We start from the raw sequence: 68,044 nt of genomic DNA on the forward strand, positions 1-68,044 counted from the left end.
TCCTACTTTAAACCCTACAATAATTCTGATGTGACTATAACTAGGTTGGGTCTCCAGGGCAAAGTTCTAAGTGGGTGTAATCCTATCTTGGAAAGATTAAAAGATACCACAGAGTGGGACCGAGGGGGCAGGACCTGAAGTAGGCAGATAAGAAAATGATGGAGGAAGGGTCAGAAGCTAAAGGAACTTGGCAAAGCTAAAGTAGTGGAAATAATACTGGACCAGAACTCAGAAGACTTCGGATGGAGACCCAGTTCTGCCACCTACTAGCTCTGTTATTGCAGGTAAGTCAGCAGTCCTCCCTGAGCCAATTTCCTCATCTGTAAAATGGGACTGATGAAAGAATATAACGGTCTACGGCTTAATGGGGATTCCTATGATTCTGTCTCTCCATGGATGGGGGACGCTTTCTTGCCCCATCCCTGGGTCTCTAGCTGCATCAGGCCTGCCTGGGCCTGACCAGTCACGGGGCTGCCTAGCCCTCCCCCCACCATTCCTCCAGATTCGTCAGCCCGCCCCGATCCCTCCCAACTCAGGAGGGGAGGAGAGGGGCGGGTGGATGGGGGTTGGGGGACGGATTGCGGCTAGCGCTCTATAAAGGCAGCAGTACCCGAAGTAGCCTGTACAGACCCTGGCCCCGCTTCTCTCCCCAGATCAAGCCATTGCAGGCGGGACGTGACTGCAGCTGACCCCAGCCCCCTCGGCCCCGCCGCGTGAGTCTCAACGCGAATCCCCCCTCTTCTGCGCTCCCCGCCCCCAGCATCGAAACCCCGAACCAGTAGCCTAGACCTCACAAGGAGCGGAGCGGGGCTGGGGGAGGAATGGAGGAGACTCCGAGGATGCGCCGCTGCGGGGAGGGCGACGGGCAGAGGATCGGATGGTCTGCACTGGGGCTAGGACAGGGGCTGAGGGAGCTCAGATAAGATCTCCAGCTCTCCTTCTTGTAGCCCCTCGAGCCACCCCCCGGCCCTTTCCCACCCACAGCTTGGGGCAGAGGGCTAAGGCTTTATAGGTCGATCGGAGAAGGGGTCGGAGCCCTTTAACTCTTACTGGAATGGGGCAACGGGAGAACTTGAGGAAAAGAGCCCCGGACTTCAGGAGCTGGAAAACCTGGGTTCTGGCACGGGTTCTGTCAAGAATTCGCACTTAGACAGACCTTGGACAAGTCCCTTTCCTGCTCAGAGAAAATAAAGGGGACTGGACTAGATGGACTCAAAGGATTCTTTCATTTCGGCCATTCTATATTCCCAAGTTCCCACCAGCCCTGGCATTCTATTTTCGGAATTCTAAGGGTCCCTGCCAGTTAAAACCTGAAATACTCTACGGTCTCTTCCAGCTCTGACATATTGTATTCTAAAGTTCTTTTCAATTCTGACATTGGAGGATCTATCTTACAAGTTCCTTCCAGCTCTAACATTCTATTATTTTTTTTTTGTATCTTAAGATTCTTTCCATTTCTAACTTTCTATTTTTTGTGTACTAAGGTTCTATTCATCTATAATGTTCTCTCTTCTAAAGGTCCCTACCTGTTCTAAGTTCCTTTCCACAGCAGTCATTCTAAGATCCTGTAGACTTAGGGGATGGGAGAAGGCACAGGGGGGATTCCATTTGGCCAAGGAGCTGAGCTCTTTAAATCTCACTCTGTACTGGGCTGCCCCTTCCCTAAGTGGGGCCCTGGATACCACAAACTGTCCCCAGGAATGTGTTTGCTCCTGTTACCATGGAGTAGGGCTGAGTTGCAGGCCCTCAGTTGCTAGGCAGAAGGGAGGGATGGGGGGGGTCAGTCACCCCACTAGTCTTAGCCTGTCATGTGGCTGCTGCACAAGAAGCTTTGACCCCCATTCTTCTCCTTCTCCTCCCCCAAATTGTATGGGTAGTGGAATGTGGAACTGGAAGATGAGGTCCCAGGACAGGCCTCTGTACTATAAAACAGACTGACATCCCCAGGAAAGGCAGGCCATCAAGGGTGGGGAGGAAGTTGGAGGCCCCCCCCTTCCCCTCACTCCTCTGTCCAGCAGTACTCCCAGGGATCCGGTTACCCTCAGAGCTGCACCTGAGTCCCAGGCCTGAGTTGCCTTCTCTGCCAGAGGCAGATTCTGTCCCCCCACTTCAGACAGGTAAAGGGATCTCCCCTAAGGGAGAATGACTTTTGCACCCCTCTTTCCCTCCCTCAGGTAAGTCCAGCCATGACTCCTCTCTGGGTCCTTTTCCTAGCACTTATTGCAGCTACTCATGGTGAGACGCCAGGGTGCAAGATCCGGGTCACATCCAAAGCCCTGGAGCTGGGTAAGGTTAAGAGTCCGGGAGCTTGGCGGAGTTGGGAAATGAGAGGTCCCCTATTCAGGAGGGAGCTCTGGGGCCAACGAAAAAGCCTGGGCTTCCTGATGGTGGGAGGACAAACCTGGGGCTGAAGGGAGGAGAGGAGGGAGAATACTGGTGGGAACAGTTCCCAGTTCTAAGGGTCTCACTGTCTCAGTAAAGCAAGAAGGCCTGAAGTTCTTGGAGCACGAGCTAGAAACCATTACCATCCCCGACCTGAGGGGCAGCGAGGGCCCATTCTCTTACAACATCACTGAGTGAGTGCACTGTGGGACCTGGGGAACAGGGCTAATAAGCTGGGATGGGGGCGGGGGCCAGGAGGACAGCGGGACTGAGGAATGGAGCTCAAAGCTATGCCAGAAGTCATTCCAGTTCGAACTTCTTTACTTGGACACAGCACATCACCACCCAGGTAGGCAGAGAGCTGGAACGGACCCCCAGAAGCCCTTTAGTCCAACTGCCTCATTTTATAGATGAGGAACTGGAGGCTCAGGGAGGTTACTGGATCCCAACATTTCTCAGCTTTGGCAGCCCATCTGTGCCAGAGACCTAGTGAGCCAGTTTGTGGATTGATAACCTTTCCAGATTTAGAGAGCTAGAAGGGACTTTGGAGATCATCCACTTACCAGTCCCCAAGCATTTCTACACCTACTTACGATGTGTCAGGCCGTGTGCTAGCCACTAGGAAGACCTCACACTCTACTGGAAGGGCACAACCTGGACCCATGAAAAAAGATATATGTGCAAAGTAAATACAAGGTAATTTGGTTGGGAGGTATTAGCAACTGGGGGGTGAGAGATCAGGAAAAAGGCCTTATGTCAGCAATGGCACAGAGCTGTCTTTTTTTTTTTTTTTTTAACCTTTCTGCCTTAGAATCAATTCTAAGACAGAGGAGTGCCAAGGGCTAGGCAATCAGGGTAAAAGTGACTTGCTCAGGAAGTGTTTGATGCCAGATTTGAACACTGGTCCTCCAGACTGTAGGCCTGGTACTCTATCCACTGTACTACCTACCTGCCCCTAAGCTGAATATTGAAGGATATTAGTGGCACAGTGGCTGGAGCACTGGGCTTGGAATCAGAAAGACTTCATCCAGTCTCTGATATTTACCAGCTATGTGACCCTGGGCAAGTCACTTAACCCTCATTGCCTAGCCCTTACCACTCTTCTACCTTGGAACCAATAAACAGTATTGATTCTAAGACGGAAGGTAAGGGTTTAAAAAAATAAAAAGACTCCATTCAAGTGCTAACCAAATCCAGGAAATGTTTTCCAGTCCCTCTAGTTGCTAATGCCATCCCCTCTCAGGCTACCTTTCCTCTTCTCTTGGATGTATCTTGTGTGTGCCAAACATTATTTTGAGAAAGGATCTATAGGCTTCACAAGACTGCCAAAGAAGTCCATGGCCTAAAAAAAGGTTAAGAACCTCTGATCAAGTTCAGTCATTCAATAAACATTTATTTAGCACCTCCCTTGTGCCAGGCACTGTGCTGAGTGCTTGGGACACAAAAAAAAGACAAAAGATAGTCCAGGCCTTCAAGGAACTTATGACCTAATGGAGGAGACAACACACAAACAAATTTATTCAAAGACAAGCTATCTACAAGATAAGTAGGAAATAATTAACAGAGGAAAGGTGCTAGGATGAAGAAGGGTTGGGGAGAGGCTTCCCGGAAAAAGAAAGGATTTTAGGTGGGACTTAGAGGAAGCCAGGGAAGGCAGTAAGGCAGAGTTGAGATCATTCCAGGCATGGAAAACAGAAAGAAAAAATGCCCAGAGCAGAGAGATGGAGTCCAACCTTGGAGAGGGGATGTGACTTGCCCAAGGCCACATAGCTAAATTAGTGGCAGAGCTGAGACCCTAATCTAAGCCCCTTGACTCCTAGTCCAGTATCAGAGACTTACAGCGACACCTATAACAGAATCCCACCTCCAAGGGATCCTGGGCATACTTCCTCATCTCAGATGCTGCTTTCATATGAGGAAGGAACCATCTTGGAGCCCACTTCCTACTTCCTCCAGGGGCTAGGTCAGGAAGACATTCGGAGGTCAAGTCATGGAGGGGATGGAAAAGGGTTTGGGCTTAAAAATTTGATTCTTATTTCTGTCACTAACTCTGTGAACAAGTCAGCATGCAAGAAGACAGGTTGAAGGAGCCAGAGATGCTTTTCTTGGGGAGGAAAAGACTTAGGAAGGCAGTGATGGCTGTCTTCAGATCTTTGAAGTCTGGCCTCATGGGAAAGAATGCTTATAGTTTCTCTGCTTCACACCAGAAAGCAGAACTAGAAATAAATAGTGGGAAGATGCACAGAGACTAGTTTCTGCTGGATAAAAAAAAAAACTTTTCATTTATCCGAAAGAGGAATGGAAGATAGCTTTAAAAGACAGTGGTTCCTCCTTATAGATTCTAAGGCAGAAGAGCAGTAAGGACTAGGCAATGGGGGTTAAATGACTTGCCCAGGCTCACACAGCTAGAAAGTGACTGAGGCCACATTTGAACCCAGGACCTCCCATCTCTAGGTCTGTCTCAATGAGTCAACAAAACATAGTAGAATGAAGTTAGGTTCAAATCCCAGCTCTGTTCCTTCTGAGCCATCCAGCTGACCCTGTACTTTGCATAATTTAAAGCACTATATAAAGTTAGCTATTATTTTTTAATCTTAAGTTTATTTAATTAATTAATTTAGAATATTTTTCCATGGTTACATGACTCATGTTCTTTCCTTCCCTTCCTCCCACCCCACTCCCATAGCCAATGAGCAATTCCACTGGGTTTTGCATGTGTCATTGATCAAGACCTATTTCCATATTATTAATATTTGCACTAAGATGATCATTTAGAGTCTACATCCCTAAACATATCCCCATCGACCCATGTGATCAAGCAGTTATTTTTCTTCTGTATTTATGTTCCCACAGTTCTTTCTCTGGATGTGGATAACGTTCTTTCTCATAAGTCCCCCAGGATTGTCCTGGGTCATTGCATTGCTGCTAGTAGAGAAATCCATTACATTTGATTGTGCCACAGTGTATCCGTTTCTGTGTATAATGTTCTCCTGGTTCTGCTCCTTTCATGCTGCATCAATTCCTGGAGGTCGTTCCAGTTCACATGGAATTCCTCCAGTTCATTATTCCTTTGAGCACAATAGTATTCCATCCAACAGATACCACAATTTGTTCAGCCATTCCCCAATCGAAGGACATCCCCTCATTTTTCAATTTTTTGCCACCACAAAGAATGTGGCTATAAATATTTTTGTACAAGTCTTTTTCCTTATTATCTCTTTGTGGTACAAACCAAGCAGTGGTATGACTGGATCAAAGGGCAGACAGTCTGGTTGAATCAATTCGCAACTCCACCAGCTGTGCACATGAATATCCCAATTTTGCCTCATCCCCTTCAACATTTATTACTTTCCTTTGCTGTCATATTAGCCAATCTGCTAAGAGTGAGGTGGTATCTCAGAGTTGTTTTGATTTGCATTTCTCTGATTATAAGAGATTTAAAACACTTTTCATGTGCTTATTGTTAGTTTTTATTTCTTTATCTGAAAATTTCCTGTTCATGTCCCTTGCCCATCTATCAGTTGGGGAATGGCTTGATTTTTTGTACAATTGATTTAGCTCCTTATAAATGTGAGTAATTAGACCTTTGTCAGAGGTTTTTGCTATAAAGATTTTTTTCCCCAATTTGTTGCCTTCCTTCTAATATTGGTTACATTGGTTTTGTTTGTACAAAACCTTTTTAATTTAATGTAATAAAAATTGCATTTTGTAATATTCTCTATCTCTTGCTTAGTCTTAAAATCTTTCCTTTCCCATAGATCTGACAGGTAAACTATTCTATGTTCACCTAATTCAGTTATAGTTTCCTTCTTTATATTTAAGTCATTCACCCATTCTGAAATTTATCTTGGTGTAGGGTGTGAGATGATCTAAACCTAATCTCTTCCATACTGTTTTCCAATTTTCCCAGCAGTTTTTGTCAAATAGTGGGTTTTTGTCTCAAAAGCTGGGATCTTTGGGTTTATTATACACTGTCTTGCTGATGTCACTTACCCCAAGTCTATTCCACTGATCCTTTTATCTCTTAGCCAGTATCATATTTTTTTATTTTATTTTTTTAAATTTTCCATGGTTACATGATTCATATTTTTACTTTCCCCTTCACACCCCATACCCAATGCACATTTCCACTGGTTCAGTACCATATTGGTTTGATGATCACTGCTTTATAGTACAATTTAATATCTGGTACTGCTAGGCCACCTTCCTTCACATTTTTTTCATTATTTCCCTTAATATTCTTGATCTTTTGTTCTTCCAAATGAAGTTTTTCTAATTCAGTAAAAAAAGTTTCTTGGTAGTTTGATAGGTATGGCACTGAATAAGTAGAGTAATTTGGGTAGAATGGTCATTTTTATTATGTTAGCTTATCCTACCCATAAGCAATTAATGTTTTTTCAATTGTTTAGATCTAGTTTTAGTTATGTGTAAAGTGTTTTGTATTTGTGTTCATATAATTCCTGTGTTTGTCTTGGCAAATAGATTCCTAAATATTTTATATTGTCTAGGGTGATTTTAAATGGAATTTCTCTTTCTAATAAAGTTAGCTATTATTATTTGTTCCAGTAGAGGCTGGATAATCTCTTCTCAGGGATGTTGTAGATGGGATTCCTTTTCAGAGTGGGTTAGACTAGAGGATTTCTGAGATCCTTTCCAGTTCTGAGATTCTATGCCTCAGTTTCTTCTCCTGTAAAATAAGGTAGCTAAGGTCCCCTACAATTCTGGCATCTTATGTATGGTGTAGGAGACCTTCCCTGGGAAAGCTAGATCTTCGAAGCCTGGGCTGAATGAGTGGTGAGGGGACCCTGCTCTCATCATGCTCACAGGGACAGAGAAAAGAGCAATCCGAAGTTGTTTTTATTAATCAATCATATCTGACTTTTTAAGACCCCCCATTCGGAGTCTTTTTGGCTGAGATACTGGAGGAGTTGGTCATTTTCTTTTCCAGCTCATTTGACAGATGAGGAAACTGAGACAAACAGGGTTACTTGCCCAGGGCCACATAGCTAGGAAGTGTCTGAGGTTGGATTTGAACTGAGGGCCTCCTGACTCCAGGTTCTAAGCTCTATCTACTGGGCCACCTAGCTGCCCCACTTCACAGTTACTGGGGATTAGTTCAGCTTTTCTGCTAAGAAAACTTAGCTCTGAATGGGGTTTCAGGCTGGGGTTGCCTAGGTCTGAGCCTCCCATGTTTTTTGTCCCTCTAGGGTGAAGGTGACCGAACTGCAGCTAGTCCAGTCAGAACTGTACTTCCAGCCTGCCCATGATTTGATCTTGAACATCAGCAATGCCTCCATCAGCCTTCGCTTCCGGAGACAGCTGCTCTACTGGTTCCTGTAAGGGCAGGGGTGAGGGCTGGGATGAGGATGGGCACAGGGCTGAGGGGGGAAGGGATGCCCAGCAGGGAGGATAGGCAGAGTAGAGCCCCTCCTTTGCACCCCATCTCTTAAAGGCAGCCAGAGTGGTTAGAGCTCTGTGCCTGGAGTCAGGAAGAGCTGTGTGACCCTGGACAAGTCACTTAACCTCTGTTTGCCTTAGTTTCTTCAAATAAAATGAGAATAATACTAACACTATGTCCCAGGGTGGTGGTAAGGATCACATGAGATGATATTTGTTAAGTGCCTGGCACAAGTAGGCTCTAGGAATATTTATTTCCTTCTTGACTTTCACCTGTTGGCAGGTACGATGGGGGCTTTGTGGATGCTTCGGCAGAAGGGGTGTCCATCCATACCGCCCTGCAGCTGGCCAGAGACCCTGGCGGGCGAATTAAGGTTTCCAATGTCTCGTGCGGGGCTTCTGTCTCCAAGATGCAAGCTGCCTTTGGAGGGACCTTCAAGTGAGGCCTTCTCCTGGGCCCCAGAATCCCATTCCTCTGATGGCTGTCCCCCATCCTGGAGTGCCCTTCTCCCAATCAGGATGGGGGAAGAGCCTTCCCCAGCCTGCAGGATAGTTCGCTGTCCCAGGTGCTGGGCGTAAAGGGGCTGCCTTTAGCTTACGCCCAAGAGTGAGTGGGGAAGAGGGTGGTTGGTGCTAGACTATGTTCCTGGCCCCTGAGATAGAACGAATGAGACACGTTCTCTGTCCCATACAATTTGCTTTCTGCTGATGAACACAGTTATTCAGCAAGGTAGCATGCAATAAAGATGTGAAGTTTCCCAGGAGTACAGAAAAGGGAGATATCCCTTCTAGCTGGTGGGTGGGGATCAGGGAAGGCTTCATGGATGAGCTGATACTGGGACCAGGCCTTGAAGGTAGGACTGACAGGTGGAGATGGGAGAGGGCATTTGTAGACAGTGAACTTTGTGGCAAAGGGGTTGGGGTTGGGTTTGTTTGGGGTTTGGGGAAGGATCTGGTTGGAAAGGGGAAGAGTGGGAGACAAGAATGGGGAAGTAGAAGTTTGGGCCAGGTTGTGGAGGCCCTTGAATGCCAGGCTGCCCAGGTCTCATTTCCATCCCCTCAGGACTACTCCTTTCCCCTCTTCACACCTATTCTTCACTGTTCCCAGATTCCACTGGGATACAGATGTTGAGGGTGAGAAGGAAATGTGTCTGGAACCTTGCCTCCCCCACCTCCTCTCGGGTTTGGCCCTGCCTGGGTATCTGGTTTAGCATCAAACTTATCCCTTCCTATACTCTAGATTCCTCTAATCGATCCCCTCCGTGCCTGAAAGGGGGGATACCAGGCTGGGCTGGGGCTGACAGGGCTGGTCCCCATTCCTTCCCCTCTCCCTGCAGGAAGGTCTACGATTTCCTCTCTTCTTTCATCATCTCAGGCATGCGTTTCCTTCTCAACCAACAGGTGATGCTGGGCTCAGGGGCAGGTCTGGGAAGGACCAGATGGCGGGGCATAACAGGGATGGGAGCCTGAGGGATGGCTGAAGTAGGTAGGAATATGGGAAAGGGGATCATGTGCTGATGCTCATCTATTTTGATCCTCAGATCTGTCCCGTACTGCACCATGCAGGGCTGGTCCTGCTCAATTCCCTTCTGGACACGGTCCCTGGTGAGTCTTGAAAGCAGGAGGTTGGGATGTATCTGCTTTCTCCTCCTCCTGTCCTCTGTTCCACCCACCCCACATAGCCCTGTTGGGGATGAGAAGCCATCAGGAGGCTTCGGAGTCTGTTCAGAAGTTTAGCAAACACTTCATTATCTCCAACACTCCCCAAGATGAGGAAACATGGTGAAGTGGGAAGAGCATTTGAGGGAGATGGGGGAGAAAGCTCCATTACAGGAGTGCTGTATCTTTGCTTAAGCATTTTTCTGTTAATGAGGTTTTTATTGTGTCGTTTCAGTCAAGTCTAATGCTTTGTGATCCCACGTATGTTTTTTTTTTAAACCCTTAACTTCTGCGTATTGGCTTATAGGTGAAAGAGTGGTAAGGGTGGGCAATGGGGGGTCAAGTGACTTGCCCAGGGTCACACAGCTGGGAAGTGTCTGAGGTCAGATTTGAACCCAGGACCTCCTGTCTCTAGGCCTGACTCTCAATCCACTGAGCTACCCAGCTGCCCCCAAGTATGGTTTTCTTAGCAAATAGACTAGAGCAGGTTACCGTTTCCTTTTCCAGCTCATTTTAAAAAGGAGGGATCTGAAGCAAACATGGTAAAGTGACTTGCTCAGGGTCATGCAGCTAGTGTCTGAGGCCAGTTTTGAATTCAGGAAGAAGATGAGTTTTCCTGATGCCAGGCATGGCACTCCATCCATAGCACCATATAGCTGCCATGTTACAGTTATCATTAGTGTTGCATCTCAATTAGCCAGTGAGCAGCAACTGCCTTGTTTATTGTCTGATTTACAGGCTCTGAGCAGTTCTTGGCCCTCTACAAATACTCGGCCACTTATTGGCATTGCTAGGAGAGAGGGCACAAAATCTCAAGGCTCTGGGAATCAATTTAGTTTGTCTTTTCCTTGAGCATCTCTGTGCCACCTGCTGAGCAGAAATGAGATCTCAGCTTCCACGGTGGCCCTTCCCTGTGGCCTGTCACAGTCTCCCTCCAGCAGGTATCCAGAGCACCTGTTTGTTTGTCTCTCTATAACCTGTGACTTGCAGGCACACTTTAGAGACTACAAAGCACTGTACACGGATGTTATCATCTGAGCCACACAACAGCCTTATGGCTAGGCATTACTGGTCCTAGCTGACATGGTACTTCAGAGTTCTCAAAATGCTTGACTTTTCCCCCCTCGATTTTGAGCTGGAAGAAACCATTAAGGTCATTTATTCTAATTTCCTCATTTGACAGAGGGAGGAACAGAGACCCGGGGAGGTTAAGTTGCCTGTTCTAAGTTCACAGGAGATGGTAAACGATTGAGTCAGAACTTGAATCTGTGGTCCTTGGATTCCAGACCCAATTCTCTACACGTTATATCACGCTGCCTCTTTACATTATCTCACTTGACTCTCACCCTGGGAGGTAGGTGCTATTATTAGAGTTCCCAATTTATAGATGGGCAGCTAGGTGGCACGATGAAAAGAGAGCAAGGCCTGGAGTCGGGAAGACTCATCTTGCTGAGTTCACATCTGGCCTGAGTCATTTACCAGCTGTGTGGCTCTGGGTAAGTTACTTAACTCTGCCTCCGTTTCATCATTTGTCAAATGAATTGGAGAAGGAACTTGAGTCAGTGTGGTAAAGAGAAAAAGAAGTTCCAGGGGCAGCTAGATGGCTCAGTGGATTGAGAATCAGACTGAATGATGGGAGGTCCTGGGTTCAAATGTGACCTCAGACACTTTCTAGCTGTCTGACCCTGGACAAGTCACTTAGCCCCCATTGCCTACTCTTACTGCACTTCTGCCTTAGAACCAATACACAGTATTGATTCTAAAAGAGAAAGGAAGGATTTTTTTTTTTAAAAAGGGCCAGGTCAGAGCCCCGGTTCTTCAATTCCCTAATCTGTGGGATATTGAGTGGGTCATTCAAGGACTCTCTTGCTCAATTTCCTTTCTCTAAAATGAGAAATTTTATAAATTTTTTTAAATAAATGTTTTAGCATATTTATGCTTATTTTATAAATTGTTATTATATAAAATTATAAATTTTATAAAATTACACTTCCTCTACTTGTCATGGAATGTGGTCATAAGGAAAGTATTTTGTAAACTGAATTGACTTGTTGAATAAGGTCAATGATAGGCCTTCTTTATGGAATAGCAGCTCTCCCTGACTAGAATGATCCCAGAACACATTGAACATAGCATCTAGAGCAGGCAGGGACTCCCACCTTTCCGTCCCAGTTCCCTTATTTTATAGATTAGGAAACCGAGGCCCAAAGGGGTGTCACATGCCCAGGATCCTACACAGGCTGGAAGGAAGGAGTGGAGGTGGACAGCAGATTTAGACCCAGGGCTACTGAGTGACTGCAAACCCCTGCTGTAGCCAAAGATAAGTTCAAGTGTTATCCTCAGTTTTATAGTTAAGGAAACTGAGGTAAGTCCAGACTGGAGATATGACTACCCAAGACCACATTAAATGACAGAGAGAAAATTGGAACTCGGGTCTTAAGTAGATAATTCATTTCTCTTCAGACTTCACATCCCAGTTCTGGCCCCTACATGGCTGGAAGGGCCTCCCAGTAAGCATGATTCTATACAGCCTGCCTCATTACAAGTCAGTGAGTTGGGGGACAGCCAGATGGTTGAATGGGTAGAGCCAGACCTGGAGTTCAAATCGGGCTTCCCACACTTCCTAGCTGTGGGACCCTGGGCAAGTCATTTAACCCTGATTGTCTAGCCCTTACTGCTCTTCTGCCTTGGAACCCTTATACAGTATTGATTCTAACAGGGGTCGATTTAGTTGTTGAACTAAGTGATATAAACCTAACTTCCTCTATAGTGCGAAGTGCCGTGGACAAGCATGTTGGCATTGACTATTCCCTCCTGAGTGATCCAGTGACCTCAATGGGCAATCTGGATATGGACTTCCGGGTGAGTGCCTGGCTTGGGCCCGGGGGTGAGGGCTGACTCTTGACCCCACCCAGGTATTCCCTCACTAAAATATTCCTCTGAGAGGTTCAGGCTGGAGATGCCTTGATCCCTGACCTTCCTGCTCCTATCTCTCAGGGAGCCTTCTTCCCTCTGGCAGAGACCAACACCAGCTTCCCCAACCGGGCAGTGGAGCCTCAGTTGCAAGAAGAGGATAGAATGGTCTATGTGGCCTTCTCAGAGTACTTCTTTGACTCTGCCATGGAGAGTTACTTTCAGGCGGGTGTGCTTCGGTTGGAGCTCGTTGGGGACAAGGTGAGATAATGTGGGGGTGGGAGGATGGTTTGGAGGTGTCCCCAACCAGTGGTACCGACTCAAGGATAGGCTGGGGACAGCCTGGGGGGGAAGGGGGTAGGACACAGTGTGATGGAGGAAATGCAGGTGGAAGAATCTTTCTGCTTTGTAAAGTGGTGAACTCCCTGTCACTGAAAGTATTTAAAAGAAAAAATTTCAGGGGCAGAAGACTGGCCTAGTTGACTCCTCAAATCTTATCTGCAGCTTCTTCTTCCACCCTATATATCCCTCTTTTTTTCTTTCTTGGCTCAGGTGCCAAAAGACCTGGACATGGTACTGAGAGCCACTTTCTTCGGGAGCATCGTCTTGTTGGTGAGAGGGATGGGAGGAAGGACTTGGATGTGTGATGGAGCCTGGTTGTATTGAAGGGGGGAGAATTCACTCTGAAAAGGGAGGGGAACATAACAATGTTTCCCTATATGTTTTAAGTATACACTCCAAACTTATGGAGTGTGTGTGCCCCAGTTGAAGAGGCTCCAGAGGATTCTGAGCTTCATCTCTAGATGGATAAAGTAAGAGCCCAGGATTTGGAGTTGGAAGACCCAGAGTTTGAATTCTGGTTCTATTGCTTACTGTGTGACTTTGGACAAGTCTCTGGCCCCAGCTTCTTTAACTATATAAAATAACAGAGGCCCCTTTTAACTGTACAGCATAAGTATGCTTGATTTTAGCACACAGAAGAGATATTTCAAAGATTTGTTATTTAATGTGGGTACTCCCTCCACCAATGCAAAATGTAACCCTCTTATCACAAAATAAATTCTCTTCAAGAATTTCTGGGGCCAAAAAATACTGGCATCAGGGCGATAAACCTCCCCGGTTAGCCAGTTTGGTCTTTGGAAAACACACAATCTATCACTGGGCCACACAAGAAGCCTTTTCCCCTGAAGAAGCCAGCACTTTGCTGACCTAGCCCTTGAGAACCAAGAGGCACTTCCATAATGCCATATATACATCTGGCTTCTGGCCTTAGCATTCACGAGAAACTGCTTGCTCCAGTTACCAATGTTCTCTTCATCACCAGATCTCTTTTTGTCTTTTCTTTTTTAAACCTCTACCTTCTGCGGGAGGCCTTTCTCTCACCCACACCCTGATCCTTTCTCTTTAGTGCCTTCTCTTTAAATTACTTTTCATTTATATTTATCATGTATGTCTATACTTACTTGCATCATCTCCTCCATTAGAATGTGAGTTCCAGGAGGGCAAGGACCATGTTTCTTTGTATCCTAAGTGCCTGGCCCATAGTACTTAATGCTTGTTGACTGACAGGCCTTGACAATGATAAAGGATAGCAAACAGCAGACAGGGAATTAGGCCTCACTGATTGAACCTCCTCCTGTTGTTGCCCCAGCCTCTTAAATGGCCTTGCCCAGGGGCTGCCAGCCAAACAATTCATTTTCATAATTTCTGAAACTATAATACATCCATAGACCCTAAAGCTGTAAGGGACCTTAGTAATCATCTAGTTCGCTCCCCTCGTCTTACCGAGGGGGAAACAGATGGGGAATTCAGTGTCTTGTCTGAAGTCCCAAAGGTAATGATAACAGCCAGAATTTGAACCCAGGGTGTCTAGTTCCAGATTGCTCCACTTCTTTCCATTACACTGTTCTGTCCTTCCTACTGAGGCCAGCCTCAGCATGTCTCCCCTTCTTTCTTTGAAGAGTCCTGCAGTGATAGATGCACCCCTAAAGCTGGAGCTACAGGTCCTTGCACCACCTCGATGTACCATCAAACCTTCAGGCACCACCATCTCCGTCACCGCTAGCCTTGTCATTGCCCTGGCACCACCTGACCAGCCAGAAGTGCAGCTCTCCAGCATGACCATGGTTCGATGACAAGAGAGGGTTGGGGAAGTCCTGCCAAGGGGTGGGAGGTAGCCGATCTCAAACATCACTGCCCCTTCCTTTCCTTCAGGATGCCCGTCTCAGTGCAAAAATGTCTCTTCGAGGGAAGGCACTTCAGGCTCAGATGGACTTACGCAGGTACCAGGGTTGAGGGACTGGGTGCTGAGAGGAAGCACCAGCCCCACAGTGCAAGACCTAGGGTTTTCTTCCCTGGTTTTCCATAGGTTTCGCATCTATTCAAACCAGTCTGCTTTGGAGTCCCTGGCAGTGAGTAGTGGGAAACTGGACAGAGAAAGCAGCTGGGGAGAGGGAAGCCACTGTGGGGTGGGCATGGGGGCAGCGCGCCTACCAGAAACTTGTCCCTCACTTCTTCTCGTCCTCATCCCAGCTGATTCCACTGCAAGCACCCCTGAAGACACTGCTACAGATTGCAGTGATGCCCCTGCTCAATGGTAAGCCATCCCTCTCAGGGAGGAGGATGGGATGAGGGAGTTGCTCAGTTGGGGAAAAGGAGTCCCAGACTGAGCAAATCACAGAATTAGAACATGAAGAGTTGGAAGGGAACTCGGAAGTCATCCGGAGCAACCCATACCTGATAGGAATGGCCTTTACAACATTGAGCGATCATCTAAACCTCAACCGAAGGCTAGTAAGAGAAGAACTCACTAAGTGATTGAGGAACTTCCTCATTTTCCAGAAGGGCCAGAGAATGTAAGTGCCTTGAAGGCACAGAGCCAGTAAATGGCTTACTCACTTTCCCAGCCCAGTGTTTTCACTTTAAAAGCCTCCCTTCCAGTTTCCACATCATCTCTGAAAATTTAGGAGGAGCAGAGACCCCCATCCAGCCTCCATTTCCTGGGGCACCCCATCTATCAGAGAAAAGCTCGGGTGTGGGACTGAGCTGGCATCTCTGCCTCCCTCCACTGGTTCTAGCTATCCTTTGGTGCCAAGCAAGAGTCTGTTCCCTTGCTTTCTTTTCCTGCAGACCGAACCAGGCGTGGGGTGCAGATACCACTCCCTGAGGGCATCGACTTTGTCAAAGAGGTGGTGACCAACCAGGCTGTGAGTGAGGGGTATACAGAGTGCTGGGGAAGAGGGAGAACTTTGGGGGCATCTTCTCAAGTATTCTCTCCCTGTGAACCCTAGGGATTCCTGACTATTGGGGCTGATCTCCACTTCACTAAGGGACTTCGAGAGGTGATTGAAAAGAACCGGCCAGCTGGTGACCTTGGACCCACTTCCTTTCCCCCTCAACTTGCTACCCCTACCTCCTGAACAGGCTTCTAGGAGGCTGTCATTCATCCACACAAGTCCAGTCTTTCATTAATGGAAGTTCAACCTTCCTTTTCTCCACCCCATCAATAAAGTTCTTCCTATCCCCAGTCAGGACTCAGAGACAGAATTTGGGCTGTGGACCATTTATTCCCATAATCACATCCAAGCCCTGCCCTTTTCTCCCCTCCCCACCCTCCAATTCCTATAGAGGTGACATGTGCATAGTCCTGAGCTCAACTTTGGGTAGGGGAACAGTGCATGGTGAGCGGTGGGCATGCAGGTGGTGCCACAGTATGCCACCCCCAGAAAGGTCTACTCTAAGGAATAAACCAGTGTCTACTCACCCCCTCAAATTGCTTGAATTAATCCTTCTACTCAAAACTCTAAGTCCACCTGGGAAATTTGGTATGATTTGAATCCCCACCCCTGTAAGTACAGGGCCTGACACTGGCCAAACAAGGGACTCCCTTTGGCCAAAGAGAGTGTCTTAAGCCAAGCAGGCCTAGGCCTCATCTCCAGGCAGGAAGCAGGGGCTGCTGGCTGACTGGCTCTCATTTGTCGCCCACTGTAAGGCAAGATAGAGCTTAGTAGGGCTCCTTCGTCAAGAATCTTGTGAACATGGTCAAAGCTGCCTGGGGCTTGTCCGTGGGCACCATGTGGCCAGCTCCCTAGAGGTCGAAGAGTTGAGATGTAGTAAAAGTTCACTCTACAAACCTTAAAAGTGCTTTTCTCACACTGACCCTAGTAGGTACAACTGTCCTATCTTATAGAGGACTGAAGTTCAGAGATGTTGTGTGATTTGTTCAATGTCCCACAGAGACAAGACTGAAGTCTACACTTTCTCATTTCTGGTCCTGTGCTGCCTCTACCCTTGAACCCTCTAACTTGTCATCAGTCAAACTCTAGATTCTCACCTAGACAATTATGTCTTCTCCCTCATACCATTACCCAAGAGACCTTTGACTCCATACCCTCCCCCTCCCCCTTCCCCCTCTTCCTCCCTTTCCTTTTTACCCCACCCTGAACCCTCAGTACCTTTATAGTGAGGAAGGATATGTTGTCGAACTCCTTCACAAAGCCAGCTATTTGCTCCCCACTACCATCGGACACAAGCCACGGTCGTCGCTGTACCTCCACCTGCTTCCAACCCCACCCCGGGAAGGATACGGTCAGTAAGAACCTTACAGGGCTGTAAGTCTACTACCCAAGAACCAAATTAGCCAAAGAAACTCCAAGGTAACTGCCATTTTGGGTCTGGCTGGCTGTCCCAAGGCTCACCATCTTCTGGCCATGCTACTCACCCCAACCACCCTATTTGCCCAGTTTTCCCACCTTCTGGTTCAAGGAATCCACAAACCACTCATCTCCCATGAAGTTACAAGCCATGTCCACATCTCCATTGTAGACCAGGATTCGGTACTTCTGTAGGAGAATGGGGGGAAATGCCAAGTTATAATTCAGGTCAGAACCTGGGCTTTATAGGCAGACCATGTGCCCGGGGTCACAAGCCAAACACTCTCCTTCCCTAAAGGACATCCTTAACAGAAGGTAGAACAGAGGGGAACCCTGAGGGAGGCAGAAATTCTAGCTTGGGACTCTGAACTGCCACAGACATGTAAGGTGGTCTTGAAAGTGGAATTTCCCTATTCTGAGCCTCAGTTTCCTCCTCTGAGGTTAAAAAAAAAAAAAAGGATGTTAGTCTGGTTCAGGGAGCCAGGGGATAGTGAGGTGGCTCCAGTGCTCTAGGCACACTCACCTGAGCACTAAGAAGTTTGAGGTATTGATCATTCATGGTCTGATAGAGGCGCATATAGTTACTGTTCACCACGAAGCTGGCAAAGAAACAAGGAATCAGGAAGGCAGAGCTTCAGGCCCATGCTCTAGTCCCTGCTCCACTACTAACACTATGACATTAGGGAGGTGGGCTATTCTCTGGTGCTCAGTTTCTCCCACTGGACAATATGAGAGTTGGATCAAATGGTATCACTAAAGTTTCTTCTGCTCTAAATCTCCTGTTTAAAGGCCCCTTTGAACTTTCACACTCAATGAACAAGAGGACTTCCTTGCCCTTACCACTCTGCTCCTACCACATCTTAGTGCCATTTGTTATCCCACAGCCCTGTTCTCTCACTTGCACATGTCCCAGCGTGGAACCTGTTCAGGTATGTGTAGGGCTTTCCGTACATAGGGGTTGTTTAGATAGGTGGAAGGTGCCGTGGTGTTGGTACAGGGTGGGTCCAATCGTACCCTTTCTCCAGTTCTCATTAGTGTCTGCTGAGAGAAAACAGTTCCTGTCACTGCTGTGGCATTCCTGCCTAGGCGGGACCAGGTAGGTTGCCTAACAAGAAGAGGGCATCCAGTGGAGAAATGGCAAGCAGAAGAAATGGGATAGAGATACCCTCAGTTTTAGGAGAAAGAAATGTGCCTTTCAGGTCAAAATTCTCCTATTCCAATTCTGGCTCTGCCCCTATAGGATTCTAGGCAAATCACTTCCTCTCTATAGGCAGGTTGGACTAGATGGTCATTAAGTTACAAGTCTTAGGAGAGTCTTTAGGTTTAGGAAAGGGATAAAATCATCCATTCTTTTGGTCCCTGGGAAAGAAGAGTAGAGATCCAACCCATTTTTACCCACTAGGATATCTTCAGCTGAAGTAGAAGAAATGGTGCTTTCATGGCTGAGCTCTAGCTTTTTAAGACCCTTCCCCAAACTTGCCTGTTGTAACATCCGTTTGATTGGCAGTCGGGTGAAGAGATTCCCCATATCTTGTATTACCAGTGTATCCTTCTCATATCTGGACAAAAGAGTGGCCATGAGTCTTGGGGAGAGACAGGGAAGGAGCCAAATCTCTGGAGAGAAAACTCCCAGGTCCTCCCCATGACAGCACATACCTGGCATGTCCAGGAACCCCACCAGCACAGGGAGCATAGAGGTTGTAGATGTTGAGCCCTGAGTTGCTTACGATACGAGACACCTCCAACAGCTACAAAAACATAGAAAATGTGTAAATTGGAGGGTGGGCTGGAAGAAAGGAAACAGATGTTTTGACACTGGTAAACTAAGGAGGTTTGGCAGACAAATCAATGTGGATATATCCATAGACCACAAGCCTAGAGGTTTAGCCTGAGTGGACAATGGGGCCTGTACAGATGAGGGTGGAGATGACAAGGAAGAAGGGGGAAGCTTACATTCATGGTACAGTTGGGGTCTTGGTTATCATGGAAATTGCACCTCCCCTGAGCACAGCAGTGAGACTGAAGAGCAGACCATAGCCTGAAGAACATTAAAATGGGTGACCCAAAAGGTAGGCCTGGGAAGAAACTCCTTCTTCCCTCACTAAGCAGGACCTGAGCTAAATCACACTGGATATCTGTCATTCCCTTTCAACATTCATATCCCAGGGGACATCCTGCTATGATGAAAACCAAAGGTACTAGTACCTAGCATGAGGCTGAGTATTTAATAATCACTTAAATATTTTAACCTGGCTATATTTGCCATTCAGTCACCCCACTGTCCCTACTTCCTTTTATCAGCTTTATAGATCCAGTAGGTAGCACCTCAATTCAGTTCAGGAAATATTCCTAACATTGAGCTTGTTACTTAATATGTGTGACTTTATAAGAATCCCTTTCCTTTTTGACACTTCAAAGTTTCCTCCTCGGTAGAGTGAAGGCTGGAAGATGATCTCTAAATTCCCCGCCCACTCTGTGGCTCTGTGCTCAGACCCAGGGATGCAAGAGGAGTACAAATTCCTGTGGCTGACCTCAGGGAATTTACATTCCAGTGGGGTGATGACCCTACCCCTTTCTCAGCACAGAGCCAGAGTCAATTATCTCTAACTTTCAGGATCTGGGCCACTTAAAATCCTTCCCCACCCTATGACTTATCTATTACTCTTCTATTACAGCACCACAGCCCTCATTCCTTTATCAGATTTTCAGCAGCCCTACCCTTCCCTCCTCACCTGTAGCCCAGCAGCCCATGGTAATAGGCAAAGTAGACCAGAGAATTATCATTCTGTTCATAGCAAGAGAGTCCGTTGCCCACAGCCAGGCCCTGTGACACATATACACATAAACAGAATCCAATTTTGATTAGGCCTTTCCAGGAGAAGACAATAAGAAGGATATTCTTTTCCTCCAAAAACTTCTCCAACCAAGACCAAGACAAACCCAAAGGTATGAAAACTTCACAAAACTTTGGTTCCCAGAGTTCCAAAGAACAGAGGGATGACAAAGGACCATGGTCCAACTAAGAACAGAGCCTCTTGGCCTGTCACTTACCCTGTGGTTCCCTGACCTTCCCCACTTCCAGACTCCCCCTACTTCTAGATTATTTTCCTTCCCCACACCTGCAGATTCATGCTAGGATCCTGCATGACCAACATAGCCAGTGTAGGGATGTAGATGCCAGCATAACTCTCCCCCGTAAGGAACAGCTGATTGCTACTGAACTCAGGGAAGAGACGAAAGAATTCTTGGAGTGCTTCATAGTTGTTTTGGGCAACCTGGGCAAGGAAAAGAAAACAGGAGATAAGCAGTACAGTGCAGAATGTGTGTGGGGGCTGGGCTGGTGCTGAGAAGAATGGGGAGCAACTAGCAAGGCTTACCTCAGTGTCATTGGTCACATAGTTCTTATCATCAGAATAGGAGAAGCCCACACCGGCAGGAGACTCTAGGTAGAGCACACTGGCATTCTAGGAATTGGATAGGGGAGACAGCTGTAGGAGGCTCCTTGCTTCCAATTCCCTAAGCCTGCATTTTGTTTTCCCTCTCTCCCTCACCCCCAGAGCCAAGAACTGTTTCCCCCAATCCTACCAAATTCCAGGAATAAGGGTTGTATTCCAAGGTATTTCCATCCGGTTGGATCTGAGGAAGGAAGGGCACTGCTAATTAGGTGGTTCACTGGCCAAAAGAATGGCAAGGAATGAATGGAAAGGACTTGGAAAAGGCCTTTCTCTGATGTCTCCTTTCCTTTTAGCCTCAGTGCTTCCCTCCAGTTCTCCTAAGGAGCTGGAGAGGAAGGGGAAGTGAAAAGATAAGAAATGAAAGAGAAGGGAGATGGAAATGTCGGAGGGGACTGACCAAAAAGGGGCCATGCTCAGTGAGGAGTCCATCTAAGGAGCTGCATCCTGGGCCCCCATTGAGCCACAGAACCACAGGGCTACTTTGAGGGTCTTTTTGGGATTCCACAAACCTTCAAGAGAGAGAGGATAATCTTGAGTGGGGAGTTCACTCACAACTCCAACCCCATCTCTGGGTACCCCAGCCCTTTCAGGTCCTAGATCAGTCTGTACCCCTAACTCCTCCGAGCCCACTTCCCGGGAGACGGTGCCTTCCTAGCCTAGAACAACCCCTCCCGGGGCAATCTCCTCAGCCCAGCCCCAGGCCAGACCAGTAATGCAAGTGCTTGCCGCCTGCGACGTTCAAGTAGCCGGAGTATTGGCGAAAGGCTGGCTGCTTCACCAGCCCCGGAAGGCAGAGGATCTCGTCATTTTCGGGAGCTGCCTGAGCTGGGGGAAGTCCGAACAGAGGCGGCAGCAGCAGCAGCAGGAGCGCGGCCCGGCCCATCTGCCGAGAGATGGGCTGTTTACCCGCCGATACTTCCTCTTTCCGGAGGTGCCGGCAGCGCTAGAGGAATCAAGTTCGCCCTCCCTCCCATCCCCCGACCCCCGGCGTAGGTGCAAGGAGAGAGGAGTTAGGCCCCGCCCTGCGATCCCAGGTGCTCACCTTGCAGTCTGCGTCCGTCTGTCCAGCTGCTGTCTCGGGGATCTAGGTGAAAGCTGGCTGTCACGTGAGCTCAAGATCACGTGATCTTTCCGGGTCACCTGATCATTGATCTGGCTGGAGGAATCATGAGGGTCTACCCCACCCTACCCCCGCCTCCCCTTCCCTGTTCACTTTAGGGTAACCCTCGTGACACCGCACCCCTCCAGCGCTTGCAGGCGCTGGGGAACCGATTGCTCGTTCCTTTTCGGGTCCGGGGCGGGCGTGCCCCGGTGACGCCCACTCCCGGCTTGGGCCGGCGACCTAGCGGGCGGCGCTAGGACCCCAGCCCAGCTCCGCCTCCTTCGGGAGACCCTCGGGAGCCTCACATGGCCCTCTCCAAGTCCGTGCTCGGCCCTGGGGCCCAAAATAGCCCCTGGCGCTCGCCTTCCCCCACAGACGCGGGCAGATGGCGGCGGCCCCAGAGCCCGCCCGGGTCCCTGCTGGAGGCTCCCCGTACAGGGAACCACCTCCAACCCGTTTCCATGAGGTCCACGGGGTCAACATCCGCGTGGACCCTTCGGGGACGCGGGCCACTCGCGTGGAGAGCTTCGCGAACGGCCTGTGCTTCAGTCGCGAGCCGCTGGCGCCAGGCCAGGTGTTCCTGGTGGAGATTGAGGAGAAGGAGCTAGGCTGGTGCGGCCACCTGCGGCTGGGTCTGACCGCCCTGGACCCCGGCAGCCTGGCCCCCGTGCCCGAGTACTCGCTACCCGATCTGGTCAGCCTAGGCCGGAGCTGGGTCTTTGCCATAACTCGCCACCACAACCGAGTGGCCGCCGAGGGCGGCGAGGAGGAGCCGCCAGGCCGCCCACCGGGTCTGCTGGACGAACCCTATTTGCACATCGAGCAGCTGCGGATCCCCCGCGACCGCCTGGTGGGCCGAAGCCGGCCGGGCCGCTACAGCCACCTGCTGGACCAGTTGTACGAGCTCAACGTGCTGCCCCCGACGGCACGGCGCAGCCGCCTTGGGGTGCTCTTCTGTCCTCGCCCAGATGGCACCGCCGACATGCACATCCTTATCAACGGGGAAGATATGGGCCCCAGCGCCCGAGGGCTGCCCACTACCCAGCCCCTCTATGCCGTGGTTGATGTCTTCGCGTCCACCAAGAGCGTACGCCTGGTCCAGCTGGAATATGGGTGTATGTATAGGCTTGCTCATCATTGTACAAGGCTTGAATCAAAATAACCTCAGTTTAGCATTCCAGCAAATCTCTCCCGAGCCTTACTTTTCTCATCTGTCAAGTGGGTGTTGGGTGCTACAAGATGCAGAACTGAAAGGGGGACCCTAGAGATCACTAGTCTAATCCCCTCCTTTTATAGCTGATGAAACCGACTCCCTAAGAGTTTAACTGACTTAGCCACAATAACCAATATCTCAAATCCAGTGTTTTTCAACCATTCTACCACAGTAATCAGATGGTGTGTGTGTGTGTGTGTGTGTGTTTTCTTGGAAGAAGAAAACTAGGACCAGTCCTACTGAATTTATCTAAACCCAGGTTTCCTCATCTGTGAAATAAACAGCAATTCAGGGAGGTAGTGGATATATCTTTCTAAAGAATAAACAACTAGAAAAATAAGCACAATTATAATACTTTCCCCCCTAATTTGTAGGATAGCTATTACCTAAACTCTTAGAATTATAATTATTTAATGTAGTACCCATGAAATCCCATCACTTACTAGGAGCTGTTGCTCTGCTTGGTGAAGCCTTCTAAGAGCCCTGTTAGGCTCATGCCCTGATGAGACATCAGAGGAGGCTGGCTTTAGTGAATAAGTACTAGAGATACAAATGTGAGAAATGGTAGTCCTTTGAGGTTTCAGAGTTATACTGGGGCAGGGAAGATGACATATGAACAGAAAATTATAACATAAAATAGATTAAATGCACATGAAGGGCATGAATGCTATGAAAGATCCCTCAAAGCAGATTACTTCCTAAAATCAAAGGAGGCTTTGTGTAGATGAAGCTACTCCAGATAAGAGTATGCTGTGAGCAAAGGGTCATACACTGAAAAGGAAAGAATGGAATGAGGAGCACTGATAAATCCAGTTCATGTTGCAATACATCATGTGAAGGGCAGTTAGTGGGAGATGAGATAGGAAAATAGATAGATGCCAGATTGTGGAAGGCCTTGGATGACAATCTCTGCATGGTGCCTCACTTTTCAAAACACTTTAACATTCTCATAGCTAGTGAGATAAGTGGGAAGAAATTCTAGATTCACAGCTGGAGAAATGAGTGAAAACAGGAAAGTGACTTATCTAAGGAAGCAATGAATTAGTGGTAGAGCTGTGACCTTTTTAAAGGTCTCTTTAAAAGCTAGTTTAGATCCACTTTCTCCAGGCAACTCCAATTCAAACGGAGGCCAGCCTCTGTCTGGCCTTAAATCATTATCTCCTAATTCCAGTCCATCTTTCTGTTTCTTTACAGTGCCTTCCCTTCAGACCCTGTGCCGCCTTGTCATTCAGAGAAATGTGATACATCGGCTTGCCATCGATGGGCTCCACCTTCCTACAGGGCTCAAGGATTTTTGCAAGTATGAGTGAGGTTCATACTAGCTCCAACAAACAGCAATAGGTGCAGATAGCAATAAAATTCCCTTGTGCCTGGTTTCACAATCTCAGGAGCACCTTCCCCCAGTGCCCTTCGATAATGGCCAAGTCAATGAGAAAGCAAGTCCTACAGGAGAATGGGCTCCTCGGGGCCTTCAGGCCAGAAGTCACAATAAAACGATTGATGATTTCACATTTTGATGGTTCTTAGTACAGAGCTTGTTGCCTTCCAGCCTTCTGATGTGTACCAGCATATAATGTTTTACAAATTTTTACATATTTTATTTAATCTTTAAAGCATCTTTGAAGTAGGCAAAGAATATCTTCATTATATAGATGGGGAAATTGAAGATCTGGGAATCAAGATGATTTGGCCAAGGACACTTGTTTAATTTGTAAAACCAGGACAAGAACCTAGTTTTGTTTGTTTGTTTTGGTGGGGGTAAGTTGTTCTATGTTTCTACAAGGCATCTTAAAGACTGGAAACATAATCTACTTAACCCTTTTGGCAAACTGGACAGGCAACTGCCTGCCTGATTTGGCCCTCTGGCAGTAGTTTGCTAGTCTTTGTTTTAAATGAGACAAACTCAGAAAGCTTAGGAAGTGATTTGCCTGAGGTCACCAAGCAGATCAGTGATTGGACTAGGTCTGGAACCCAAATCACTAGATTCCTAGTAACAGGATCATAAAAGTTAGAGCTGGGAAGAATGCTAGAGATCTAATACAACCCTTTTCTTTAAAAAATAAGGACACTTGGGCTGTGATTAAAATGACTTGCCCAGTGTCATATAGTTAAGTGTAGACAAGATTTGACTCCACAAATACTGCTCTTTCCACAACACAGTGCAGTCAATGTTCCACAGGCTCCTTTGCTCTGGTTTGGTCCAGAGAGGTACACTGGTTCTAGAATGGACAAGTCAGTGCTATGAGGTAGATTCTAGCTAACACAGGCTAGGGTTGTGAGGTAAGTTCTAGAAGAGTGAGTGGGGTAGGACATGAAGGAATTGTCCTACTGTTCCCTCACAAGCTGGGCCCCCTAGGGTAGCCATGTCCTACTTCATGACACAGAGAGCTCATTCGGGTCTCCTTACTCCTGGCCAAGGTGAGACAATAGTTTCTTAGGCTGGATTAGAGGAATAACTACCCCTGGCATGCTGTGACTTTAAAGTATGCTACTTCTCAGGAAGTTACCTTTCCTGGGAAACTGTAGCCTTGGAGTTGCTATCCCAATGATAAAGACAAGGTAGTACCTGGAAATATACTGGAATTTAAAGTCAGATTACCTGGGTTCAAATCCCTTCTCTGACACTAATATATGTACCCTAAGGCAATTTATTTAATGTCTCTGGACTCCCTTATCTGTAAAATGTGGGAGCTGACCAAGATAATTTCTAAAGGCACTTCTAATTTTAGACCATATAGCATTTAAAATGTTCCAGGACCTGATCTGCCCCTTTGCATAATCCTGGGTAATTCTTAAAAACTACGAATAGCTTTCAGGGCCTCAAAGGAGTTGTAAGTCACTTACTATCTCATTCCTGTCTCTGCAGGTGGGGCAGGCTCTCCAAGCTCCTCCCTCAGCCTCTATGGTACCATGGAGCCAGTGGTGATGGCCCCTGGAGGGCCAGGCCCGCTGAGCCAGAAAGCTGAGCGTCAGGCAGCTCCCCAGTCCTGGGGTCATTCTCTACCTACACCAGAGCCTGGGATCTGCCCAGGGGGGGCTGGCTGGGAGCCGCTTCGGCGGAAAGAGTATCATGGCAGATACTGCAGAAAGTTTCCTCATGTGAGGCAGCTTGAGAACCTGGGCTGGGAAGATGGTTGCTCAAGGGGCAGGGTTCCTCAGTTGGCTGGAGGGCAGATGGGTGGTGTTGGGGGGCATGGGCCGCTGCTGCTCTGTGGGCTATCTCCAGGGGCCCTGCTGGTGCCCAAAGAGGCAGGGGGCAAGGAGCCTGGTTCTCAGCCTGACATCTGCATTCTCACATTGGCTATGATGATTGCTGGCATCCCCACTGTGCCTGTCCCAGGCCTGAGGGAGGAGGACATGATCCGAGCGGCCCAGGCCTTCATGATGGCCCATCCAGAGCCTGAGGGGGCTACTGAGGGGAGGTGGGGTCAGGCCCAGTCTCACATGGTGCTTGGCCAGGCCCCACTGGTGGGGTCCAGAAGAAGTCAGGGTCCTGGTTCCTGCTTGTAGCCAGATGAAATTGCACTAGACTCACTGGGTGGCTTCTCTGTATGGTTATTGGGCAGATAGGTGGGGGACCCATTGCTGCAGGGGATGGGGCTGTGCTTGGGGAGTATACTTATACCTACATACCAGCGCTTCAGTACTGCCAAGTGCTGGGAAGTTTATTTACTTTAATAAGGAAATGGGTTTGGCCAGAGAACAGTACAATAACCTAAAATTACAAAAAAGTCATTGGGGAAGAAGGCAAGGGGTGGTACTCTTTTCCTATTTCTATGGTAGCAGCAAACAAGCCAACTTACTGAGTATCTTTGCTATAAACCTTTCTCCCATCCAAATTTCTCCCCAGATGGCACAAAGCAGAAAATAGGATAGTAGGAATGGCAACCAGTACTCTTTTTCTGGGGAAAGTGGTGGGGTAAGGTTCTAAAAGAGCAATATTGGGCATTCTGGTTTAATTATATGGACCAAGCAGGGCAATGAGACATAGAGCATAGGGGCTGGAGAAAGTTCCATACCTAGGCTGACCGTTCATTTGATCTCAATTCTTTTCCTGATCTCTGTTAGGTCATCTGACCTTAGAGTACAGAATGTTTGCAGAGCAAGTTGGAATGTGGTGGGGCACATTACTCCTTCCCTGTTCCCCAGTGGGTAAAAACAAATTTAATTTCCATAACAATTTATAGTTTAAAAAAATACTTTCCTTACAACAATCCTGTGAGATAGGTAGGACGACTGTTATTCCCATTTAATAGCTGAGAAAACTGAGGGTTAGGGGCTATGTCATTGTTCTAGGTAATAATCACCCCCCCCCCTTAGTTGGGTTAAGGAAGGACATTTAAGTGGGTCATAGAACAGAGCAGACTTAACAGAGGAAGTAAGAGAGCCTAGACTTGCACTTGGAAATAAGGTCCAATCCAGCTATCTGCCAGTTCACGTAGGGTGTTGTATCGTCGCTCAAACTCTTCCCGGCTACACTGAAGCAAAAGCCGCCTCACCTCCCCTGTGAGGAATGCCACCACAAGCTCCTTGTCCAGAGCCACATTCCACCTGCTGCCCAGGATATGGGCCAGGCTGGCTACACTTCCTGGAGGTGTCCTGCAGCCAGGTTTCCATTGTTCAGGTAGCATTTCAGGCTGTAGCACTTGCTGACGGGAGCTAAGGACAGCCAGGATGTGTCGGCAGGGCAGGCTAAAAGTTTGATTGAAGTGGCAGGTACAGCTGCCTGGGCCCTGAGGGTGTACTTCATGCATGTCCTCTAGGATCTGGATATTTACCTTGTCTGTACTAGAGCCAATCAGCTGTACAGACCTCTGGACCACAGCAAACTCTCCCAGGCAGAGCTGAGCAGCAGGTTCAGCACAGATGGTCTGCAAGGAATGTTGGATACAGGCTTCCACCTCTTGGAGCTTGGCCATTTCTGCAGAAGGCTCTGGTTGAATACAGTTGCCTGAGACACTCAAGTCTGAGTCAGAGGCCCCATCTTTCTCCATCTTCTGCTTCAAATACCCTAACAGGGAAAGGATACTCCTTTCCAAAGATAGTTCAATACCAAAGAATTGGCTTAAAACCCGGGTTGTGATCTCTAGGTCCTGAAAATAGGAGATACTTTCAGCTTTGCTCCTCCACCTATGTGCCAGCCAGATCCTGTCATCTAGAAGCCAACCCAGGTGAAGGTCTGGCTGCAGGTCTTGGGGGACAGAGTCACTAAGGAGAGTGTGCATTTTCTTCAGGTTACTGGCAGTGGCAGAACACATAGTGTTCTTTAGGGTGGTGAGTAGCAGCTTCTTCACTGAGTGGTCTAGGGCAAGTCGGTAGAACTTTCCTTGGAGAAACTTACAAACATGAAAGGCAGACAGAAGTATCTCTGCCGATGGAAATTCCATGGCTAGAACAGGCAGCAGGGAGAAATAAGGATCTACCAGAATGGTGCAAATTCTCTCCCACTCTGGGTTAAACTTTTTGAAGGTGTGGAACAGCTGAACCAGCCCCTCAGTGTTCTCCTTGACTGGGACAGAGAAATACACTATCCTGGTCAAGCTGCGCTCAGGCTGCACCCCAGGGCCATCCACCAGGAAAGTATACAGTATTTTCCCTCGGGGATTGTGGGTCCGGTGTATGAACAACACTTCAGGGAACCTCATGAAAACTCGTCGCATGATGGGGGACTGGTAGCTCAGGGAGTCCAACTGAGCGTTCCTGCCCATCTGAAAGACTAGCATGGGGGGATGGTCCCCAGCCTGGAGCTCCTTCAGGGCGTTTAGGGCCATGTGGAAACAGTAGGGGTCCAGAAGGTCTGAAATAAGACGGGCTGCTTGGACCTGAGGGGCTCAGTCAGAATTTTCACAAATGCGCCTGTGGACGGGAGGTACAGAGGTTGAAGGAAGGCACTAGTAGGATAAGCTCTGCTGCAGGGGCCTAAAGAGCGGGGCAAGAGCCGCCCAGGGTTAGTTCCGTTCCCCCCACCTTGCACCCAACAGCCAAAAGGGCGCCCAGGAGGGGGGCATGGCTAGACACTGAGCATGAGCAGGGGAGCGCCGCGGGGTGAGGAATATGTCCTCTAACCACCTCGCCCCGCCCGACTTCTGACCCATGGGCATCCAGGTCACTTTTTTTAAACTCCCAGGGAGACCTCCCAAAGAGGGCAGAAAGCGCCATCTCTGACCCTAAGGGGTGAGGGAACCGCAGCTCTTGCGAGCTCTCACGCTTTCCTTACCGATTGTTGCGTTCGGCCGCCATCTTTCCGGGCTCCCCAACAGGACACCACCCTAGCACGGAAGGACTACCGCTCCCACCAATCAGCACGCAGAGCCCGCCCCAGAGGAACTAACTGCTCGCCAGGCCGACGGAGCATTGGCCAGCGCGCAGCTGGGTGGGCTTGGGAACCCGGGTCACCGGCGGCTCGACCTAAAGGAGGACAAAACCCGCAGGGGGTGGGGAGAGGGGAAGGTTGGAGGGCGGGGCGTCGAGGGGCTGGCGGACCGGAAGGAAGGGCGCGTTACCTTGGAAACGCGGACGGCAGATTCACGTAGAGGCGTTGTAGAAAAATAAAAGTGCTCTGTCCCAGAAATCAAGGCTCCCCTTAAGTCCGGGACCCGAAGGTTGAGGCTGGGGGAGAAGAGAGAGGTAATGGGTGCACCGCTGCAGCGCCAGCCCTGACTAGGGAAGGGGCTGCTGGATACTTAAGAGGCAGCGACATTGTGGTGGAAAGTACCCTGGGAGCGGGGTCGAGTCATGGCTCTGTCTCCGTGCATGTACGTCATTTATCTTCCCGGGACCGTGGAGAAGCGAGGATCGAGCGGAAGATCTGTAGAGGCTCTTCCAGCTCGGGCAGGCTACTGACTCATCTGGAATGGACCAGGGAAGAAAACAGCCTCAAGTCCAACATTAAGTCCTACTGTGTGCAAGGTCTTATGCTAGGCTGTGAGGATGCAAAATAAATAAACCTCCATAATTAGGCCATTGCTATGTAGCACAACAGCTACATAAGTAGGTATATTCCAAATAACAAATGCACAAAGAATAAATACATTATAAATAATTAACTAATGGGCAGCAAGGTGGCTCAGTTGATTAAGAGCTAGGTCTAGAGACCACTGAGATCCTGGGTTCCAATGTGGCTCTTCCCAGCTGTGTGACCCTGGACAAGTCACTTAACCCCACTGCCCCACACTTAACCACTCTTGTGCTTTAGAACCAACACATAGTATTGATTTTGAGTTGGAAGGTAGGAGTTAAAAAAATTGCTAAAATAAAAATTATATAAGCATAATACAAATAATACAAAATACATTAAAACATTCAAAATGAAGGCAGTTTTAAAAGGGAGAATAGAAAATATCTCCTGTAAGAGGTAGCACCAGGGGGGCAGTCAGGTGTCTCAGTGGCTAGAGAGCCAGGCTTAGACAGGAGTTCTGGGTTCAAATATGATCTCAGACACTTCCTAGTTGTGTGACTGGGCAAGACACAACCCAAATTGCTATCCTTTACAGCTCTCCTGCCTTGAAACATGATACTTAATAACTATTCTAAAGCTGAAGATAAGGATCTAAAAATTTTAAAAAAAAATTTTTTAAGGAGCACCTTAACTCTGCTTTAAAGATTTTACTAGATATAAAAGGAATAAGTGCAGGGCAGAATGGGGTAGCCTGATGGTACAAAGGCCCCAGAGGCAGGGGAAGAGAGTGTATCATCCTGGTGAATGGTTAGCAGATTTATGAGTATGGAAAGTGAGTGATAGGGAAAAACTAATAGAAAACTGGAAAGGGAGGTTAGAGCCTGATTGTGGAAATCGTTAGAGGCAACTAAGTCTAGCAGACAGAATGCTGGACTTGGCATTAGGCGGTTAAAAAATTGTCAGAGCCTTGTGACTGTATACCTCAGTTCTTTATCTGTAAGAAGAGGAAATCAAGACTAGATGTCCTACTTTAAATCTATGAACCTAAACTCCAATCAAGGATTTTGTGTTTTATTCTCCAGGCAATTGGGAACCATTCATTTTTGAGTAAGAGCTCTGTTTGGGGTGTATCAATTTGAAAGTTACTCAGGAAATAGATTGAAGAGAGATTGCAGTCAACAAGTATTTATAATTCATCGATGGCTGACTGACTAAAGGCAGGGAAGCCAATTATAAAGCTATCACAATAGTCCATATGAGAGGGGGGCCTGAATGAGGGCAGAGGTTGTGTGAGAGAGGGGCAAGCATGGGAAAAAAATGAGTTTTGAGGAGGACATGGGTTTGGGGGTGGGGGTAAGGGGAAGAAACCTGAACTCCCTTTTTGGATATGTTTATTTTGGAGTGGTTACAGGATAGCCAGATAGAGATGTCCATTAGGCTATAAGATAAATTCAGAAGAGATTAAGGGTAGCTGTATAGATAGGAATTAATTTGCATATATGTATATATATGTATATTTAAAAATACATATACATATACATTATATACATATGTATCTGGAGAGAAGAAAAATCTCTGCCCAATTTGTGAGGGGGTCAAAGCAAATAAGGATTTGTTAAGTGCTTACTAAAGTACTAGGCACAGTACTTAGAGGTGGAGATTCAAAGAAAGATGAAAACAAAAACAAAAATCATTCTCTGCTCTTAAGGACCTCACAATCTAATGGGGAAACCAAATGAAAACTATGTATAAACAAGAAATACAGATAAATTGGAGATAATTTTGGAGGGAAAGCACTAAGATTAGGGACGGCTTCTTACAGAAAGTAGGATTTTAATTGAGGTTGGAAGGAAGCCAAGGAATCCAGAATAAAGACATGAAGAAAAGTATTCTAAGGATATGGGACAGCCAGTGAAAATTGCCAGATGATGTTAGGAACAACAAGGCTAGTGGCACTAGATCACAAGTATGTAAGGAAGCTATTGTGACCCCATTTTGGGTTTTCTTGGCAAAGGTACTGCAGTAGGTTGTCATTTCCTTCTCCAACTCATTTTATAGATGAGGAATTGAAGCAAACAGGATTAAGTGACAAACTGCTAGTGTCTGAGGCCACTTGAATTCATGAAGATGAGTCTTCCTGATTCCAAGTGCAGTGTTCTACCTAGCTCCCCCAAAATATTTAATAGGCAGTGGGTAATTCTAGAATAGAGATCAAAAGAGAGGTTAAGACTGGACAAATAGATATGAGAATCTTCTGAATACAGGTGATAATTGACTATGAGAACTGATGAAATCAAGAGAAAATAATGGAGACTAGAGACTTAAAAAACACCCAATGTTAGTGGGCATGATCTAGAATAGATGAAAATATAGCAAAGTATTCTGAGAAGGAGCAATCAACTAAGGGGAGAACCAAGATATAGCAATGTCATGAAAAAAGTATCCGAAAGAGGGAAAAAATGGAGACAACAGACTGCAGAAACAAGAAGGATGAGGGTTGAGAAAAGGCCATTAGATTTGGCAATGAAGAGATCACTGGTGCCTGGAGTTTTATTAAAAAAAACTGATTATATAGTTAAGTGGAGAGTTAGAGGAGTAGAAGCATCTAAGATGACCTTCTTAAGGAAAAAGAGATATAGGACAATAATTCTATCTCTGCTATAACTATAACAAAATGGGATCAGTTGAGGGTTTTTGAGGATGTGAGAGATATGGTTATGTTTGTAACAGCCAGATGACAGGGAGAGAATGAAAAAAAGTGAGATTGGATTGTTTGAGGGGACAAATGCCTCTGCTAGAAAAGATGAGATAGAATGGGATCCACATGTGTATATAGAGTGATTGGCCTTAGCAGGGAGAAGACATGGGACATGGGTGAAGGAAGAGATAGTAGCAAAAAGTATCTGAATAATATGAAATAAAAAATGAGAGAAGAGGAAGCTCTAAGCAAATGGCTGCCTTTTCCCCCCAATGAAATATGGGGTAAAGTTCTCAATTGAGAATATAGAGAGAGGGGGAGTCAGGGAAGGTTTGAAGAAAGTTGGAAAGTTTTAGAAAAACCATTGCAGCTAGTGGAATAATGAATAGATTAGGGAGATATAAATGGATTGCCTTGCTGTAGTGAGGGCCCAGTATAAATTACATAACAAATCTGTAATGGACTCAAAGTTTTAGGTTTTTTACTTTCTCTAGCTTCATTCAGCAGTTCATAAGTAGGAATGAAAGCAGTGGATAGTGAGAGTAATCACAGGCCGAGGCTAGTCAAAACAAGATTGACAGTATAAAGGAGCAAGGGACTTAAAAGAAGAGGAATGTTTGGTGTTGAACTTGTTCACCAACAGGTCAAGATTGGGAAGGGAGATGAATATAGCCAGAGGAGGGGAATGGTCTGGCAAAGAACTGAGGGGGTGTTAGAATTGGAATTAGAGGTTACAGTGAGGACAAAGAATGGAGTTTGGGGTTGCAAGGCAAAGAGGGGAAAAGACATGGATTGTAATCAGTTAAGGGAATTTTAGAGTTCATGAATAGGAAGCTGGTGATTGATGAGATCAAGTGTATAAAAGGATTAAAGGGGGGAAACAAGCACTTATTAAGTTCTATGGGCCAGGCATTGCAAATGCTTTATTAAATTAAATCACTTATTCCTTACAATACAGAGGTACATACTATTTTTCCAATTTTACTATTGAGGAAACTGAAGCAGACAGAGGTTAAGGGACTTGACCAGGATCACACAGTTAGTGTCTAATGCTGGATCTAAACTCGAGTCTTCTTGACTCTGGATCCATCACTCTTATCTACTGGACCACCTACCTGTCTCACTTCTGTGTGTAGCTGAAGTGGGGTAGAAAAATAGGTGATGGGAAATGGGTTTTTTTTAAGGGAATATCAATTTATATATTAAAGTTTCCTATTAGAAAAGCAAGAGTTGGGGTGGAAGCCACAGGGACTGAGCCAGGCACTGAACTAATTGAAGATTGTCCTGGTCCAGTGATGGGCAAACTACAGCCTGTGGGCCAGATGTGGCCCCCTGAAATGTTCTATCCCAATCTCAGGACATTATTCCTAATCTGACGAATACAATACAAAGAAACTTTGAAAGAGTTGCCTTAGAAACAGACTGACAGATGAGCATTTCCTTTCATTTGGTCCCCTCTTTAAAAAGTTTGCCCATCACTGTCCTGGTCAGTAGACAACAGCCATTAGAATATTGAGTGATAAATGTCTGAATGAACCTCCAAGAAAGAGGTTACTGAGTGATGGCAGAGGGAGAGCCTGGAAGTGGCGATGGGGAGCAAGCATCCTCCTACACCTTGACAAATGAGTTGGAAATATGAGTGAAAATTTTGTAATTAGTGCTGGAAAAACTGGTTGGAGAAGCTGAGTCATAAGGAGGGAATCAAGTTTCAATAAGTGCAAAAAGAGTGAGGGATCAAGAGGGGAAAAGATGAAAAGCTAGTTTGTGCCCTATGGAGCAGGCTTTCCAGACCACAGTGGAGGGGGAATAGCTTAGAGGGATCCCAAAAGATGTTGAGAGAGAATGAAAGGGTTGGATTGAGGGGATGGGGAAAAGCAGTCAAAGGACAGAGAAAGAAGCTTAAACATTAGCAGCTAACAGCTATGAATCACTGGGATAGGGAGAGTATAATGGGAGGAGGATATGTTAATCATTCCTAGGGACTTTGCCTTGGGATGGAATTGTCTGTGTCTCAAGCTATAAGTGCTAGAAAGGCCAGAGAGTGCCCACATCAGGGAAGAACAACTGCTGTAAAGGTTCAGTTGGCCCAAGAGGGTGCTTGGAGAGCAAGAGAACTGCAGTTGCTTAGGGAAACTAGGAAGCTGTCCTCAGGCTAACACAGGCAAGGCAACTGACAAGGGGAAAATCAGTCCAGCAAAAGAAACTGAGGAACAATCAGATAGAACCAAGAGAGAGCCGGGCCACAGAAGCCAAGGGAGAAGTGGTGGTCTAATATGCGAAAGCTGCATGGAGAGTAAGCAAAATAAGGAATGAGATAAGGCCAGTGGAACTATTGAGAGATCACTGGTACTTGGACAGCCTGGGACAAGAAAGGGCAAGGGACCACCGAGGACCTGACAGTGGAGAGAGAGGCCTACTAAGAGTTCACCTTGCATACAGACCCTTTCTCTCCAGACCTTTCCTTGATCTATGATTTCCCCGCTGTGCTAAAGGGCACAATGAATAGAGAGCTGAACCTGGAGTCAGGAAGACCTGAGTTCAAATTAGGTTTTGGATACTAAATAGCTGCATGATTCTGGGCAAGCAACTAAAACTGTTTGCCTCAATTTCTTCATCTGTAAAATGGGAATAATAACATAATAAATACTTCTAAGAGCTGTTGTGAGGATCAGATTGTTCGATACAATGGTTGGCACAAAATAGGTGCTATATACATGCATATTCCTCCATTCTATACTCTCTATATACTACACCTACTACTCCTCTCTACCCCACCTCAGCTACTGACTACCTATGTTACATTGGAAAAGCCCTCTTTGAGCCTTGGTCTACCCACCAGTAAGATGAGAGGTCTTGATAATACCTCTAAGGGTTCCTTCATGCTCTAACATTCCATTACCTTTGAGCTCTTAACATTCTATGGTTAAAGTTCTTTCCTAGCTAATGTGTGCTAAGGTTCTTGCTGCATCTAATGTTCCGTGGTAAGATACCTTCTTGCTCTAATATCCCATTTCCTTTGTTACAGCTCTAAACATCCTATTTTTTAGAGGTTATTTCTAATATTCTATAATTAAGCTGTAACATTCTGTGTTCTAAGATCCTTGTCATTTCTTTCTTTTTTTTTTTTTTAAACCCTTACCTTCCATCTTGGAGTCAATACTGTGTATTGGCTCCAAGGCAGAAGAATGGTAAGAGTAGGCAATGGGGGTCAAGTGACTTGCCCAGGGTCACACAGCCAGGAAGCGTCTGAGGCCAGATTTGAACCCAGGTCCTCCCGTCTCTAGGCCTGGCTCTCAATCTTCTGAGCTACCCAGCTGCCCCTGATCCTTGTCATTTCTAATGTTCTATGTTGTAAAGTCCCTACATTAGTTCCTAACATTCTTTGGGTTAAGGACCCCCTAATACCTTAACATGTCCTGTTCCAAGGTCCTTTTTCACTCTACTATTTTGTGCTCTCCATTCTAGGATCCCTTCCAGATCTAACATTGTGCTCTCTGTTCAAAGATTTCCTTCCAGCTTTAACATTCAATGAAATTCATCATTTATAACATTGGTGCTGCATCATTCTTCCTATAATGCAAAGACCCTCTGCCTTTTCTCACCAGTCCCATCCCTCACCCAGCTCTTCCAAGAATTAGTTCCTGGTCCTACCTTTCCATAAATGATCCTCACACTTCCCATCTTACCATGAACAGAATGCTAGATCTTCAGTATGGTATTCAGAGGGTCCTTAGAGCCATTAGTAGAGGGAGAGCCAGCTGGGTTGGAAGTCATTTTTACTGAGGGAAGTGCAAATTGACCTGGTGGTGGACCTTTACTGGTTCACCTCCATCTCCATGATCTTCCTGAGTAAATAAATATCTGATGGACCATCTCCAAATTCACTTGGACTCCTTGATCTTTGTCACTGCCTAGTGACTGTCCTTAGCAAGACTCTCAGATGTTGCCAAGCTGTGGACTTGCCTTCTGTGCAGATGAACATAAAAGTTTTCCTGGAGCATCCTATCTATGCCCAAGGTCTTCATTGTCAGAATCACTTCCATAGCCTTTGTCTCAAATATGTTGGGGTAGTTTTCTACAACAGAGGTCATTTGTGAACCACGGCCTTCAATGTCTTGCTTTACTACCTGCTACTCAAGCAGACCACTCCTATACCCTGCTTGCCTATGTTATCATTGACTTCTGGCTTGACATGGACCAGGAGGGAGAAAACACCACACCTGTTGCAGTTGTTCTAGGTGTTGGTCAACTTCTACATCTCCCTTAAGTGCCATCTACACCAAGAATGTGCTGCTCCCAGTTGAGAGCAGCATCTGGTACCTGATGTTCTGTGATAAGTCAACATCTGTGTCCTCTTTGCAGACCCTAGTGGCTTTCAGCAAGCTAGATAGTCTACTTCTGAGGCATGATGACATCAGTGAACTTTGTCACTGGCTACATGATGGACCTAGATCTCTAAATCACAACATGTTAGGCATGGCCTAACATAGCCTGTGCCCAGATGGACCTGGCTATTCTCTACTTTGAGGAGGGAGAAGCTTGCTTTAATGGGTGTTCAATGTGATGGTGCTGGGTGGTTTTTCTGTCTACTGTGGGTAGAGGATCAAGACATGAAGACCCAAAGAGGGTAAGAAAGACAAGGTGGGAATATGAATTATCCAGCTGGTCTGAAACCTTGGATGAGTGGGGGGGGGTCAGAGGACAGGAGAGGGTATTATGGTAGAAGTATGTTGTCTCTGGGGGTGGAATCCTCAGATTGGGAAAAGGAGTGTCACTGGACAGGGGTGATAATCACAGTAAATGAACCTTAAAGAATAGATTCATGAAATCAGTCATTCCTTTAATCACAGTGCCCATTTATTGTTTACAAAGGGCTTGGTTCACAACTGCCCCAAGGAAGTTTGTGCAAGTATTATCCCCATTTTAAAGATGAGGAAAGAGACAATTGGTTTTTTAGCCAGTGTCAGAAATAGGATTAAAAATCAGACGTTCCCACAATTATTATTCATTATTCTTACTAAACATACTGCCTGAAAAGGAGCATCCATTCCTTTGTAAACATTAGACAAAGACTACCAGGAAGAGGAAGAGAATGGGGCATCCCTCTTCTAACCTCTCATGGGGGATGTGTTAATGTGTTATCAACTATTCTTAAATGCCCCCAGTAGTCCCTGGAAACCACCAAAATAAAGAATAGAAACTGAGAGTGGACTATGAGCCTCCATTCTTCCTACATCCCCAACCATCAAATCATTTTGAAAACAGGGTACTAAACTTGCTGTCCCCACATCTCAGAAGGAAAATGTGGCTTTGGCCTTCAGTAGAAAAAAATGGAATACATCCACTTCAGAATTTGAGAAGCTGAGAATCTTGGCTGGGCGAGATTGGGGAAGGTAGTGCAGGGTACTTTGGAAGGAGGATTGAATTGAGCTCAGTTTCAATGTGATAACAGCCCTGAGCTCAGTCTCCGTTCTTGACTTGGGGAAAAGCAAATCTTTACAGGCTCACTCCTCAGCCTTTGGTTGTTTTGGCCTGGAGGACATCAATCCTGTCAAGGATTGACCTTGGGCTCAGGATCCAGTATGGATCTCTCTAGCTGCCTCAAATCTACTCTCAGCCATAGCTTCTGATGACTTCTCAGGTGATGGATTTGACTAGAACTTTCTGTCATTGCAACCTGTGGGAAGCCCAAGTCTTGGAGAAACTTCCAACCTTGGTCTCCTGTTCACCTATCTTCCTGCCTGTTACTGGATTCAAACCTGGATCTTCTTGGATCCAAGTCCAACATTATTCAATTCCATTGTCTCCTTAAGTATTATTTCATTTTAATAGCTAAAGAACTTGAGGCTCTGAAAGGTTAAATAATTTTCCCATAGCCATTATTAAGTACCAGAGTTAAGAACCCAGGCCTTCTCTACTACACCAAATGATTCTTCAAATAAAATGTTGGACTTAACTTCCAGAGGAGACTTCCCACAAGGGTGAGATATCCTCCAAGTTCTATGTGAGAGTGATGTGACAACTCGCACTACTTTTCTCTCCTCTCCCACTGCCCCTATCCCCAAGTTAAGATCAATGCCTTGAATGTTTTGAAAAGATAGTAAGTTGGAGGAGCCAAGGATCTCTCACCTGAACTGGTCAAAAGTGAGAATAATACATGTGCACCCAGTTTCACTCAACAGGGAAACAAGTAGGAAAAAGAAAGGAGAATAGGATTATTTCTAAGCAAAACAAGCTCTTAATATATATAAAAATACTTATAGCTCTTTTTGAAGTGGCAAATGGGAATTTGTGTGTGGAGTGCCCATAAATTGGGGAGATGGCTGAACAAGTTATGGTTAACAAATATCTCAGAATACTATTATGCTATAAGAAATGATGAAGGGGATGGTTTCTGGGGGAAACTATATGAACTGATGTAGAATGAACAGAACCAGGGCAATTAATTCAATGGCAATATGGTAAAGACAAACAAATGTGAAAGAATCACACCATCACCAACAAAAATCCCAGAGAAATAATAACATTTACTACTAATCTCCAGATAATGGGTTCAGAATGTAGAGGCACATGTTTCTGGACATGGCTAATGCATTAATTTGTTTGGTTTGATTATATAAAAAAACTAGGTTTTTGTTTTTGTTTTTTTCTTTCCTCATTTCTCAATCGAGGAAGCGTAAAATACACACATATATGTATATACACACATATATAATACACACAGACACGTAGACATACACACAATTTTAAGGAGAGACTGTAAGTCCCAGCTAAGTTAACACCTATGTAGGATGTGAGAAAGAGAATAGTAGAAGAGAATGATGGAGGTTACACAGGTTTTGGGTGTGATCCAGTGCTTTCAGAGAATGACAGAAGCACCTGCTGTAGGGGGTGGCCAAAGCTGACATCTAGGATTCTAAAAGCCCCAAGTGAAAAGTACTGAATCAAAGGAAGCATGTTAATAATTGCAAGATTTCCAGAGAGAGGAATAAGAGGCCAGAAGATGCTATGGAGGGGCAGAGAAAAGATAAATAGTGATGGCAATATGGAGAAAGACAGAACATGCTAACTTTGAGGTATAGATCTAATTGGAGAGGGAACTGAGAATTTGGGCTGAAATCAGCTAGGTTAGAGATGGTAGGCCCTCATCTTTAGGGGTCCTTTATAATAAAGCAGGAAGCTGATTCTAGCCCTAGCTGACTCTCAGAATGCCAAGATCTCATTTATCCTGAAGAATAATGTGGTAATCAGGACCATTAGGGTTAAGTCGAACTCACAGTCAAAAGCTATTTTAGAACCTCTTCCAAAGATGGCTGAGGATTAGGCACTTCAAAGAAACTATTATACAAAGTACATCCTGTCTTATACACCATTGCCTCCTAAGCAATTAAGACCTTTAAAAATTCCTGAATCCGTCACCTCTGTGTGCCTTGTGATAGGAATTAATACATATGAACCACTTTCCCTCCCTAGACCTCAGTCATGTGAATAATTCACATTTCTATAGCACTTGAAGGTTTTCAAGAAATGCCTCCCAATAAGTCTGTGAGATTTGCCAAAGAGCTGTGATTTCTTGATATGAGAATTTACTCCCCAATACCAATATCTTTCTTTTTAAGCCCTTACCTTCTGTCTCAAGATTGATACTAAATATTGGTTCCAAAGAAGAAAAAGCATTAAGGGCTAAGCAATGGGGGTTAAATGACTTGCCCGGGGACACAGAGCTAGGAAGTTTGACCTCAGTTCCTCTCAACTCCATATCCACTGTGCTAACTCCCTGCCCCATCAATATCTTTACTTGAAGTTTGAGTTTCCCTTTAGTTGAGAAGTGAAGTGAGTTATCCATATTCAAAGAACTATTGTCAGAACCTGGATTCAAACCTGGATCTTCTTGGGTCCAAGTCCAACATTATTCAACTCCATTGTCTCCTTAAGTATTATTATTTCATTTTAATAGCTAACGAACTTGAGGCTCTGAAAGATTAAATAATTTTCCCATAGCCATTCAACTATTAAGTGCCAGAGTTAAGAACCCAGGCCTTCTGTACTACACCAAATGATTCTTCAAATAAAATGTTGGACTTAACTTCCAAAATTTTTTCTGCTCCAAGATCTGATATTTTAATTAATACAGAAAGAAGCAGTATTCCTTCTGCTTCATTATGTCAAGTGCTATATTGTATAACTTGCTATTTACATTTCAGATCTTGTAAGTTCCAATGGACAATAGTTGTTGACTAGGAGGTAGTTCTTTTAAGTTTAATACTAAAGCTCCTTTTATTTCTCTCCAAGGGAGACAGCTCTATCTATAAACGCAAATGAATGCTTCCATGGGTTATTTTAAAAAACAATTTTTTATTAATATTGCAAATAAGACAAATATAGTGACAGAATCTCTGTGTATAGCAGCAACATTCAGAAACTACCTTTTCTCTCTTCTTTCCTCTAGATCCTGGTTCAATCTATTCTGGAGAAGGGGAGTTTCAGCCTTGGAGTGGGTAGAATCTGACCCATGTATGAGATCCTTCAACACAAACACAACTTTGTTCCAAAACATTCAACCTTTGGGATGAGAAGGATGCCAAGAAAAGGAACGGGGTATTTGAGCCCTTTCCTAATCCTGAGAGCCAGCCCAACTTCTAGTCACTAGAATAAGGGTACAGACATCAGTGGTTCTGATTCACTGAAGACAAGACTGTCATCTCATCCCTTAATTCGTTATTAGCCTGACCAGGGCTAAGATGGGGATGAACCAAACCAAACAACCCAAGAAAGGAAGGGCATTGGTCCATGTTAATCCCACTCCTATTCTGCTTTTTAGAAAGGTCTTTGGCTTTACTGAGTGCCTCAATCTAGGAGTATTGTGGTCCCAGAATGGGGGAGTACCTCAGCTTCCTCTTGCTTTACCCAGAGGAAAGGTAGATGGCCCACATCGCTATAGTCTCCCAGCTGCTGATCCATCTCTGTGAGCTCACAGGGCTCAGCCCAGATGTCCACAATCTTCCCCAAAGTGGAACAGCGTTCCTCAAGCTCTGCCCCTTCACTCTGCATCAGCAGGTTGGCCAGTTCCCTGCTAAGACTCTGGATGACATCCCCTCTGCCCTCTTCCCAAGCCTGGTTGATGCTCAAGTCCTTGACAGGGTCTTGCAGCTGGCCCTGGGGCCCAAGTAGGTGCTGGTAACGTTTCTGCCACCGCCTGCACACCATGGATTCCCTCACAGGCTCCTTGTTGGTGTAGAGCATCGAGAGAATGTGGCGGCAGGGGAGGTGGTACCGCTGCTGGAAGGAGCAGCTACAAGTGCGCCCATCTTTGCTAACCTGGTGGGAATCTTCCAGCAGCTGCACCTCTGCTGTGCAGCCTGCCACGTCCACCAGCTGAGTAGAGTTCTGTACAACCTCCCACTCATTACAGCAGAGCTGGTAGGCAAACTCAGAGCCCTCCCTGTGCAAAGCCTCCAGCATATCACCCCAAGAGACCTGTTGCTGTTCCATCTGTGGCTTCTGCTGTGGCTGCTGTGGAGGATATGAGGGGACATTTGGGTTAGGGAGCTTGGACTTCTTAGATGAGTTTGATACATAATCATCTGTGGCTCCCTTGGGTCTCAAAGGAACATAACCCCTTGGCTTAGCTTTCTCCCCACTAGGGTGGGGCTGAGGCTGGTTCTTCGGTCGTTTGGTATTGAAAAAGTCAACATAATCCACAAATCGCAAAATGCAGCCCACCAGGGACTGCTGTTCCCGGAAAAGATTAGATACTTTACTGGTAACCAAGTCAAGGCTGTCCATGTAGGTGCTACAGGCATGAAGACCCTTCCTGGCATGCATATACCAAAGCAGCTCACAAGAGAACCAATGGATCTGCAGGTAGCTATAGAGGTCCTTGTCCAGGAGGTTCTCTGCCATCTTTGAGAGTTTCTGTAGGCCAGGGCCTGAGGCAACAAATATGGCTTCCCTCAAAGCCTCCTTCATCAGGAGCTTGAAGGACTGACTGGCTCGGCTCCTTTGCAACTTCTTCTCTAGGAGTCGGGTGGTGTGGTAGATGGAAAGCAGCACCCGGGCTAAAGGGAACAGCTCCTGCAGGACATCCCGGTGCTGGAAAGATGGTTCCACAAAGATGACCCTGACCTTGGACCAATCAGAATTGAACTCAGTGAATACACTCAGCATCTTGGCCACTGAGGAAGTTGTCTCTTCCCTGAGCACTGCAAAGTGTACCACCCTTCCCTCCCGCTCCTTGCTTTCCACCAGGAGGGCATAAAGCACATGACCCTGTGCATTTTCAACCCGATGGAGCAGGAGATTCTCTGGGAAGCGAACAAAAAGGTCCCGCATCTTGCTGCTCTGGAAGCTGAATCGGTCAAGGTCTTGGTTACTGCCTACACTGAGAGAGGCCATGGAGCCTACATCTGCCTTTAGGAAATTCTTCATCACTTCTGCCACGTGGGCCAGATCCAAAGGAGTGATACCTTCTTGCCTCAATTCAGGAAGATCAGGGCCCTCATGGGGGAAAGAGGAGGGTTCAGCTAAGGATTTCTTTGCCATCTCACTGTCTGTAGAGGTGATCTTCCCATGCTGGGGTTCCATCCCCCAGAGTTCTGACTGACATTTACCAGAAACATCAGTATCCACAGTCTGGGAGTTCTGACATAGTTCGGAGGCTCTCTGGGCAGGAGAGGAGCCAGCTCGAGGGCTGGTAGCAGTTCTGGTTTCAACATGGATGTGCTGGGTATTCAATTCACTGATAAACAGTCTGTCCAATTCCTCATCATACTGTAAGACTAGGTATGCTGGACACATGTTGGGTTCAAGCTTCTGTTTTCTGTATGACTGGGTCCGGGTACAGACAAATTTCACCTGCATATACCTGGGGAAGAGAGAGGAGACAATAAAAATAAAGATGCTATAATGCTAGATTATAGCATAGAATATAATGCTAGATTTCCTTGCCCCTAGGGACTCAACTGTTTAAGCCTTACCACACTTCTGCCTTGGAACCAATACTTGGTATTGATTCCAAGATGGAAGGTAAGGGTTTTAAAAGCAAACAATAACAAAAACCAAATGATCCTAATTCCAAGTTATGTTACAGAAGGCTAAGAGCTAGAAGTGATCTTAGAGATAATCTAATCTAAACTTCCCCATTTATCCCTCCCCCCAAAACTGAGGAACAGAGAAGTAAAGTTTCTCTAAATTCAATGGTCCTACCATTAGCATTACATAGTGCACTACCATAGAAATTCTAGATTTTTTTTTTTTGAGTAGGAAGGACCAAAGAGGTCATTTAGGTCACCTCCTACTCCAAGAATTCCTCTTTTATATCATCATTGTCAGATGGTTATCCAATTTATAGACCTTCAGCAAAAAGGAACTCTACTAAAAAATAGTTGGATTTAAACAATTGAAGAAATATTAATTGTTCTTGGGTAGGCAGAGCCAATATAATCAAAATGACAAGCTTACTTAAACTAATCTAATCAATGCCCCCCCAATTAAAATCCAAAAATCTATTTTATTGAGCTAGAAAAAATAAAAATCATTTGGAATGACAAAGGGTCAAGAATATAAAAGGAATTAAAATTAAATTAAAAAAGTAAAGGGAGGTGGTTTAGCAGTACCAGATTTTAAACTGTATTATAAAGCAATAATTACCAAAACTATCTGGTACTAGCTAAGAAATAGAAAGGTAGATCAGTAGAACAGGAAATAAATAAAACAAACAGCAGTAAAAGATTATAGTAACCTTGTATTTGACAAAAGTATAGTCCAAGCTTGGGGGATAAGAATTCTGGAAAGCAGTTTGGCAGAAAGTAGGTACAGACCAATATCTCACACCATTTACTAAAATCAGATCAAAATGGATACATAACCTAGAGATAAAGGGAGATACCAAAAGCAAATCAGAAAAACAGGGAACATATTACCCATCAGATTTATGGATAGGAAAGGAATTTGCAAATAAACAAGAGAAAGAGAGCATTGCAAGATTTAAAATGGATAATTTAGATTACATTAAATTGAAAAAGGTTTGTACAAATAAAACTAAGGTAGCCAAGATTAAAAGGTAAGCTGAAAATTGGGGGAAAAAAATTTATAGGCAGTTTCTTGGATATCTAAAATATGTAGAGAACTTTTTCAAATTTATAAGAATATGAGCCATACCCAATTGAAAAATGGTCAAAAGTTCTGTGATGAAGAAATGAAAACTATATATAAAATATGAAAAATGCTCTCATATAAATCAAAACAACTAATATCATTTCACGTCTACCAGATTGACTATAATGATAAAAGGGCAAAATGTTTTGCTAAAGGGAATGAGGAAAAAATGGGGACACTAATATTCTGTTAGTGGAATTCTGAATTGATCCAACCCATTTTGGAAAGCAATCAAGAATTATGTCCAGAGTTATACTGCGTCTGTTTTCCAAGGAGGTGGGGGGTGGGGGTAGGGGGTGGTGGAACCTATATGTTCTAAACTATTTATAGCAGCTTTCTTTGTGGTGGCAAAGAACTGGAAATTGAAGGGATGCCCATCAATCAGGGAATGGCTAAACAAGTTTTTTCATATGATTGTGATGGACTACTACTGTATTAAAAGAAATTATGAGTGCTCAAAGGAATAATAAACTGGAAGAATTCCATGTGAACTGGAAAGACCTCCAGGAAATGATGCAGAGTGAAAGGAACAGAACCAGGAGAACCTTATACACAGAGACCAATACACTGTGGTAAAATCTAATGTAAAGGACTTCTGTACTAGCAGCAATGCAATGACCCAGGAGAATTCTGAGGTAAAGAACGCTACCCACATTCAGAGGAAAAACTGCAGGAGTGGAAACAGAAGAAAAACAACTGCTTGAATGCATGGGTCGGGGTGGACGTGATTGGGGATGTAGACTCCAAACTACCACACCAATGCAACTATCAACAATTTGTAAATAGGTCTTGATCAATGACACATGTTAAAACCAGTGGAAATGCACATCACCATGGGGGAGGGGGGAGGTCAGGGGATGAAGGGGAAAGTAAGAGCATGAATTATGTAAGCATGTTAACTTTTCTAAAAAATAAAAGAAATTATGAGATTATTTTTGGTAGGTTAATTTTTTAAAAACCTACATGAAATTATGAAAAGCAAAATGAGTAAAACCAAGAGAACACTATATATAGCTACAGAATTAACGTTTGAAGAATAATTTATGAATGTCTATCTCCAGAGAAAGAACAGATAAATAGAAACACTAAAGACATAGTTTATATATACATTTTTTTTTTGGTCAAGTGATGCCTTCTTCATCACAGAACTGGTGCAGGGAGGGAAAGGGAGGAAGTTACCTGGGAATTTTGATGTAGTTAACAAATAAATTAATTAAAAACAAAAAACAAGGAACTTGATACTTCCTTGAGGCAAAGGATTCTACCTGGGGCAGCTCTAATTGAGAGGAAGGTTTTCTTTACTATTAAGTTGAAATCTCCCTCTCTGTAGTTCCTGTCCATTGATTCTAGTTCTGCCTTCTAAAATAAGGCTGAATACACTGAATTTTTAATTTTAATTTCCCTCTCTTCTCTTTAGAAGATGCTGAACCACTTTTGGAAACACAGCTTTGATGCCTATTAGCTCTGTGACTATGGATAAGTCAATTCACCATTTATTCCATAACCCTTCATTAACTAAAAATTTCAGTGGATTTTCATTATTCCTTTTGATAGTATACATCCCAACCTAGCTCTTTGTCTTCTCATTTACATATGCCTTTTTTCCATGTCCCCCCCATAAACCTTTCACAAAGAGTACCCCCAGGCCAGGAGGTGCCTACCTCTAGTTCTTTTAATACCTTTTAGAATATAGTAATTCTAAGCATCCTACTTTCCAAAGGATCCTTTTTTATTCTCTTTGCTAATCTGTGGTGACTGGAAATTTGGTCTCCAGGTGAAAAAGAGGGGAGTGTGGAGTCAAGGTAGGGCACTTATGACCAATGCTACTCATTGTTTGCCTTTTTCTCTTGCTTTCTTCCCTCTGGAGCCACCACCTTCTCTTCAGAGGATTTTATAAAAAGGAAAAGCTACACTGGATTCCCAGGCTTTATTTATAGAACCCCCCTCCCCACCTATCTGTTTCTCACCTATTTTTCTTTTCAAAAAATTTTTTTTAATTGCATGTACATAGAAACAATTTTTAACAACCATTTTCTAAAAAGCTGGAAAGATCTATGTGAATTGATACAAAGCAAAATAAGCAGTACCAAGAGAATATTGCACACTATAATAGCAATATTGTATAATGATCAACTGTGAAAGACTTAGCTACTCTCAGAAATACAGTGATCCAGGACAGTTCTGAAGGACTTATGACAAAGAATGCTGTCCATCTTCAGAGAAAGAACTGTTGGAGTCAGAATGCAAATCAAAGCAGACTATTTTCTACACTAGTTTATTTATAGTTTTATTTTGGGGGTTTGGTTTTATATGAGTATTCTTTGACAACAATGACCAATATATTAGAAGTATGTTTTACATAATAACACGTGTATAACCCAGATCAAATTGCTTACCATCTCAGGGAAGGGATGGAATGGAAGGAGATAGTTTGGATCTTATAATTTCTGAAAACATGTTGAAAATTTTTATTACATGTAACTGGAAAAATAAAATATCTTTGAACTGAAAACAAAACAATTATTTTCTGACAATTTGCATTCCAGTTTCTCTTTCTTTCTCCCTCTCCTTCCCCCTCCTGAGAAGGTAAATAATCTGATATAGATAGGTTATAGCAGTGCCATTATATAATACATATTTCCATATTCCTCATGCCATAAAAGAAAAAACTCATGAAGGAAATAAAATGAAAAAAAGGATGCTTTGATCTGCTTTCAGACTCTGACAATTCCTTCTATGACAGTGGAGAGCATTTTTTTTAACCCTTACCTTCTCTTATCATGTATTGATTTTTTTTTTTTTTTAAACCCTTACCTTCCGTCTTGGAGTCAATACTGTGTATTGGCTCCAAGGCAGAAGAGTGGTAAGGGTAGGCAATGGGGGTCAAGTGACTTGCCCAGGGTCACACAGCTGAGAAGGGTCTGAGGCCAGATTTGAACCTAGGACCTCCCGTCTCTAGGCCTGGCTCTCAATCCACTGAGCTACCCAGCTGCCCCCGCATGTATTGATTTTTAAGACAGAAGAGCAGTAAGTGTTAGATAACTGAGGCTAAGTGACTTGCAAAGGGTCACATACCTAGGAAGTACCTGAGGCCACATTTGAACCCAGGACCTCCTATCTCTAGGCCTGGCTCTTAATCCACTGAGCCCCTAGCATTTTTCATCATGTGTCCCTCAGTATTATTTTGGATTCTTGCATTGCTGATAGTAATCTAGTCCTTCACAACTGATCATCATGCAATATTTCTGTTACTGTGTACAATATTCTCCTGGTTCTGCTCACTTCACTTTATAACAGTTCATATAAGTCTTTCTGGGTTTTTCTGAAATCATCCTGTTCATCATTTCTTATAGCACAATAAATATAATATATAATATGGCATTACAACTAGATACCACAACTTGTTTAAGCCATTCCCTAATTGATAGACATTCCCTTGGTTTCTAATTCTTTGCCACTACAAAAAGAGCTACTTCATGTCTTTTTCCTTTTCCTATGATCTCTTTGGAATATAGACCTAGTAGTGGCATTGCTGGATCAGAGTATATGCAGAATTTAATGGCCCTTTGGGTGTCTTACCTATCTTCCAATGGTTATTTCAAATGTCATGCTCCCAGTGAACAAATATCCTTGCCACACACAGTATCTCTCTTTTTGTGGATTAAGAGCATTTGTTATAATTCAATCATTCACTACCTTGTGATATCTTTCATTACTGTGTCATTCTTTTAGCTTTTCATTTGTTTTTCTTCATCATGAAGGCTAAGTCAAAACTCTTTAGCTTGGTATTCAAGGCTGCCTTCTACTCCCTGATATCCTCCATATTTTCAATCATCTCTTACTATCTCCCATCACTAAACTCTACCTAACCTTAAATACAGTTAATCTTCAATTTTCCAAGGGGTAACATTCCCAGAAAACAGTGCAAAAGTAAAAAACATGAATGCTGATGCTTTGAAATAGGGGGATTGGGTTCCCTCGACCACCAAAAACTATAATCTTTCTCTTTTATTTCAAACTTTTGTTAGAGATTGCTGAAAATGCACTTTTCTACATAGTTCTTTATAACAAAACATTAATTCTGAAAATATGCACCTTTTCTAACACTGTGACCATGAAATGACCCAGAAAATGTAGTACCCAAAATAAAATTGGTAATATATAAAACCTTTTCTTCACTAATAATCCTCCAGAATTCTATGACTTTTTGTTCTAACATTCAATAAAAAAATAAACAAAACCCATTAATTTCAGACATTATTCACTTTTCATAACATATGAAATCTATAGTACCATAAATACTTTCCTCCTTTTTTGAGGAAATAACAAATCATCTATTTGTTATTACCAAACTAGGAGCCAATAGGAGTTTATCTAATACTTTTATTTTTCTCACTAAGCTTCATCACTGACTTTGGGGGTATAACTGCAACTAAAAACCCTGAGTTTTAAAGGCAAACAATGAATGCAAAAATATGCAGCAAATGCATCAGGAGCTTTTGATTCCACAATGGTAGGATGAACAAGACCAGTGAAGTATCTAGTGAGATATCAGCTACTCCACAAATTTGAACACAACTCACTTCTCAATTTTTCTTCTACTGCACATAACCTAGATGTGCTCGGCTGCAATGAGAAAGTTAAAATGAAGATACTGATAAAAAATGTTCAAAGCTGCAAAAGTTCAACATGTAAATGTTGAGAATTGACTATACTTGTCATCTTTCGCAATATCTAGCACCTTCCCACTTCTGTGCCTTTGTCCATACTATTTTCTGTGATGAAAGTATTTTCTTCCCAACTCTGTTGAAATATTATCCATCTTTCAAGTCCCAGTTCCAATGCCTACCTCTTCTAGAAAGCTTTTTTTTTAATCACTCCAGTCACAAATCTTTTTTCCTTTTAAATTTACATAGCACTTTTTCTGTCTAATGCTTATTATAGATTGCTATACTATAATCCCTTACTCATATTTAATTTATTGTCCTGTGTGCTATTCTTCCTGTTAAACTAAACATCATTAGGGCATAGACCACATCTTAATCATCCTTATATTTTCTATAGCACTTAACAAAGAGGTATATCACAAGATACATCACATTAAAAATGTTTACTAATCCGGCCTCAGACACTTCCCAGCTGTGTGACCCTGGGCAAGTCACTTGACCCCCCATTGCCCACCCTTACCACTCTTCCACCTATAAGCCAATACACAGAAGTTAAGGTTTAAAAAAAAATGTGTACTAAATTAATATCTTGTTTCTTTTCAAAGAAGCAGTTTTTGTAGGCATTGGGTGACTACTATTTGCCACTTACTAAACACTGTGGAGTTATATATTTGAACTCAGGCTTTAGAAATTAAAGTGTATTTCTTTTGTACTTTTGTTTGGAAAGCCCCCACCCCAACCAGTTTCCTGCTGTCAAGGAGCTCACAGTGTAATAGGGGAGACAATATGCAGATAATTATGTATGCAGAAGATATATGGTAAATTTGATGTATCCTCAGAGAGAAAACACTAGCATTAAGAGGGACTAGGAAAAACCTCTTGCAGAAAGTGGGATTTGAGCTGAGTTTTGAAAAAAGCCAGGGAAGTCAGGAGGAAGAGACATTTAAGAACATTCCAGGAATGGAGGCTAATCAGGGAAAAAGCACAGGATCAGAATGTGAATTTTTCTATTCTGTTCCAAGTAGCAGAATTACATACAGAGAGGACTGGTTGTAGAGAGGTAGAATTCAATAATACAACTGGATGGACAAAGCTCATCTATCATTGTATTAATATATACATGCACATACAAGTGCACATACACACAGAGAAGCAGAACAACAAAATGGATAGAGCATCCAACTTGGAGTTGGGAAGAGCTGCATTCAAATCCTGCCTCAAACATGTACCAAATATGTGGCCCTGAGTAAATCATTTAACATCTTGGTCCCTTCAGGTTATTTCACCTGTAAAGTGAAGGAGTCAAGCTTGAAGAAAGACCTCTAATATCCTTGAAAGCACTAAATCTATGAGCATTCCTATGATATCTTGGTAGATATTACAAATGGGCTTTGAGTTGGGCCCAGAATTGAAAACAGAAGAATAGGCTGGATCAATTTTGGGGAATTGGAAGGTTCTCTGAATGACCTCTGAAGCATCTTTTTTTTTTTTTTCTCTTCCCCCTGTCTTAGTATCAAGTATAAAACAGAAGAGCAGCAGATGTAAGTGACTTGTTTAGGGTTACATATCTAGGAAGAATCTGAGGTCAGATTTGAACACAAGTCCTCCTGACCCATGGCATGGTACTTTATCCATTGTATTACTTAGTTGCCCCAGCCCATCTTTTTAATAGCATTATTCTTCCAATAAATATTGCTGTCTGGTTTCCAGTAATTGGAACTCTATTTCTGAGGGATGGATATGAGAATCACTCAAAAGGCAACAAAAAGGTAAAGATGAGTAAGCTATAATACATCATGGACATGAGATAAGAAAGAAAAATAAAGAGTCAAAAATGTCATAAAAGTAACAAGATTCAAAAATAAGATGGACTAGTCACATGGCAAGAGCAAAGAATAGCCAATGCCCCGCTGATATCCTTGTGATATCAAGAGAAAGGTCCCCACCATATTTAATGGAGTCCTGTGGTGAACCCCTGAGAAAACAAAAACAAGAGTCATACAGAGTAAGCAGGCATGGAGAAAATGCAATTGACCTCATAGGAGGTAGTACCCATATCAATGAGATCACTGATCCTTCTGAGTTTATTGTAAGGAAAACCTTCCTAACCACTTGAGCTGTCAAATAATAGAATGGAAAGAGCAGCTGGGTGGGTCATCGGATTGAGAGCCAGGCCTAGAGATGGGAGGTCCTGGCCTCAAATCTGACCTCAGACAGTTACTAGCTGTGTGACCCTGGGCAAGTCATTTAACCCACATTGCCTAGTCCTTACTGCTCTTCTGTCTTGAAACTAATAAACAGTATGATTCTAAGATAGAAGTAAGGGTTTAAAAGCAGTCAATTTCTTTCTTACAAGAAACCTGCAGGTAGAGGTCAGATGACCACTTGTTAAGGATGTGGTAGAGAAGATTCCTGTCTAGGTACAGGTTAAACAAGATGAACTGAGGTCCCCCGCAACTCTATGAATCAAAGACTAATTGGCGGGTGGAACTGGCCACACACCCAATCCTTGGGAATATTATTACTACACAAACTCTCAGTTGCTTACAACGAAGGCCTCCTATTTGCAGATAGTCTGCAAGGCAGAGTTTGAGCCTGGCTAGTTCTGCTTCTCACTTTGTAAAACAAAACAAAGAAAAACAGGATGTGCTTAATCTGGCAATTCTAAGGCGGAGGAGCAAGAGCTGAAAGATGCCTGCATCTCCTATAGGTACACAGTGTATGAGCAGCTACATGGCTGATGAGGGTACAAAAAGCCTACAAGGTTTTGGCAAAGCCAGGAAGCAATGCTAAGAATTACTGATTGAGGGGGCAGCTGGGTAGCTCAGTAGATTGAGAGTCAGGCCTAGAGACAGGAGGTCCTAGGTTCAAATCCCGCCTCAGACACTTCCCAGCTGTGTGGCCGTGGGCAAGTCACTTGACCCCCATTGCCCACCCTTACCACTCTTCCACCAAGGAGCCAATACACAGAAGTTAAGGGTTTAACAACAACAAAAAAAAAACAATTAAAAAAAAAAAAAAGAATTACTGATTGAACCTGCAGCAAGAAGACTCTTTTCAAGATCCCTTTTTGTCAAGGGTACCATCATTCTCCCAGACTTAAATTAAAAACCTTGGAATTGTTTGCTACTAACACATGACCTTGTGAAACAAGACAGCTACTGACTAGTATCTCTCTCTCGCTTTTAAAAACTCTTACCTTCCGTCTTAGAATCAATATAGTATATTGGTTCCAAGACAGAAGAGTGGTAAGGGCTAGGCAATGGGGGTTAAGTGACTTGCCCAGGGTCACACAGCTAGGAAGTGTCTGAGGCCAGATTTGAACCTAGGACCTCCCATCTCTCAATCCACTGAGCCGTCCAGCTGCCCTCTCTTTTTTAATTTTTTAATGTGAAAAAAGTATTGTCGCTTTACCTCTTTGGGTCTCAATTCTCTTCTACTTAAAATGATGGAGATGGGATAGATGATTGATAAAGTCCTCTAGCTCTAGTATTCTATGAATGATAGTTCTGTCCGGGTTCTAATATTCTGATATTCATTTTCCTCCTTTTACTTCCTACAACCAACCTGTCATCACATTCAAAGATTCTTCCTATAACTTTTCTCCCCCAGATTTTTCCCTCTTCCATTCCCATTGCACTAGTGTGGCATAATGGGAAAAAACAATAGTCAGCCTCTGGTCTTGAATCCCAACTTTAATAGCTTGGGAAAATTGGGTGTAGGTAGAGACAGTTCCTATGATCCTAAATACTATATTTTAATACTAGTCCCAATATAGAACCCTTTTACCTCATAGTTAATTTTCTATAGAGGCCTCACAACTAGTCTCCCACTTTTATTTATATCACTCCTTAAACCCTTTAGACACTAATTTACATTCTTTTCAATATCCCTATATTAATATTATTGTCTCAACTGGACTGTTTCCCCAAAGTTATGGGGCCATGTTTAAGATATAGTGGAAGGGGCAGCTAGGTAGCTTAGTGGCTAGAGTGCCATGCCTGGAGTCAGGAGGGCCTGGATTCAAATATGGCCTCGAATACTTCTTAGCTGTGTGACCCTGGGCAAGTCAGTTCACCCCAATTGCCTAGTCCTTGCATGCCCTTCTGTTTTAGAAAGGATACTAAGACATAAAGTAAGAGATTTAAAAAATAAAGGGGACAGAACACCGGACCAGATGTCAGGAAACCTGGGGTCAATCTTGCCTCTTCAGTTACTTACTAGCTTTATAACTTTGACCAAGTCAATCTATTTTCCTGAGTCTCAGTTTCTTCATCTATAAAATTGAGGAGAGGTGCTGGACTAGAACATGCTGGATTTTCTTTCTGGTTTCATCACTCATTTTGATCAACTCACTGGGTTTTTCTCATCCTTAATAATAATAATAATCTCTACCCTACACATTATAAAGTTGTTGTAGGGATTGAGTAAATTACTTATATGGAAATAATTTATAAACAGTAAAGTGCTTTATAGAAGTAAGGAGCTATAATGAGTCATATTTCTATGCTGTTTGGTAAGGTAATTTCCTCACAAGAGTCTGGTGACATAGGTAATTCCAAGTGTTATTTCTCTATTTTACAGATGAGGAAACAAACCCGATTGTGTCTGTGCAATTGATTTGGCCCTTAAGACAAACTGTAAGAGTTTGGAGGGAAGGGACTGTATAGATTACTCTTTCACATTGTGCTTACCTTGTAGATACTTGGTGAGGAATTCAATGGATCATAGGTTTCAGATGTAGAAGGAATCTTAGAGATTGTCTGGTCTAGCAACCCAGATAGGTTAAGTGATTTGAGGATCCCAAAATTTCTATGTAAATGAGGTACAGCATTTTATCAAGGTAAGAGATTTGGGATAGAAAGTCAGAAGGTCTCAGTTCATGTCCCTAGTTAGGTTACTGACTTTTGTTTGAGTCAAGTTATTTTCAGTCTTTGGGCCTTGGTTTCCTTATTTTTAAAATGGAGATAAAACACTTGGTTGGTTTTATTAAAAAAGAACTGCATTAGGTTAGTGACCTGTTCAATTTCAAGTCAATTTAACAATTTTTAACGAAATTTATAGCCACATTCTATGCTCAGTTCTTGGAGAGGGTTGGAAAGGAAGAAGAAAGTAGGTACAAAGGTGGAATAGTCCCTATACTCATCTAATTTGGCATCTAATAGGCAGGGGGAAAAATATACAAATATATATGTGTGTATATACATGTAATTTAATTCCAATTACACACATTAGAATGTTAGAAGGACAGAGGGGTAATCAAGTCAAAAATCTGAGAAGAGAAATCCCAGGTGGGTGTTTTGTGTGTGAATGAGGGAAGGCTTTTATAATGTGTGTGAAACTTGAAGCAGGTCTTGAATAAATCTTATTTCAACAGTCGAAGATACTTGCACAGGAAAATGGCCAGCCTGAGTACATGATAGTACTTATATAGTGCCTACTATGTGTCAGGCATTGGGCACTTTATAAATACTTTTACTGGATCCTCACAACAACCCTGTGAAGTAGGTGCTATTATTACCCCCATTTTACAGTTGAGGAAACTGAAGCAGCTGTTAAATAACTTTCTAAAGTCACACAGCTAATAAGTGTCTGAGGCCATACTTGAACTCAGGTCTTCCTGACTCCAGGCCAAACTCTATCCATTGTGCCACCTATGTGATCAGGGAACAACTAGTAGCCTAATTTGACTATAAAAAATCACACACACACACACACACACACACAGTTTTCAAAGCCTTTTAAATATATTATATCTCATTTAATTTCAAGAACTCTTTAGGGGCCAGTCTTATCATTTCATATATGGGAAAATTGAGGCTTTGAGAGTTTAACTGCCATTTCCAAGCCACCTAATAATTAATATCTGAGAGAAGGATATGAGTTTAGGTCTTTCTAATTACAAATCCAGCAATCTATCTACCATAACTGCCTATTTCTAGTCTAAGATACCTGGAAGGGAATGAAGTTGAACCAAGATGGAAAACAGTACACTGGAGTAAGGTTACAGATTTCATTTCTAGGCCATGGGGAATCACAGAAGGTTATGGAGTAGGTGAGTGACATGGTCAGCACATCAGAGTAAACCCTCTTCTGTAAAATGTGGGTAGCCTATAGGAAGTCCAAGATTCCTGCTTCTCGCCCTCAACCCCATCAAATCTAAGCACTTGGTGGAAGGTGCTATGGAAGGGAACTGGCTGCTCCCTTTCCCTGGTGTACCCACCCTCTGAACCCAGGCCCAGGGAAGGCAGGGCAGGCACTCTTACGTGATATCCTCACGGATGGAAGTGCCATGGTTGAGGTTGTGGAATCGGACGGAGATGCAGTCCCTCAGCCCGAAGGTGCACTTGTTCTCCCTCTTGTAAGCGCTGAAGCACTCCTTGAAGTCCTCAAAGGTCTGGAAGTGGCTGCCCAGCTCCATGGCCCCCCTCCACCCTGGAGGAGCAAATGGGTCCCTGGGAGGTTGGGGTCCTGTCAGGGAGGTCAGAGGTCACTAGAGGGGTCAGAGGTCATACAGTTGCAATGAGAAGGGTAGAGGGACCCATATATAGCACACTGTGGGTACTTGTGATCCAGAACTTGACATTAAGGTGGTGCCCCTCAAACCTCCTCCAACACAAGTCTCAAATGAGTCTTACCAGAGCTATGGAAACCGGGCTGTAGGGGAGGGAGAAGACGACCCTCGGTGCTTATTATCCAGACCCTAGGCACCGCCCCTTTGCGGGGAGGCCGAATCATAAACTAGATCATCAGACGGACTTCTCCTTGAGCCAGTTGCAAAAAGAAGCAAGAGCAATATGACTGGAGATGGACGGGAGAGATAACCAATGAAAATCTGGCTCCGCCTCTAGGCGGGGTGCCGGGGAACTTCCGGATTCAAAGGCCCGCCCCCTTCTCTCCCGGAAATACGGAGTGATGGGCAGCTCCGTGGGCGGGTTAAGCCTCTTCCCCGCAGCCCCGCCCAGGCGCCGACTTCGGAGCCTCGGCTTCCTGGGCTGGTAGAGTCTCCCTATCACAGCGCCGGAGCTTGTGAGATGTCGCCCCCGCTGGATTCGGGGAGCGTCGAGGAGCCCTCTGGGGACCTCCGCAGCGTCTTGGTCACCAGCGTGCTCAACCTGGAGCCGCTGGATGAGGATCTGTACAGGTAGTGGCGCCCGCGGCGACCCTTAAGATCGCGACATGTCCTTTCTTTATCGCGACAGGAGCTCCTCCCACTAGCCGGGACTGGGGATACGGCGGGGCCGGATTCCTCTGACCTTGACCCGCCCACGCTCCCCCCACCCCCGGCCCATCTCTCTTCCTCTTCTACTTTCTTCCCTTTTCTTCTGTTGTTTTTCCACTCCGCGATAGGGAGGGAGTCACGATTGTATGCTGATCTAAAAAAACACCTGCTTGGCCCACGTTGACTGTGGGGAGCCCTAAAGTCAGCGACTTCGGAATCCATATGGCCGAGCCCTGTTTCAGCCACCTCTGGAGCCATAAACGGGAACTTGACCTCTGCTGCTGCAATTCCGGTTGCGCTGCATCCCTGTCAATCAATCAACAAATATTCAGCTCTCACTGTGTTAGGTGCCTGGGCTACAGAGAAAATGAAATCGCCCCTGTCCCTAAAAAGCTTATATTGACCTCTCTTTTACTGGGAGTCTCCTCTTTCCCTAGATGGAGAAAATCCACTTCGCAGGACCCCAAACTGAGTCCTGAACCCAGTTCTCATCACTCACTAGGGCTCTTTCCATCATAACATGCTGCCTTTCTTTAATAGAGCCAGGCTTATATGTTACATAGCAAGACAGTTTTTTTGTTTTATAAAAACTCTGAGGCTTAGGTCCTTAAATGCTGTCTGTAGAATGGATCTACACTGAGACCAGAAGACTAGGAGGGAGACAGAGGACTTAGGACTGAATTTTAAAGTTAACTTCATTGAAGGAAGAAGCCCTGTTCCAGCTTTCCCCACAGTATTTGCCATATAAATAATTACACAACTGATCTTTATTGAATTCTTTTCTTTACCTGCCTCTTTCCCCCATTCACCCCTCCCTGGGAATGGTTGCCAAATCTGGATGCCCTTTTCCATCTGAGGGCAAAGTTCTTTGATTAATTATGGACAGTATGGAACTTAGGAACTTTTCTTGAACTTTATTTTAGTCACTATACTGGGTTCTAACATGAGCTTCTGACTGTGAGGTAGGACTAGTTACTTCCCCTCTATGGGCTTTAGTTTCCCCTCCTGTGAAATAAGATTGGACTAGATGATCCTTAAGGCAATTGTGTTTTATAGGTCCTTCTTTCCATTCACAGGGGGAGGCATTACTGGGTCCCCACAACCCAGAGGCTCTTTGGAGGTCAGATTGTGGGCCAGGCCCTGGTGGCTGCAGCCAAATCTGTGAGTGAAGATGTCCATGTCCATTCCTTGCACTGCTACTTCGTGAGGGCAGGTAACCTTCCCCATCTACTCCTTACTTCCTCTACCCCACTCCTTCCACTATGGCATGCATACATGCATACTTGCTTTCACATTCTAAAGGAGCCTGTTGGGAGTGAGAGGCCCAAAGAGGACCTACTCCAGGAGCTGGCTATCTATAGCTTTGATTTCTCCTTTTTATGTTAACTACAAAACTAATGATCTGTAACACTCATTTTTACACTGACTGACATTCTGCTGAACATTATTACTTAAAATTTCCTTGTATGTGTATATATAATTTCCTTCATGCATTTGTGACCCTGAGGCTGGGCCTTCTGCTAACTATTTTTGTGAGGCTTTGAAATATAGAAAGAGTGCTAGCCTGAATCAGGGGACTTGGGTTTTAGTCTGCCCATTGCTACTGCCTGTGTGATGTTGGACAAGTCACTTCTCCTAGGCTTCTGTTCTCTCATCTGCAAAATGGGGGGTGGGGGAAGGACAGCAATGTCAGTCTTAACTGAATACACATATACTTCCTTATAGTTTACAAAGCACTTCACATGTGTTATTTAATTTGGTCCTTACAATAATAACCCTATAAGGTAAGTAATATAAATATTATTTTCCCTGTTTTACAGATAAGGAATCTAAGGGGGAAATCCTTTGGCCAAGGTCACATAGCTAGTAAGTATCAGGGCCAGGGCTAGAACACAGGTCTCCTGATTCCAAATCTAGTGCTCTTTTCATCATACTGAGAGATGATTCCTGAGGTCCCCAGGAGTACTAAGGTCCTGGTGTCCTGAGGCCCTTGGCTGCAGGGATATTCTGTGATTCCCTTTGTTTTCTACTGGAGAGACTGCATCCAGGCTCACCTAGCTGCCCCCTTGTGCCCTGCAGGGGACCCAAAAGTGCCAGTGTTGTACCAGGTGGAACGGACACGCACAGGAGCCAGTTTCTCTGTACGTTCAGTGAAGGCCGTGCAGCATGGCAAGGCCATCTTCATCTGCCAGGCTTCATTCCAGCAGACCCAGCCCAGTCCTGTACAGCACCAGTTCTCAATGCCATCTGTCTCCCCACCAGAGAAACTTCTTAGTTGTGAGGAGCTCATTGACAAATATTTACGGTGAGGGGGCATTGTGGTCTGGAGATGGGAGGGCTGGCTTAGCAGGCAGGAGAATAAATTCAGCACATCTCTGGGATTATAGACAAAGTCCTCTGTTTCTTATGAAATAGAAATAATCTCTGTCCTACCTACCTTTTCAGGTAGTGGTAAGATTATAGATGTGGAAAGGTATAAAAATGCTATACATGTACTCATTAATGAGTGAAATTTTGGGAAATAGGGCTTCCTGAAGACTGAGGCTCAGAGAAAAGCAACAAAAGGGTTGGGGCAGGTTTCCCTGGGACAACCCCACCCCATAATCTCAGAGTTAGAAGGGACTCAAGAGGTCATCTCATTCCAACCTTTACTTAAATAGCAATTCCCTCTATTGTCTCATCTAGTGTCTGCTCTAAGCCTTTTAGTGGCAAGGACCTCATTATGCCCTTTTCCCCCCTAAGTAGAGTTTGGACTACCTTGGGAGAGGAACAGAAATGAGGAGACTTAAGTGACGAAGGAAAGACTGCATTATCAGAGGGCTCTCACTTACGTAGAGGATTGTCTAATTCGGTAAAAAAAAAAATGCAAATTCTGTAGAGGAGAGCCAGCCAGACATGGAGGCAGTCTGGCTGCTTTAATTCAGATAGAACTGAGGTAATTCATTGGGTGGGGAGGGGCAGGCTGGGGGAGAGGAGGGGGAAAGAGAGGCACAAAACTGGCAGCAAAAGCCATAACTATGAGATTATCTTTCCATGTTCCACAAAGCCAGATAAGGAGGAAATCATATAACCACAGAATGTCATAGTTGAAAGGGATCTCAGAATTCATCTCTTTGAACCTTTACCTGAAAAGGAAGTTCTATTAACTTCAAGCTTCTTCTTGACCTCCTGGGATTAGAAACTCAGTACTTCCTCCATGTTCTATTCTATAGTTGGATAGATTTTGGTTGTTAGAATTTTTCCCCCTTATATTTAGCCAAAATATGTCTATTAAAACCTTTTTTTCCTAGTTATGGTCTTTGTAATTAAGCAAAATAAATCTCAGCTCCTCTGCACAATTTTGATTTTAGATAGATGTGAAAGGATAGGGAAAGAAGCAGCTAAGTGACACAGTGGATAGAGTACCAGCCCTGTTGTTAGGAAGTCCTGGGTTCAAATGTGGCATCAGATACTTCTAGCTGTGTGACCCTGAGTAATCATTTAACTCCAGTTGCCTAGTCCTTATCACTCTTCTACCTTAGAACAGATAAATAGAATCTATTCTAAGTCAGAAAGTAAGGGTTAGAAAGAAGATATGGGACACTTCTGGGCTTTTAGAGAAAAGTCCTGATACACAGAGGGATGAGGCAGCAACTTTGCCTCTTACTATCTGTCTGACTAGGCAAATCTCATCTCTCTGAGGCTCATCCATAAAATTAAGGAGCTTGGATGATCCTCTGAGGTTCCTTCCAACTCTACAGACTATAGAGTAAAAGGGCTCCTCATTTTCATTCTTTCCAGGGACCCCAAGCTACAGGAAAAGTATCGAATAGGATTGAACAGAATTGCTGCCCAAGATGTGCCCATTGAAATCAAACTGGTGGATCCACACAGTTTGGGACAGCAGAAGGCCAAGCAGATGTTCTGGGTTCGGGCTCGGGGTTACATCGGTAAGAACATCTGTTTCTTGTTGTATCATGCCCCCCTCCCAAGGGGGTGATAGGTAGGAAGAGCAGCTGAGATCAGAAATTCCACTGTAGACATTCATAGGGGAATTATAAGATCATAGGCTTTAGAGCTAGGAGGAACCTTCATTCTACAGAGAAGGAAAATCAGACCCAGAGACGGCCAACTGTCTTGAACAGTATTAAGTGGAAGAATTCATTTCAATCCCTGGTCTTCTGACTCTCCACTGCACCATACAGTAGCTTAGCCCAGCCTTCATTCTTCTCTCACGTGTTATCCTATGATCCTGAGGTTCAGACCCAGGCTTCCTGGGTCTCACAAAGTACCGATACCATTTCAGGGGAAGGAGACATGAAGATGCACTGCTGTGTGGCTGCCTACATATCTGACTACGCTTTTCTGGGCACTGCCATGCTTCCCCATCAGCATCACCAAGTCCGATTCATGGTTTCCCTTGACCATTCCATGTGGTTCCACGCCCCCTTCCGAGCTGACCACTGGATGCTATATGAGTGTGAAAGCCCCTGGGCTGGTGAGTTCAGAGGAAGAGGGTGAGGGGGTTGGGGGGGAGTGGGGATTCACAAACAACTACCATGAACCATTAAGACTGGGGCTTTTCCATTTGAGAAGCTGAAAACTGACTTGGGTTAAGAGGGTGACTTCCCAGTCATAAAGCAGATCAAGGAGGAAAGCACTTTTAGAGTTCCAGTAGGGTCAGCTCTTAAAAGATGTGGTAATAATAGCTCACATGTATCTAGTAGTATACATTGTCTCATTTGATTTTTTTATACATGTGTGTGTGTGTGTTTTAAACCCTTACCTTCTGTTTTAGTATCAGTTCTGACAGAAGAGCCATAAGGGCAAGGCAATTGGAGTTAAGTCACTTGCCCAGGGTCCCACAGCTAGGAAATATCTGAGGCCAGATTTGAACCCAGGTCTTCCCAATTCCAGGCCTGACTCTCCATCCTCTGTGCTACATAGCTGCCCTTTCATTTGATAATACTGTATTTGATCCTCACAACAACCCTGAGAGATAGTGACAGTTATGTCTTCAGATGAAGCAACTGGGAAGTCTTTGGAGCCAGAGCAGAACCCAGCCTTTGAGACTGGTCCTATTTTCAACCATTCTCATTTTAAACTTAAGGGAACCAAGGATCATAGAGAAGTGACTTGTCCAAGGTCATTCCATTAGTGAATAGCAAATGGCAGAACTGCTACAGACCAGGGCCCTCAGACTCTTAAGGCCACTTTTCTACTTTTTTTTCCTTCTACATCAAATTTAGTTCCCATAAAAAAAAAAAAATAGCTGATACTAGAAAGGTGGGACAGGCTCCCAAGGCACTAAGAGACCTTGCTGGATTTCAGGTCTGTAGTGGGTTATTAAGAGAGTTGCCAGGGGGCAGCTGGGTGGCTCAGTGGATTGAGAGCCAGGCCCAGAGACAGAAGGTCCTGGATTCAAATCTGGCCTCAGAGATTTCCTAGCTGTGTGACCCTGGGCAAGTCACTTAACCCCCGTTACCTGCCCCTTAACACAATTCTGCCTTAGAACCAATACACAGTATTGATTTTAAGACAGAAGGTAAAGGTTTTAGTTGCCAGTGTTATGTGATAGAAAGAGCCTTGAAGTAGAAGAACTAGACTTTAGCCCCATCTCTGCTATTCATTAGCTGAGGCCTTGTGCAAACGTGAGCTGGTGAGGCAGAGAGGACAGAACCCTGGATTTGGAACCAGGAGAAACCTGAGTTCAAAATCCACCTCTGACACTTAAAAAGTGTTACCTAGGGCAAGTCACTCAGTTTCCTCATCTGAAAACATGGACAACCATACCTTTTCGTAGATAGGACTTTGTATCATACAGAACTGTCGTAAACATCCAGAAAAAAAAAAAAGATATAAAATTAACATAAACGCCAGCTATTTGTACTATGAAGGAAAAGTTGAATGGTTTCTTTCCATATCTAACCTCAGAAATCACAAGATGATGTACTTTTCCCCCAGTCTTTCCCTGGGTGGTCTCTTGGCATTATTGATATGGAGGATGGTGAGGTTTGGGAAGGGTATGAGTGCAGGCCAGGTGCTCAGTCTTCTTGCCCACCCACAGGGGGCTCTCGAGGACTGGTTCACGGGCGTCTATGGCGTCGAGATGGAGTCCTGGCTGTATCATGTGCCCAGGAGGGTGTGATCCGGGTGAAGCAGGAGGAGCTGGAGAGTAAGCTGTAGGAAGAGGCATGAAGTGCCCCAGACCCTCTGCAGCCATCCTTGTATCCTACTCTACCAGGAACTGAGTGAGAGCTATGTCCTTCCTGCACTTTGCACATAATAAAAACGGGTACCACTTGGAGGAGTCAACTTTTTTATTCTTCTTGGCTAGAGCAGTTGCTCTACCACTCTTGGCTTTTTGAGGGAACTATCCCTCAAAGTTGACAGGAAAGGGAGAATGGATGGAGTCGTGGCAGTGGACTTAACCTGGGGAGAAGCCCATGGCTGCTCCTTGATTGAGATATGGTAGACATCTCTGATTCCCATCTCTGCCACCTACAGGTAAGGCTGACCACAGCTACACTAGGCTGGTCAAGGGCATAGCAAAATGGTGACAGAAGCTGAAAGGAAATGAGTCCACAGTCCAAGAAACCTAGGTTCAAATTTGAGGTCTGCTACTGAATACCCTGTGTAACCTGGGACAAATTATATACCATTTTATAGAGAAGGAAATAGATCCAGAGGGGTTAGACTAAAGAATCTCTAAGATCTCATCTGAATCCTATGATCCTAGAATCTACTTCCCACCATCCTTTTTTTGGATACCTTTCAGTCTCTATTCCCACAGCTTCTCACCAAACATCCCTGTCAGGATAGAGGGAAAGGCCATTTAGTCCAGAGCCTCCCTGATAAGCAGTTCTTTTAGGCTGGGGGGTGGAATGGGGGTGAGGCCAGCTTCTTGAAGGGCCTGGAGCTGGGCCTCTGACTGTCGTTTGTCAATGCCAAGCCTCCAGGAGAGACGAACATGAGCCTCAAGAAAAGGTCCCAGCAGCGGATGGGAATCACTAGCCTCCAGCAGCTGAAGAGCCTGCTCACAACTCAACCGAGCCTCACTGGGCTGCTCCAGCTCTTGGTGGCACACAGCTAGGCCTACCAATGTCAACAGCGTCCGATGGGCACCTACTGTAGTGCCCAATTGGGTTTGTAGGTGCCAGGCATTAGTCCAGAGCCCAAGGGCCTCACGGTAGAGGCCTGTGCAAGTAAGCCTTTGTGCTCGTCGCAGCTCGGGCAGAATGAAGAAGTCCTGGAGGTCGGGTGCCTGACGAAGCTCAGGCACAGCCTGCAGGTGCCCCAGGAATTGTTCAAAGGCCCTACTTCGTCGGGCAATAGTCTCAGCAGTAAAATTCCGCCGTAGGCGTTTTCGGGGAAAGGAAACTGCAGCCATGGGACCACGGAACTGCTGTCGAAGTTGTCGGTGTAGTCGTTCAAAGTCTGAGTAGCGCCGAGAAATTTGGGCTGGCACATGTTCCTGTGGCCCAGGGCCTATCAGGGCGATGGTGTAGAGCTGCAGAGGCAAAGGGGGACAAAAGGGGCATTTGGTTTGGGAACTGTCTCTTCTACCCAACCTGATCTCCGTTTACCTCCCTCCCTCTTTTATCTTCTGCTTCATCACCTCATCCCTTCTCCCACCCCAGAGATTAAAAGGACTTGGAAAGAGGGGAACCTTGGGCCCACTACCACAGGGACCTGCAGATCCCCCTTACCTGAGGCTCCTCTGAATTGCCCAGGGTCACACACAGTGCAGCGCAGAGAGAAAGAGAGAGATGAGATTCAGAGCTGGCAGCTAATGCCACTAACTCCCTAGCAAGCCTGATTTCTTAACACTGTAGAATGCTAGGTCTTTGGAGCTGGAAGGAACCCTAAATACCATCTAATCTAAGAGTTCTTAACCTGAGAGACTAGATCCTCAAGGAGTTAGTGAAAAAAAAATTTTTTTTAACTTTTACCTTCCCTCATAGAATCAAAACTGTGTATTAATCCCAAGCAGAAGAGAGGTAAGAGCTAGGCAATGGGGGTTAAGTGGCTTGCCCAGGATCACACAGCTAGGAAGTATCTGGTGCTAGATTTGAACCCAGGACCTCCCATCTCTAGGCCTGGCTCTTGATCCACTGAGCCACCTAGTTGCCACCAATTTTTGTTTTTAAAAAACATTTCAAAAGTTGTAATTGTATGAATTTAAAAACATTCTAGAAAGGAGTCCACAGCTCTCAACACTGTCAAAGGGGTCAGTGACACAAAATTGTTAAGCATCCTTGATCTTAAAAAAAAAAAAAATCCCTGATCTAGTCCAAGCCCTTCACTTTACAAAAGATGGAGAAACTGCAACCCAGGGAGAGGAAGTAACTTGCCTAAGGTCACACTGGTAATTAGTGTCAAAACTGGGACATCAATTCTACTCTTTTGACTCCACCACTATACTCATCGTCTTGCCTTTTCATTTTTAATAGTTTGCATAAAAAGGTAAAGAGCAAACTCAAATTCTTCTTTGGCATATGATTTGTCTTCCATCCATGTAAATTGCCCAATTGAGTAGGCAGCTGGTAGATAGAGCTCTTGGCTTGAAATCAGGAAAACCTAACTTCAAATCTGCCTCATACATTTACTAGCTGTGTGACCCTAGACAAGTCACTTTACTTCTCTTTGCTTTGGTTTCCTCCAACTGCAATAATAACACCACCTATTTCCCAGAATTATTGAGAGGATTAAATGAGAGAATATTTATAAAGTGCTTAACACAGTGCCTAGCATATAGCAGCTGCTTAATAAATGTCTATTACGTTTTTCTTCCTTCCCTCAAACCAGATAATCAGAGCAACCAGTAGCAGGCATGGCACAGCATGATTCTGGGCTTAAGACAAATGGTCCACAGATATTTTTATGTTTTTTTAAATCAATTTCAAATATAATATACAGTGGTTAAAATCTAGGGCTTGCTATTACTAGCAGGGTGACCATAGGCAAGGCACTTCTTTATGATATAAAGCAAAATTCCCTAAAAATAGAACTGTTCAAAAAAGAATAGGCTGCTTCAGGAAGTATTAAATTGCCTATCTCTTGAAAGTCATTCAGTGGATGACCACTTTGTGGGGATACTATAGAGAAGTTTCCCCTTTACATATAGGTTGGATTTAGATGGCCTCTGAGGGCTCCTGCAGCTCTGAGGCTTTCATTCTTTTCTTTATTTTTTTAACTTAAAACTCTTACCTTTCTTCTTAGAATAACTATGTGTATTGGTTCCAAGGCAGAAGAGGGGTAAGGGCTAGGCAATGGGGGGTTAAATGACTTACCCAGGGTCACATGGCTAGGAAGTATCTGAGGCCAGATTTGAACACAGGACCTCCAGTCTCTAGTCCTGGCTCTCAATCCACTGAGCCACCCAGCTGTCCCCATGAACCTTTCATTCTGGTGAATAGCCAGGAAGCACAGTAGATACAGCATGGGGCTTGAGTCTGAAGGACCCAAGTTCAGATTCTGCCTAAGGCATTCATTAGCTGTAAGATCTCAGGCAAGTCATTTAACTTCATTTAAGAGAATAATAACACCTACGCCCAGAATTGTTGATAAACCTAGCTAACATAAAATAGTTTGTAAATGCTATTATTCCCACTTGATACATGAGGCAACTATAATAAAAATATAAATAGGCTTTTAAGGTTTATGAAGTGTTTACTTCACAATAGCCCTAGAAGCAGTATGTAGTTCAAATGCCAAGTTCAAGTACCTCTTTTTATAGATGGGGAACCTTAGCGATTGTGACTTGGCCAAGATCACAAGGCTAGATCTAGCATTCACACCTACTTCTAATTCTCCAGTCCATTGCTGTGGCCACCCACCCACACTCCTTTCTCTATAACGAAGCTGCTTTCCTCTCCACTGCTGAGGAAACTACCATAGCCACCTTTTTATTTTTTATTCTGCCAGTTGCTCAGCTCTTCCTTGATTCAGCTACATCCCCACTCTCCCAGACCCCTTTGGTCCTTATCTGAGCCCAGATTTCTGCTCCTTACCTACAAGGACTTGCTCACTCTTATGATCTGAACTGGAAAGAGCCTGGTGCTGCTGGAAAGTCTCCAGGTGGGAGTTCTTTAGTTTACCAACAGCAGAAGAGAAGGGAGAGGACATAGAAATGTGGGAGGAGGTCCCCAAGGCCTCGCTCCTGCCAGAGGGGTGTGTGTGTGTTTACAGTCAGGCAAGCTTGGCTGGAGTGGGACTTTGTGGGACAAGCAAGTTCCAGGACTAGTGATAAGCAGGTTAGAAGACTAGCCTCGTTCACGAGCCAGTTTCCCAGTTCTAAGTCTAGTATCGATGTCACTCATATCTTCTCTATTTCCACCCCTCCTCCTTCCTAAAGAGCAGCTTCTAGTGGCTCCTGGGGGCTAGTCCTTCCTGCTGTTGCTCTCACCCTTCTTTTAGTTACTTTAATTAAATGATAAAGCATTTGTTAAACTGTTTACTGGATGTCCCGGATACAGATCATTTCTCCTTACTTTCTCAGCCTGAATCTCCTTCCTTCCTCTACGTTACTCCTCTCCGGGTCATGTCCCCACCAGGTCATTGAGGAGGGTTCCTTGGCCGGGTGTGAAGAGGTTCTGGCCTTCCAGTCTCTTGCATATCACATCTCAATTGGAGGTGGGGGAGGAGGAAGACTAGTCTCAGCTTTTCAGACTCCTTTAGGCCTAGCCAATCTCACTCACCAGGGCTTTGAGGACCCAGACTAGAGAAAGCAGGACCCAGCCAGTGGCAGGTGGGCCTCACTCACCACGTACTTGGAGGGTGGCTCATTGATGACGTTGGCACTGGTCACTTCAAAGAGCAGCCGCTGAGGTACCAGGTTACTTCTTGACTTTTTCCAGAAGTCCTGCAGTTGTCGAGTCAAGAGGTTACTGCCTCGGGGCCCATCTGAGGGGGGATTCCGATCTGTTTAGGGACAGGGTCCAGTCATAGCTTTTATCTGTCTAGCAGTGTGTCCTTAGTCAAAGCACTTTACCCCTCCTGAGCCTCTTTCCTTCTCAGTAAAATGAGGTAGTTAACCTGAATAATCTCCAAGTTCCCTTCTAGCTCTAAATCCTGCAACCTACTTACTGATGGGGTTGGGAACCCAGGGCAGAGTTCTGAAAGGGAAATACAGATTAACCAGTCTTTAAGATCCCTACCGCCTCTAAGTCAATCCTCTCACTGTGAAAAGGGATGTGCTAAGGGTGGGCCCAGTGTGGCACTGGACTAAATGCAGAACTAGTTCTTTAAAAATGTAAAATTAGTATTTGAAGCCCTTGGTAACTTAACTGAACGGTTTTAAATGCCCACCGAGCCCAGAGATAAGATCCAAGTTGAAGCTCAAGAGGACCCTCCCACCTCTTTTCCCAGGGCTTGCCTCCATCCTCCCCCGGGCTGTCTTCTCCAGGACTCTTAAGCCTTCGGCCCAGGGCAGCCCCTGATCCCAGGGGATCCCCGTTTTCCTCCTCTTCCTCTTCCTCCTCATCATCTTCAGTGCTGGTGAAGCTCAGGGTGCCACTGAGGCGTGTGGATAAGCCTTCGGTATCATCCTCCTCGAGCTCGGAGCTCTCCGGGAATTCCTCGGCCTCTGCGCTTGGGGTCGGCTCTCCCGAGCCCTCTCCGGTTAGGGCGTGCCGGAGGCGGTGCAGAAG

The 68,044-nt window shown here is 44.8% G+C and overlaps 8 protein-coding genes across 14 annotated transcripts in view; 4 read left to right on the forward strand and 4 right to left on the reverse strand.

Annotated features, from left to right (window-relative positions):
- Positions 1-617: 617 nt before the first annotated feature.
- LOC123237281 (phospholipid transfer protein) lies at positions 618-16,123 on the forward strand. The gene is made up of 16 exons (XM_044664103.1): positions 618-713; positions 2,175-2,286; positions 2,477-2,576; positions 7,590-7,718; positions 8,063-8,218; positions 9,117-9,180; positions 9,321-9,384; positions 12,209-12,300; positions 12,436-12,612; positions 12,904-12,963; positions 14,313-14,477; positions 14,566-14,633; positions 14,720-14,762; positions 14,884-14,947; positions 15,481-15,557; positions 15,642-16,123. The coding sequence occupies exons 2-16, from the start codon at positions 2,187-2,189 to the stop codon at positions 15,768-15,770; spliced, it is 1,488 nt and encodes a 495-aa protein (XP_044520038.1). The 5' UTR covers positions 618-713; positions 2,175-2,186; the 3' UTR covers positions 15,771-16,123.
- Positions 15,898-21,601, reverse strand: CTSA (cathepsin A). Of its 4 annotated transcripts, none has more exons than XM_044664106.1 (15): positions 21,501-21,601; positions 21,166-21,341; positions 20,856-20,967; positions 20,589-20,639; positions 20,381-20,467; positions 20,123-20,278; positions 19,736-19,827; positions 18,957-19,041; positions 18,660-18,751; positions 18,484-18,562; positions 17,902-18,041; positions 17,527-17,602; positions 17,103-17,192; positions 16,806-16,910; positions 15,898-16,438 (listed from the first exon to the last, which is right to left on the reverse strand). In XM_044664106.1, the coding sequence occupies exons 2-15, from the start codon at positions 21,339-21,341 to the stop codon at positions 16,355-16,357; spliced, it is 1,425 nt and encodes a 474-aa protein (XP_044520041.1). In that variant the 5' UTR covers positions 21,501-21,601; the 3' UTR covers positions 15,898-16,354. The 4 variants fall into 4 exon arrangements, with proteins under 4 accessions (XP_044520041.1, XP_044520039.1, XP_044520043.1 ...); XM_044664104.1 differs by having other exon boundaries at positions 17,902-18,044; XM_044664108.1 differs by having other exon boundaries at positions 16,806-16,907; positions 21,501-21,600.
- Positions 21,602-21,700: 99 nt separating this feature from the next.
- On the forward strand, positions 21,701-24,284 carry NEURL2 (neuralized E3 ubiquitin protein ligase 2). Its single transcript, XM_044664109.1, has 2 exons — positions 21,701-22,675; positions 23,968-24,284. The coding sequence occupies exons 1-2, from the start codon at positions 21,946-21,948 to the stop codon at positions 24,081-24,083; spliced, it is 846 nt and encodes a 281-aa protein (XP_044520044.1). The 5' UTR covers positions 21,701-21,945; the 3' UTR covers positions 24,084-24,284.
- Positions 24,285-25,136: 852 nt separating this feature from the next.
- On the forward strand, positions 25,137-26,333 carry SPATA25 (spermatogenesis associated 25). The gene is made up of 2 exons (XM_044661389.1): positions 25,137-25,191; positions 25,640-26,333. Exons 1-2 carry the CDS (start codon positions 25,137-25,139, stop codon positions 26,281-26,283), a joined length of 699 nt encoding a protein of 232 aa, XP_044517324.1. The 3' UTR covers positions 26,284-26,333.
- A 657-nt stretch (positions 26,334-26,990) lies between these two features.
- ZSWIM1 (zinc finger SWIM-type containing 1) lies at positions 26,991-29,093 on the reverse strand. Its single transcript, XM_044661388.1, has 2 exons — positions 28,991-29,093; positions 26,991-28,629 (listed from the first exon to the last, which is right to left on the reverse strand). The coding sequence occupies exon 2, from the start codon at positions 28,542-28,544 to the stop codon at positions 27,162-27,164; it is 1,383 nt and encodes a 460-aa protein (XP_044517323.1). The 5' UTR covers positions 28,545-28,629; positions 28,991-29,093; the 3' UTR covers positions 26,991-27,161.
- An 11,632-nt stretch (positions 29,094-40,725) lies between these two features.
- ZSWIM3 (zinc finger SWIM-type containing 3) lies at positions 40,726-55,628 on the reverse strand. 2 transcript variants are annotated; one of them, XM_044661391.1, is made up of 3 exons: positions 55,459-55,613; positions 42,999-43,233; positions 40,726-42,932 (listed from the first exon to the last, which is right to left on the reverse strand). In XM_044661391.1, the coding sequence occupies exons 1-3, from the start codon at positions 55,611-55,613 to the stop codon at positions 41,217-41,219; spliced, it is 2,106 nt and encodes a 701-aa protein (XP_044517326.1). In that variant the 3' UTR covers positions 40,726-41,216. The 2 variants fall into 2 exon arrangements, with proteins under 2 accessions (XP_044517326.1, XP_044517325.1); XM_044661390.1 differs by having other exon boundaries at positions 40,726-43,233; positions 55,459-55,628.
- A 568-nt stretch (positions 55,629-56,196) lies between these two features.
- Positions 56,197-62,698, forward strand: ACOT8 (acyl-CoA thioesterase 8). The gene is made up of 6 exons (XM_044664113.1): positions 56,197-56,336; positions 57,491-57,627; positions 58,494-58,719; positions 60,195-60,343; positions 60,700-60,891; positions 62,461-62,698. The coding sequence occupies exons 1-6, from the start codon at positions 56,227-56,229 to the stop codon at positions 62,577-62,579; spliced, it is 933 nt and encodes a 310-aa protein (XP_044520048.1). The 5' UTR covers positions 56,197-56,226; the 3' UTR covers positions 62,580-62,698.
- The window catches only part of SNX21 (sorting nexin family member 21), a 9,221-nt gene continuing 3,872 nt past the window's right edge, over positions 62,696-68,044 (reverse strand). For all 3 annotated transcript variants that reach the window (XM_044664111.1, XM_044664110.1, XM_044664112.1), the window contains exons 2-4: positions 67,771-68,044; positions 67,159-67,316; positions 62,696-63,903 (exon numbers count right to left, since the gene is read on the reverse strand). The exon at positions 67,771-68,044 is cut by the window's right edge and continues 18 nt beyond it. In XM_044664111.1, coding sequence (XP_044520046.1) covers positions 63,229-63,903; positions 67,159-67,316; positions 67,771-68,044 — 1,107 coding nt within the window. In that variant the 3' untranslated portion in view covers positions 62,696-63,228. The remainder of the gene's footprint in view (positions 63,904-67,158; positions 67,317-67,770) is intronic.

This window comes from Gracilinanus agilis, chromosome 2 (assembly GCF_016433145.1).
Source record: "Gracilinanus agilis isolate LMUSP501 chromosome 2, AgileGrace, whole genome shotgun sequence".
NCBI classification, from domain to species: Eukaryota; Metazoa; Chordata; class Mammalia; order Didelphimorphia; family Didelphidae; genus Gracilinanus; species Gracilinanus agilis.

Bases quoted from the DNA above. Each gene is read 5' to 3' on its own strand.
- ACOT8 (XM_044664113.1), top strand. From the start codon at position 56,227: ATGTCGCCCCCGCTGGATTCGGGGAGCGTCGAGGAGCCCTCTGGGGAC. The intron at 56,337-57,490 runs GTAGTGGCGCCC...TTCCATTCACAG, and splicing joins CTGGATGAGGATCTGTACAG to GGGGAGGCATTACTGGGTCC. The intron at 58,720-60,194 runs GTGAGGGGGCAT...CATTCTTTCCAG, and splicing joins CTCATTGACAAATATTTACG to GGACCCCAAGCTACAGGAAA.
- LOC123237281 (XM_044664103.1), top strand. From the start codon at position 2,187: ATGACTCCTCTCTGGGTCCTTTTCCTAGCACTTATTGCAGCTACTCAT. The intron at 9,385-12,208 runs GTGAGTCTTGAA...CTTCCTCTATAG, and splicing joins CCTTCTGGACACGGTCCCTG to TGCGAAGTGCCGTGGACAAG. The intron at 15,558-15,641 runs GTGAGTGAGGGG...TGTGAACCCTAG, and splicing joins AGGTGGTGACCAACCAGGCT to GGATTCCTGACTATTGGGGC.
- CTSA (XM_044664104.1), bottom strand. From the start codon at position 21,341: ATGGGCCGGGCCGCGCTCCTGCTGCTGCTGCTGCCGCCTCTGTTCGGA. The intron at 20,640-20,855 runs GTCAGTCCCCTC...TTCCTTCCTCAG, and splicing joins CTGAGCATGGCCCCTTTTTG to ATCCAACCGGATGGAAATAC. The intron at 17,193-17,526 runs GTGAGTGTGCCT...ATTCTCCTACAG, and splicing joins TCAAACTTCTTAGTGCTCAG to AAGTACCGAATCCTGGTCTA.
- SPATA25 (XM_044661389.1), top strand. From the start codon at position 25,137: ATGTCCTACTTCATGACACAGAGAGCTCATTCGGGTCTCCTTACTCCT. The intron at 25,192-25,639 runs GTGAGACAATAG...CTGTCTCTGCAG, and splicing joins TCTCCTTACTCCTGGCCAAG to GTGGGGCAGGCTCTCCAAGC.
- NEURL2 (XM_044664109.1), top strand. From the start codon at position 21,946: ATGGCGGCGGCCCCAGAGCCCGCCCGGGTCCCTGCTGGAGGCTCCCCG. The intron at 22,676-23,967 runs GTATGTATAGGC...GTTTCTTTACAG, and splicing joins GGTCCAGCTGGAATATGGGT to TGCCTTCCCTTCAGACCCTG.
- ZSWIM1 (XM_044661388.1), bottom strand. From the start codon at position 28,544: ATGGCCCTAAACGCCCTGAAGGAGCTCCAGGCTGGGGACCATCCCCCC.
- ZSWIM3 (XM_044661390.1), bottom strand. From the start codon at position 55,613: ATGGAGCTGGGCAGCCACTTCCAGACCTTTGAGGACTTCAAGGAGTGC. The intron at 43,234-55,458 runs GTAAGAGTGCCT...TCTCTTCCCCAG, and splicing joins TCCATCCGTGAGGATATCAC to GTATATGCAGGTGAAATTTG.